At 45.9% G+C, this 72,089-nt stretch overlaps 1 pseudogene; it reads right to left on the reverse strand.

Annotated features, from left to right (window-relative positions):
- Window positions 1–11,097: 11,097 nt before the first annotated feature.
- Window positions 11,098–44,622, reverse strand: LOC138265091 (uncharacterized; annotated as a pseudogene).
- Between the last annotated feature and the right edge of the window lie 27,467 nt (window positions 44,623–72,089).

Raw genomic sequence — 72,089 nt, forward strand, 5'->3', positions numbered from 1 at the left:
ATGGTGATAACTAGAGACAGAGTATTGGGTTGAGGTACAGAGAGAAGGGCAGAAATTAAAATATGTGTGTTCTAATTTGTGATACCTTAAACAAATGTTCATTTACGAACAAAGTAAGTCTTAATTACTCAGAGTTTCCCTCTAGGCCCTTGGATAAACTTGTATCGGACACTTTAGGAACTTATGGGAGTTTTTACTAGGGGCAAGTTCTTTACCATGATTCTCAATGATTATTTTTCTAGATAGAAAGAAATTAAGTGGGTTTCACAACCCACCACTGACACCACTATTCAATTTTCACAAGAATGTTTCTACAAAGAAGGCTTGCCGAGCAGTATTGTCTAAATGACATTTTACACTTGACAGCTTCTCTATATTCTCCCACCATGAATGGCCTTGTAGAAAGATTTCATAGGGTTTTGGCGGAAGCAGTGCCCTCTTTCCAAATTTGAAATGGATATGCCGATTTTGACAGAAACTGACCTCAATGACTCATCAAACAATGTTTTGGACTTTCTTCTTCCCAACATTACTCCATTCTCACATGTGACTAGGAAGACAGAAACTCGGTGGAGTAATTTTTATCCATACAAATATTATAGGATGTAGTAAACTTCCCATCATTCACTACCAATTCTTGCAATACCTTTCACTTGTAAATCTTCCTCCCAAAGCCTCTACCCATTATAGCCAGAGAAAATAACTCATTTATTGAATACCATGTAGAATTTATCACTTTTAAATTGATAGTCTTGGAAGCCTATATCTCCTCAGTGAGTTCAACTTGCACTGAGTCGATGCCTGAAACAAACCTGTTAATGTTCTCTCATCATTTCTCAGCGACATTGTCAAAATACTACAAACTGTAAAGATTCCATTCTTGATCTGATCATCTCAAAAGATACACTACTATCTGTGATGATTGCATCACAGCTGATTGGTCGGACCACCTTCAGATCCCTTTCTAGTCGGTGTTTGTCCACCAGAAAACATTAGCTCAACAGAAAAAAGGAAAAAATGTGGTTTTGTGCCACTTAAAGCATTAATACTTGGGCCTTGCACCAAGGCTCAGCGGAACCTTCCTATTCCTGATTATCAGCAAGATATTAAGAGCTCAACTACTGAAAACAATAGGGGCAGATTCAAGGATATTGGTGCTGCACCCAGTGCAGAAGCACTCTTCTTGCGCCCCTAACGCCCCATCCGCCACCATGTGTGTGGTGTATTTAAAATACGGCGCCCCATGGCACAGGGTAGGGGGCAATTGCATCATTTTTTTAATGCTATTGATGTACTCTGCAGGAGTAGTGCTAAAATGTTGTCGCTAATCCTGCATAGTAAAGGGGCCCCTAATAAATAATGGTATGCCCCCTTTTAACGCCTGCTCTCAGCAGCCGTTAAAAGAGCTGAGAAAAATGGCGCAAGGAAATCATTTAGGTTTCCTTGCACCATTTTTATGGCACCCCTAATGGGGGAATGCCCCCCTTACATACATTATGCCTGGCGCAGGCACAACGTGACACAAGGGTTTACAAAGTGGCGCAATGCATGCATTGCGCCGTTTTGTAAATATGGCGGGGGGGAAATGCCACTTTAGCGCTGCCTAAGTGTCAAATAAATGATGCTATGGCAGTGCTAAGGTGGCGCTAGGGGCTCCTAAATATGCCCCTAAGTGTACAATTGATAAATATGCTCAGCTGAAAAGCACGTAGAAAAATCCAAAGGGCTCACTCCACTGAGTGTCAAAAGATATGTCCATTGAAAGAAAATACCTGAGAACACTTTAAACAAAGGGAAGACATTCCTTCTCTCCATTTAATCGGTCTAGAATTAGGTTTTGTCAGATGCTATAAATCCCAAATTTTCAGAGCTAAATCTTTACATGCTGAATGCTTCTAAGAAATAACGAGATCGTCTGTTCTAAGTGATTAAACAGTCGAACAACCCATTCACCAGCAGCACGGCCCATGCTCCTGAACCCAAGTGTAAGGACTTTGTGAATTTATTTTCTGAGCAAGCAGAGTCATTATAGTGATCACTCACCTGTCAATTGACAACCCAAATGACTGCAGGTTGAACTATAAAGCCAAAGGTCTGGTCACATTTTTACAAAAATCTCAGAGTCCGAGCTACTTTGAACTATAACGAATACTACAGGATACAACCACTTTACTGATTCGGTGCCTGAAACCATTACCAAGGAGCTCGCCAAATATCTGTTGGCCTTTGGTACAACTTTGGTTAATTCCTCACTTATGCAAAGAATGTTGCCCAATTGTTTGAAGATCAGTCAAGATTTTTACCCTTTCAAAAAACCCTCAGCTGATGCCAATAAGCTGATACCTTTCATCCTATCTCAACCCCACCCTTCCTCAGGTGGGTGAGAGAAAGCTGTCTCCCCTCCCAACTTTATATTGACATCCATGCTAACAACCTCCTCGTCTTTTTCCAAACTGATTTAGACAATGCTATAACAAAGGCACTCGCAAGCAACTAGTTGTTGATGACAGGATTCTTTGTCTTGGGTAATTCCTTTCCACTATTGTTCCTGTCTACTGATGATTTTAGACCTCTCGGCTGCCTTACATACAACTTCCATACAGTTGACTGACTCAGATTAACGTCTTGAAAGAACCGATGGGCATTGAGTGAATAATTGTAAACTGGCTCACCTCCTGTTTGCTGAGCCGTTCCCAAGCAGTTAGAGAGCCTCGTACCAAGCAAAATCTGCCTTGAACACAGGGTTTTTGCAGGGCTCAATGTTATCCCCAAAGCTATTTAATCTGTTTCTGGCACCACTTGGGAAGATACTCCGAAACTCAGGGTCTCTTTGTCATTAATATTCGAATTATATTGTCTAGATCTGCCTGATGATCTCCTTCCCCAACAACATTTACTTGTTCTTCAACAGCCTGGACAGATTTAAAAAATGAATGCCAAACTACCAGCCGAAAAGTAAACCAACAGAAACAGAATTTCTGTTATTGCCTCACAAACAATGCAGCCTTCCTGTCCAAGTTTGAATGGAATCATGTTTTCCACTGCATTGTAAACCAGCCATTGGTCATAATCCCATAACCATGATATTTACCCTCAACAAAAAGTTCAACCTACGAGAAAAATCACTGCTATGGACAAGAGTGCTTGCTACAAATTCAGGTTGAGACTTGAAGTCTTACTGCCTTAAAGTATCAATCAGACCTTAAAGGAGTTGCTACTTTCAAAAGTGAAAAGCTGTGCTCCACAAAACAACATGATTTATTTCACAGCACAAGACATTTAACCACATCCCTCCTTATCTTTCTCTCTTTACTGGTTCTCCATTAAAACACAAGCACAATTTAAGTCCCCCTACATCACCCTAAAAGCCTTTCAACACACAATACCCCATTATCTGGCTGAGTAGATAAAAAATGTCTCTTGGTCAAAGGGAATCGAAAAATGAAGATGTCTCCTCAAGCTTCTCACATTCAAAGAAAGAACAATAGATTAAACCCTCCTTCTTTAATGGTGCTTCAAGGATAGAGAATTTCCTTCCATCAGCTCTATGCATGACCACATGCCTATCTACCTTGGAAAAGAAACTCAAAATCCCCCTCCTTTCATACCACTTTGGTTGAGTAAGAGATTGATGCGTTTCCCAGTTCTGGTGCCAGTTCCCTGATTTGACTGGTTTGTTCCTATTCGGTGTTTAACTGTATGTACCTGCTGATGTTTACTGGTATTTCAATTTCTAATCGCCTGTGCAGTGCTATAATGACCGTTGGACCGCGTTCCCACTGGAGAAAAATGTCAAAATGATTATCAGAAACTCCAGGTAATGTTTTACACTCGAGAACAGGTCTGGTGCATTTTTTTACTGAGAACTTAAATTTGTGTACACGCATAAAGTACATTTCAAATTCAGTTTAAAAAAGCCCATTTGATGCAGGTTACAGTACCGCGCTAGAATTATGCTCTTGGGGCATGTCGGCAAGTGGGGTGCAGGAGGCTGATCCAGGCAGAGCTATCACTCTCACAGGGTCTACTGATATTTGGAAGTTACAGGAGGTAAAGGATTGGTACTAGGTGTGGCGAGAGGGACAGGAATGAAGAACTTTGCCAGGTGACACCCAGAGGACCGAAAGGGTTAAGCCGCGTCCTTTCCACACTTCGAAAGGTGTATAAGTTTCGAGGCGTGAAGGCCTGTAGGATGCAGGTAGTGGCTTCAGGCATGTTTCTTTAAGCGTGACCCTAATGGTCCAATGCAGGACAGAGTTACTGTAGGTCTTCTAAGACATGCTTTGCTGCTTAAGGAGTAGGGCTCCGAAATAATGATTATTTTGCTAGGAATAGAAAAGCTCACCCTAGGGTTTCCTGCAAGTTCTACTGTCCTTTCTAATGAAATTGTGTGTATCTGATGCTAAAGGAAGCCAGCGTGGGGATCAGGATTTACCTGACTAAAGATGTATTTCTAACACAATGAATATCTGAATCTCCTTGAAAGTCGCCATTTATTCTTCGCAGGAAGCAGATGTTAAACAAGGCGACAGGATGGATTAAACCATTAAGGATGATTGAACGATGGCATTCTGTTGAAAGCTAAATATAGAGGGAGGTTTGCATGGCACATAAAATCACTCTTGTTCGGCCCAGCATTTTTATGCAGTGTACTGTGCAAATCTAGAAAGTGGCATATCTATCACAATATTTACTTCAAACAACAGACTCAAATGATGCATCACAAATTAGCAAGAAGCCAGCAGGATGGCAAACCAACTGGAACTAGAAAGGCTGTTCAGCGTGGCAATGCACTCTGGCCCATATTTATACTTTTTGACGCAAAACTGCGCTAACGCAGTTTTGCGCCAAAAAAATTAGCGCCGGCTAACGCCATTCTGAAGCGCCATGCGGGCGCCGTATTTATTGAATGGCGTTAGCCGACCGGCGCTGCCAGGTGTGCGTGAAAAAAAAAGACGTACACCAGGCAGCGCCGGCGTAGGGAAAAATGGCGTTTGGGCGTCCCAAAATGGGGCAAGTCAGGCTGAGGCAAAAAAATCGCCTTAACCCGATTTGCGCCTTTTTTTGGGGGCGCCCAGACGCCATTAACATGACTCCTGTCTTAGCAAAGACAGGAGTCATGCCCCCTTGCCCAATGGCCATGCCCAGGTGACTTCTGTCCCCTGGGCATGGTAATTGGGCATAGTGGCATGTAGGGGGGCACAAATCAGGCCCCCTATGCCACAAAAAAAATAATAAAAAAATACTTACCACAACTTACCTTTTCTTCCCTGGGATGGGTCCCTCCATCCTTGGGTGTCCTCCTGGGGTGGGTAAGGGTGGCAGGGGGTGTCCCTGGGGGCAGGGGAGGGCACCTCTGGGCTCATTCTGAGCCCACAGGTCCCTTAACGCCTGCCCAGGCGTTAGCGTTAAAAAGAGGCGCAAATGCGGGGTTTTTTGTCCCGCCCACTCCCGGGCGTGATTTTTGCCCGGGAGTATAAATACCACGCACATGCCTGGGAGTCATTTTTTAAGATGGGAACGCCTACCTTGCATCTCATTAACGCAAGGAAGGTGTTCACGCAAAAAAATGACGCTAACTCCATGAACTTTGGCGCTAGACGCGTCTAACACCAAAGTATAAATATGGAGTTAGTTTTGCGTCGAATTTGCGTCGAAAAAAAACGACGCAAATTCGGCGCAAACGGAGTATAAATATGCCCCTCTGTCTTTTAAAAATTATTTTTTTCTTATTGCAGCATTCATATTGCGCTTACTACTGGTAGGTGAAGTGTCAAAGAGATTGCCAGAATGGATGGCATGTTTCACCATGTAGAGTGGGTGGCTTGAAGGGTCTTATGATAGTGTTGAGAATCTGAGGAAGCATTTCCATGTCATGAATATGACCACCGAGGTGCTGTTTTCATGTTATTTCATGATTAGCAATGTGTTGAATGAAATTAGTTTATGGGATCCACATGCAATTTACATTTTGAGAAATGCTGGCAGTATTAGTTAGCTGTGCTCGTCCATTTGCGGTATTTGTGGGATGTATAAGAGACATTGCATCTTGTGTCTATATCAATTGATTGATTACATTAAGGATGTCAGGTTATTTTGTGAAGTGCACTATCAGCAACAAGGGTATCTTGGTGCTGAGCAGCTGTGTTTGTCTAGCCATGATTATGGTAGATTGTTTAATTTGAAAGTCTGGTCTTCAGCATCTTGTGGAATTCAAAAAGAGAGAAGGAGGCTTTGATGTGGAGTGGGAGGCTGTTCCACGCTTGAGGTGAGATGTAAGAGAACACCCGTACTCCTGATCTTGTTCTGTGTATGTGTGGGATGTGTGCTAGAAGGGGTCCTGCAGAGCGGAGGTGTCTGGGTGATTAGTGGAAGGAGATGGGACTGTTCAGGTACCTGGGGCCTAAATTATGTAGTGAATTGGATGAATGAGTGAGGGTTCTGAAATTTGCTCATTTGTCTATCGGGAGGCAGTGGACCTCCCTGAGGTGTAGTTTGGTGTGATGTGTGTTCTGTGTGGGAGGTTGAGGAGGAATCTGACTGCCAAGTTCTGGATGGTTTGAGGTCATTTAGGGCCATATGTATGAACACATTTCCCCATAGACACAGAATGGGCAAAACTGCTTGATACATCTGTCCCTTAGTGATTTGCTTGGTGATCCCGGTGTAGAGGGTGTTTCTAAAGTCCAACTTGCTAATGACGAGGGCATGAGTGAGAGTTTTTCTGGTGTTGCTTGGGAGCCTTTTGAAGATCTTCCTCAGCTTCTTCAGGGTGTGGAAGCAGGATGCAATGACAGCTTTGACTTGTGCGGACCTGTTCAGTTTGCTGTTGATAATTATTCAGAGGTTCCTGGCGTGAGTGCTGTATGCAGATCCAAAGTTGGCTGACAACCAATTGGAGTCCTATAGTGAGTTGTTCTTGCCAAAGATCACTACTTCTGTATTATCGATGTTGAGCTTGAGACAGGTGGCATTCATCTAGTTGATGACTTTATTCATACAAGCGTGAACTTGCTTTTTGTGTTGGGTGTCTTGTCTGAGAAGGAGAGTATGAGTTGCAAGGTGTAGGTGAGGACATTGATGTGTGTAAGGATGCCGTTGGCCAGAGGGATCATTAAGCTTTGCAAAGGGTGGGCTCTGCAATGGACCTTAATGCACTCCACAGATGGGTCTGTGGGCTACCAAGGAGTAACATGTCAGGCTGGCAGCTTGTGTTCTATCCATTAAGAAGGAGCAGAGACAAAAGAGCGCATGTACGTGGATATCTATCTTGTGCAGGCGCCTGATCAGGATTATGAGATAGATGATCAAATGTGACAGAGAGATGGTGTAAATAAATCTTTACCGGCGTCAGGAAAATGTTTAAACTTCATATGCAACCAGTGTGTCTTTTATATGTGTACCTTTTCATGCCGTAGATTCTTTACTTATTACATTCTAAACATGTTTGGATCTGCTTTCCATGTCACCCTCATTAAAATGTTAATATGTGACCAATTTCCCTCCTGTCCTTTATTCCCAGAATGGCATTCAGAATATTTACATAGAGCTATGTTTCTCACCCACCCCCACAAAAAACTTGAATTCTTCATATAGGTGATGACTAACGTCATGACTGGGGAGACAGCTACCTTCTCTTATCAACATGGTTGTGTCAAAAACTGAATGGCATAGGCTTGCTATACTGCTAGTATGAGAGCGGGCAGTGTGGGGGCCTCATTCTGAGTTATATTTTATTTTTAATAGGGCTGGTAACAAGAGTTACCTGTCACATCAGAATTACAAGTTTTGTGGTAACTCCTCAGACCTGTTGTTTTGACCTAGAGGCTGCAGCTTCTGAAGGACCCCTGCTGTCTCTGGGTAAGGGACTGGGGGAAATGAGTAATAACCAGCATAGTCAGGTCTAGTATTTCCCATTCTGCCAAATATTTTTTATTTCTAGAGGGAACTTCAGTTTTCATCTCAAAATCCCTTGGTGCCTGCACTCTTGTCATCATAGAGTTACTGATATACTTCATGGGTGGTGGAGTTACCGGGTGAATTAACACCCAACTTGTAATGGATCACCAAATTTGGCCAAATTTAGGGCCTGATTTAGATCTCGAGGGATGTAATACTCCATCACAAACATGATGGCTATCCTGTTCACCATATTACAATCTCTATAGGATATGATGAGATTGTAATATGGTGGACGGGAAATCCATCATATTTGTGCCGGAGTATTCCTCTCCGCCAAGATCTAAATCAGGCCTGTAATCCAGTTAAATTTGATTCATCTGAATTTGAGGAGATTCAGAGTTTGAAGATTCTTCAAACCTTTTGCCTGTCTGCCAATTTGTGCTGAATCAAAATTGGACAAGTTCTCCATTTGTGTCCCCCTGCTATTTGATATCTCTCCTGATTGAAGTTGCAAAAGTACCAAGGGATACAGAATTGCTCTTACTCGCTTTAAAATATGAAGTGCAAAATTCCTGCAGCATTAATCAATACAATGAAGTTAGAGAATTGTGTAAATATAGGATTCTTATAGCGCACAGACCCAATTTACAAACTGCATTTTGTGGTAATTTAGTAGTATAGTAGCGCTACTTACAATTTTAAAAAATGAAATTCACAAATCTGTGTATAGGGACCTCTTCTTTCACCACTCCTGTCTTTTCCGTTCGAAGATCTCCACCACATATGTCATGTTAAACTTGGCATTACTGGCATGGTCTTCCCTAACTTTTTGCCTCTACTTCCCAGGTTGCTTCTGTGTGCTGGACTCTGTTTTTTCTGTTTTTGTTTGCTCTGGACACTTTACCACTGCTTACCATTGCGAAAGTGTAAGTGTTCCCTGTATAAATTATATGTGTACATTGGCTTGTCCATGATTGGCATATTTGATTTACTAGTAAGTCCCTACTAAAGTGCACTAGAAGTGCCCAGGGCCTGTAAATCAAATGCTACTAGTGGGCCTAAAGCACTGGTTGTGCCACCCACGATAGTAGCCCTGTAAACATGGCTCAGACCTGCCACTGCAGTGTCTGTGAGAGCAGTTTTAAACTGCCAACTCGACTTGGCAAGTGTACCCACTTGCTAGGGCTAAACATTCCCTTATTATGGATGTAAGGCACCCCTAAGGTAAGCCCTAGGTGGCACCATGGGCAGGGTGCAGTGTATGTTAAAGGTGGTAAATGTACTCATGTGTTTTACACATCCTGACAGTGAAATACTGCCAAATTCGGTTTTCACTGTTGCAAGGCCTATCTCTCTTATGGGCTAACATGGGGGCTGCCTTAAACTCTCCTTAAAGTACAGATTCCCATTGGGAGCAGATAGACATCTGGAGTTTGGGGTTTCTGAATTCACAATTTAAAAATACATCTTTTAGCGAAGTTGGTTTTTAGATTTTGTGTTTGAAAATGCCACTTTTAGAAAGTAGGCATTTTCTTGCTTTAACCATTATGGAACTCTGCTTGTTTGTGGATTCCCTGTCTGGGTCAGTTTGACAGTTGGGCTGTTTGCACCTCTCCTCTAGACAGTGACACAAAGGGAGCTGGGTTGTAGCCTGCATATCATGATGGGCCATCTGGGCTGAGGGGAGGGAAGGGGAGGAAGGGTCACTTACAACTGAAAGAACTGTACCATCCCTCACACAATGCTGTCTCCAACCCCCTGGTGTGTGTCTAGGGCCTGACGTGGGCAAGGCAGGATCCTGAAAACACCAGAGACTTCTCTTTGAAGTAGGCCTACTTCAAAGGCAGAAAGGGGTATAAGAAGAGCACCCAAAACCCCTGAAAATCAGATGATTTCTGGAACCAAGAGGAATATCTGCCAAGGAGAAGAGCTGGAGAAGCTGTAGGAGGAGTTCTGCCCCTTTGCCTGCGACTGTGCTTTGCTGGGTTGGCCTGCAATAGCTGCTTCTGCCTGAGAGAGGACAAAGACTGTTGTGTGACTCCCTACTGGTGAAGAATCTCCAAGGGCTTGAACTGAGCTTGCCTCCTGTTGTTGAAGTCTCAGGGACAACAAAGACTTCTCTCTGCCAGCACTTGGGCTTTCTGCTGAGAGTCCTGCCTGCCAAGTGATGCCCTAAACTGTCTCTGGCCCTTGAAAGATGCAGCAGGTGGAAAAGGACAGAAATCCACGCAAAGACCGCCGTGCAGGGAAACTTTTGAAGCACCACCAGCCTCGTGGCTGCTAAACGACATGCTGCCGGCCTCGCAGCTAAAATTGACACTCCACCTGCATCACGGTTGGGAGATCGATGCAACATGGCTGTAGAGACAACGCACAACACCCGCAGTGGTGGCTGCTAATGACGGAAGCCCCCACACAGAGCAGTTTCTTGACACCATCGACCGGATTTCGACGCAACATCGCTGGGCATGGAAAACCAATGCAAAGGCTGCCCCGACCCGAGGTGCCCGTCCAGATCGACGCATCACTCTCTTGCAGGAGAGAAGAAACTACGCATGCCAACCTGACCGGAGAATGAACGATGCACGTTCTCAATTGCGAGTGAGAAATCCACGCATCACTGGCCTGTTCCGACGCACACTCGCCCATGCTGCTTTATTTTGATGCTACCCAGGTACTTTTGTGCGCTAACAGCGTTCTCACTGTTTCTAAGGATTTAAGACTCTTATTCTTTTTAAAATTCATATCTTGACTTGTGTATTTGGGATTTTTGATGTGTTGGTCTTGTTTTGTTTAGATGAATAGTATATTTTTTTCTAAACCACCGTTGTGTCATTTTGTAGTGTTTTCGTTGAGTTACTGTGTGTGTTGGTACAAATACTTTACACATTGCTTCTGAAGTTAAGCCTGCCTGCTCGTGCCAAGCTACCAAGGGTGCGATCAGGGGGTTAACTGAGGGTGTCTCCTTTACCCTGACTAGAGTGAGGGTCCTTGCTTGGACACGGGGTAACCTGACTGCTAACCAAAGACCTCATTTCTAAATTGCCACATTCATAAGGTTGAAGAGTTAGAGGGCAAGGAAGAGCTTAGGGAAAGACGGACTTGCTTACTTATATCTAGTATCCCTCCTAGGGTATAGGCCATCAGCCAGGACTCTCCAGCCATCTCTGTGCTGTTTTTTCATTTGAATCTGATTTAATGCCTTCCTCTTTTCCTCTTCGCTTGATAGTTCCAGGTGAGGGCTGCCTGGTGGTGTTTGATGTGGACTTGCGGAGTGTGTGACCAATCCAGCTCCAGTGTCTTTTCTTGATTACTTCATGAGCAGGGAGTTGGAAAGTCGGCTGCCATAGGTCATTGATGCTGATGGTGTTTGGCTAGCATATTTGGAGGATTTTCCTAAGACAAGTTTTGATGAAGGTCTGGACTTTGTTTCTGGTGGTCGCTGTTGTCCTCCAGGTTTCTGCTCCATACAGAAGGAGTGTGTTAAAGAGTCTGATCTTGATTTGCTGGATTAGGCTCTTGAAGCTACAGATCTCCTTTAGCTAAATGAAGGTAGCCTTGTCTTGGCTGGTTCTTGCCTTGATGTCGGCATCTGTGCTGCCCTGCTTGCCTATGACACTGCCCAGGTCAGTGAAGGTCTCAACCTCTTTCTTTGTATCGCCTGCAAGAGTGACTGTAGTTGTGCTGTCCGTGTTAGCCTCTAGGATCTCATTTGTTTCCCTGTGGATGTTGAGGCCAAGTTGTGCTGATGTGTCTGCCAAGTTATTGATCTTCTCTTGCATCTGCAATTGGGTATGGGATAGTAGGGCCAGGTTGTCTGCAAAGTCCAGGTCATCAAGTTGCATTCACAGTGTCCATTGGATCCCATTTCTTCTCCTTGCTGTGGATGTCTACATGATCCAGTCTATGGCCAGCAAAAAGAGAATAGGCAAGAGCAAACAACCCATGCAGACTCTGGTCCTCACTTCAAAGGCTTTTGTGAGCTGTCCTCCATGAACTCTTTTGCAGGTCATTCCCTTGTAAGAGTTCCTGATGATTCCTATGAGTTTATCTGGCACACCTAAGTGGTGGAGGAATTTCCAAAGGGTCTGTCTGCCCTGGCTGTTGACTGCCTTCTGATAGTGGATGAAGTTTACATAGATGCAGGAGTTCCATTTCACTTACTCCTCAATGACGATGCACAGTGTTGCTATCTTGACTGTGCAGGATCTATCTTTACAGAAGCCAGCTTGTTGGTCTCGAAACTGAGCGCCGACTTGTTCTTTCATTCTGTTCAGGATGACTCTGTTGAACTGGGGTTAATAAAAGAGTTATCCCCTTGTAGTTTGCACAGTTACTCAGGTCAACTATCTTGGGGATCTTGATGCGATATCCTTCCTTCTACTCTGATGGCAACTTTTCCTGTTCTCAAATCCTTCTAACCATGGGGTAGAGCGTGTCTACTGATGATTCAACGTCTGCCTTCAGTCCCTCTGCTGGAATGTTGATAGGTACTGCTACTTTCCCATTTCTCAGATGTTTGATGGTTTTCCATATTTCCTCAGTGGTTGGTCTGCTCCAGTCGATTTGCAAGTCCTTGTCAGCAGGGTCTATCTGGTGAAGACTGCATTATGGGCTGGTTTAGCAGCTCTTCAAAGAGTAATCCGTCTTCTTGTTGGCATTCGTTACCACTGATTGTCTTTCCAGCTTTGTCTTTAACAGCTCTTTCTGGCTTGTTGTATCTGTCAGAGAGTTTTCTTGTTATGTCGTAGAGTTCTTTCACATTTCCATGGCTTGCTGTTTCCGGGGTGTGTGTGTCAAGACCATCAATGACTCTTCATTTTTCTGCTCTTAAACTTCTCCTTGCATCCTTGTTGTATTGGTGCACTAGCCTTGAATGTTTGCTTTTTCTGCTCTTGTTTGGCTGGTGTAGACTGCAGCTTTCTTTTCCTTTCTTGCTTGGATTTTGCATAGAGTCTTGGTGGAGATCCTTTCTTTAAGCTGGTGTTTCTTGGGACATAGGGCCTCCTGGCAGGTTGATGTCACTGTTTCTTTGATCCCCCTCTGACTTTCTACTGGGTATCTGTCATTTTCTAGTTCTTTCAGGACTTGAAACTTGTTACTGAGGGTGACTGAGTATTCTCTCTGTTTCTGTGCATCTTTGAGGAGGGTGGTGTTATATCTCTGGCATTGATTCATTGGTTCAATCCATGCTTTCTTCAGCTTTAGCTTTTGCCTGGCCGCAACTAGGTGATGGTCTGACTCCATGTCCGTTACTCTCATCACTCGTAGATCTTTCATGGACCTCTGGAATTTTTTGGCAATAAAGACATGGCCAATCTGATCCTATGCTGAATGGTCTGGTGACACCCACGTTGTTATGTGTATTCTTCTGTGTGGGAACACACTATCACCTACCATCAGACTGTTCAGGGCACAGAGATCTGTGAACCTTTCACCATTCTCGTTCATGTTGACAAGGCCATGGTTGCCCATGACTTCTTCGTACCCTGTGTTGTTGATTCCAGCTTTGGCATTGAGGTCCCCCATCAGTATGGTGATGTCTCTATCAAGGCATTTCTTCTGGATGGACTGGAGCCTATTGTAAAACTGTTCTTTTTTGTTTTCTTTGCTATCATTTGTAAGTGCACATCACTGGATATCACGTTAATCCACTTTTCCTTTGTGCGGAAGGTCGCTGTGAAGATTCTGTGGCTGTGGCCTTCCAATCCTATCAGTACACTTCTGGCTACTGGTGTTAGCTTTAGTGCTTCTCCCTGAGCATGGTGGGCTTTCTCTTCCTCATGTCCAGAATATATCAGTATTCGTCCTAGAGCCAGACGTTTTGTCCAGGCTGTGGCCATCTGGTCTCACTGATGCCTAGCAGAGCAAATTTTTATTTTTTGATCTCCACTACCACTTGTGCTGCCTTGCCTGTCCCACACATGGTCCTCATCTTCCATGTCCTGATGATGATGGTCTTGGTTTAAGGCAGGTGGATCAGATTTGTGGCCTCCAGGCATCTCTGGCTTTCAAGATAAATCATTATAGCTCTCCGTGAAGGAGCTTCCTCTGTCCCCAAGGCTGGGATGTTCTTTTGGTTGACATTTCTGTAGCTAGGATTTGTTTTTATATTGTGAGGTAGCTAGCCTCACGCATAACCCTCCTCCTTTCACAGCTGGGCTTGGGACCAGTCGTAAAAAGAATAAGTGATGGACGGAATGCTGAATAATGTAAAACATTCCCCCCAGTACAGAGATCTGGGCCTAAATCCATCTTTTTTTTGCTGCCCATGCCATTCCAGTTTGGACCCAGCCATATGCAAATCAGTCTTGACCCTGTTCCCCATGGGAACAGTCCAGCCCGAACTGCCAGGCCAGGTCTTCCCTGGACTGGAAACAAGCATCCTGGGACCGGTTTCGGGGTTACACCCCTCATCAGCCAGGCTAGCTTGAATCCAGTGGCATGGGAAGCACGGGACCCACGTCTGGGCATACCCTTCCCACTTGGGGTGACAATATCAAAAAGAATAAGTGATGGACGGAATGCTGAACAATGTCAAACATTCAGCCCCAGTACAGAGATCTGGGCCTAAATCCAATGTTTTTTGCTGCCCATGCCATTCCAGTTTGGACCCAGCCATGTGCAAATCAGTCTTGACCCTGTTCCCCATGGGAACAGTCCAGCCCGAACTGCCAGGCCAGGTCTTCCCTGGACTGGAAACAAGCATCCTGGGACCGGTTTTGGGGTTTCACCCCTCATCAGCCAGGCTAGCTTGAATCCAGTGGCATGGGAAGCACGGGACCCACGTCTGGGCATACCCTTCCCACTTCGGGCGACAATTGCAAAAAGAATAAGTGATAGACGGAATGCTGAACAATGTCAAACATTCACCCCCAGTACAGAGATCTGGGCCTAAATCCATCGTTTTTTTGCTGCCCATGCCATTCCAGTTTGGACCCAGCCATATGCAAATCAGTCTTGACCCTGTTCCCCATGGGAACAGTCCAGCCCGAACTGCCAGGCCAGGTCTTCCCTGGACTGAAAACAAGCATCCTGGGACCGGTTTCGTGGTTTCACCCCTCATCAGCCAGGCTAGCTTAAATCCAGTGGCATGGGAAGCACGGGACCCACGTCTGGGCATACCCTTCCCACTTGGGGCAACAATTGCAAAAAGAATAAGTGATGGACAGAATGCTGAACAATGTCAAACATTCACCCCCAGTACAGAGATCTGGGCCTAAATCCATCGTTTTCTTGCTGCCGGTCATACCAGAGTTTTAGGAAATGTCAATCAAACACAAATGCCAATCTACAAAGGAGTAAGCCCACTACTATTCACCAACTATACATCTAAAGGTCACTACAGCCAGACAGTTCTAAAAACATCAGTAAATGTACTCAAGCTCACCCTTAGAATAGGCCAAGCACCACATGGCCATTCACTGCTACTGCAACCTACTGGTCAAGGTGCAAAGATAGATGATCCAAAGCTAAATGGTTCAAATACAATTATCTTGATGTCCTTCTGGTAAATTACAATCTGGAGCTATCCTGTTTTTTTAAGGCCATGGTCACTAAGTCAATAATCAACAGCCCTGCATGTGGTGAAAAGTTTAGTTGTTCATGTAGATTGACACCCTAAAACAGAAAGTCAAGTTTTTTTCAAACGCGAGTCTTGAAAAGAAAAATATACCTGTTCACTACACATTAGGCTATTGTAATGCATTGTACCTCACACTTTCTGCCAAAACTGTACACAAACTTCGACTAGCACAGAATGCTGCAGCCACAATGGTACTCACGTTAATACATTTTGACTTACTGGAATCTGGACTCATTTCCAGTAGCTCAAACAATTAAATTCAAATCCTTATGTCTTGTGCATAAAGCCCTTCATGACTTCTAGTCCAATCCTCTAAAAGGAAGATTTGCCTTCTATAAGCCCAAACAGTCTGTGAGATCAGAACGGCTGTTCCTTTAAATACCCAAAGTTTAAACACGTCAGCTTAGGTGGCAGAGCATTCACAGCCACAAAATAATGGAATAATCTGCCTTCTTTTTTACAAAAAGAAAATAACCCTTTTAAAGTCAGAAAGCTAGTGAAAGTATGGCTTGCAGTGTTATGCATAGATGCATTTAATGGCAGCAATATTTCCTTTTAAAAATGAATTCAGCACAAAGGTACCTTCAGGTGAACAATGTGCTTTCAACAGTCCAAAAATTATAATAAAGTGTAGTAACACACCACCATAGAAAATCATGAAGGCGGGATCTAACAACTCACAGGAACAAATGTTAAATAAATACAATTATTTCAACTTTGAAAATATATTATTATTTTGTTTAATCGTAAAATATACTATAAAGGATTAAATAATTGTTTTAAAATTTAGCAGCAAACTTAATTTAATTTAAATCAAGCTTTTAAACTTTTGATAAAAAATACAAATTATTCAACATTGCTTTTTGGAAAAAAACTGAATACAGATAGAAAATTATAATTGCACTGCATGTGGGATTTTTAAAATTATTGTTTAGAACATAGTGGTAAAAATAAATACATTTTATTAAAACATTTATTTTATAGATATTTGGCATGATGAGTTAATGTGCTGCAACATTTTGTTTTATTATTTCTAGGATACTAATAGCAATTTCATTATTTTGCATTTGGGTGTAAATCTACACTCAGAAATGGTGAACAACAGGGTCACAGCGTAGGTTTGGATCTAGGTAGTAGTAGATGTACCTGTGTATTTACCTTTGTGAATCAGGATCTACATATTTCTGCGCTCCCCAGTTGTTCTCTCTTTTAGCATTATTTTACAGTTAAAATAGGAGACTTTCTTAGGTGCTCTCCTTTATTAATTTTGTGATTGTTAGACAAGATTTGTAATATCCGTGCATGGATGGATGAATGGATAATATTCTTACATCATTCTAGAACGCCTAATTATTTTCAAAATCCTTTTCTTCTGATTCTGCATTATGGCAAGGATGATGCAAGAATTCTTTGCTGATCACCATCAATGTCAGCAATCCACTGGGCTGTTGATACTAAGGGCTAGATTTAAAGAAAATTGGTGCAGAGCGGTGATGCGCCAAAATTGGCAGCGCCATACTGCATCACTTTAGAAACGCAGGGATGCACCGTATTTAAGGGAATACAGCGCACTGCTGCATTTTCCCCTGCGCTGGTGCTAAATTTAGCAGCCAACGCAGGCATCCTTGCACCATCGTGCAGGAATGTCTGTGTTGAGGGGTGTGATTGTTTATTTGCGGGAAGGTGTCCCTTCCTGCACATAAACAATCACTAATGGCGCTTTGGCACTTCTGTGTGTGCTGCACATTGCAGCACACACAGAAGTGCCAAAGCGTCATTTTCAAATGATTGTTTATGTTCAGGAAGGGACACCTCCCCACACCTAAACAATAAATTCTGGCATTTTGCTTTTTCTATGCGTGTGGCAGAATGTAGCATGCATAGAAAAAGCAAAAAACGAGGAGGAATAAAAGTATTCTTCCACATTGCGCCCTGCCAATGCCACACCTGGGGGAGCAAATGCAAAAACAACAGATGCTGAATGGAATGCAAAGCAAATCAAACATTCACTCCCAGTCATAGATCTGTGTTTAATCCATCAATCCTTTTGCTTGTCATGCCATTCCAGTTTGGACCCAGCCATATACAAATCAGTGTTGACCCTGTTCCCCATGGAAACAGTCCAGCCCGAACTGCCAGGCCAGGTCCTCCCGGGACCAGAAACAAGCATCCTGGGACCTGTTTCAGGATATCACCCTTCATCAGCCAGGCTAGCTTGAATCTGGTGGCATAGCAAGCATGGGACCTACGTCTGAGCATACCCTTCCCACTTGGGGCAACAAATGCAAAAACAACAGATGATGGACGGAATGCAGAGCAAATCAAACATTCACCCCCAGGCATAGGTCTGAGTTTAGTACATCATTTTTTTTTGCTTGCCATGCCATTCTAGTTTGGACCCAGCCATATGCAAATCAGTCTTGACCCTGTTCCCCATGGGAATCATCCAGCCCGAACTGCCAGACAGGGTCTTCCCTGAACCAAAAACAAGCATCCTGGGACCTGTTTCAGGGTATCACCCTTCATCAGCCAAGCTTATATCTGGTGGCATAGCAAGCACGGGATGCACGTCTAGGCATACCCTTCCCACTTGGGGCAACAAATGCAAAAGCAACAGATGATGGACGGAATGCAGAGCAAATAAAACATTCACCCCCAGTCACAGATCTGGGTTTAATCAAACATTTTTTTTTCTTTTTGCTTGCCATGCCATTTCAGTTTGGACCCAGCCATACGCACATCAGTCTTGATCCTGTTCCCCATGGAAACAGTCCAGCCCGAACTGCCAGGCCAGGTCCTCCCTGGACCAGAAACAAGCATCCTGGGACCGGTTTCAGAGTATCACCCTTCATCAGCCAGGCTAGCTTGAATCTGGTGGCATAGCAAGCAAGGGGCCTACATCTGGGCATGGGCAGCAAAAAAACAATGGATTTAGGCCCAGATCTCTGTGCTGGGGGTGAATGTTTGACATTGTTCAGTATTCCGTCCAACAACTTGTTCTTTTTGCATTTGTTGCCCTAAGTGGGAAGGGTATGCCCAGACGTGGGCCCCTTGCTCCCCATGCCACTGGATTCAAGCTAGTCTGGTTGAGAAGGGGTGATCCCCCAAAAATGGTCTTAGGATGCTTGTTTCCAGTCCAGGGAAGATCTGGCCTGGCAGTTTGGGCTGGACTGTTCCTATGGGGAACGGGGTCAAGACTGATTTGCATATGGCTGGGTCCAAACTGGAATGGCATGGGCATCAAAAACGATGGATTTAGGTCCAGATCTCTGTTCTGGGGGTGAATGTTTGACATTGTTCAGTATTCCGTTGTTCTTTTTGCATTTGTTATCCTAAGTGGGAAGGGTATGACCACACGTGGGTTCGGTGCTCCCCATGCCACTGGATTCAAGCTAGTCTGGCTGAGGTGGAGTGATACCCCGAAACCAGTCCCAGGATGCTTGTTTCCAGCCCAGGGAAGATCTGGCCTGGCAGTTCGGGCTGGACTGTTCCCATGGGGAACAGGGTCAAGACTGATTTGCATATGGCTGGGTCCAAACTGGAATGGCACAGGCTGCAAAAAAAACGATGGCACGCCCACAGCAACACCCATTGACCGCCCCTTCTACTCACAGTGCTGCGTGGGAAGGGGCTGTATTTACAGAGTGACTTTAAGCCACAAAAAGTGTCTTAACGCCACCTTGTAAATACAGCGCTGTGCTTAGCGCCACAGGAGCATCACAAAAAGTGACGTTCCTGTGGCACTAGGGGCCTATAGATACAGCCTTAAAATCCTATATTTTCTGTCTGAAGCCCCGATTGTGTCTGGCGCTTTCAGGGGTAAGGAATTCCCTGTACTGGTCCTCCAGGTGACATATTTACCAAATGCTGTAAATATCTCCTATCCCAGTTTTTACTTTACAAATGTGGTGAAACATATAGATTCAGAACCATTTACAAGGGCAAGGGCAAACTCCTATCTATTTGGTAATTACTGCACCACTTTGAACTCAGCACTCTGAATCCGTGTCTCACTTGTCTGCCTCTTTCATTTTAATCTGACAATGTTTCTATTGCATTATTCGGTTTTTCAGATATGATGTATAACCGAACGTACTTGATACAATACACTCCATTTGAACTTCATTGTGCTGGTGTGATAGTTCAGTTGGGGACTTTGATGTTTTGAAAGCCATGCCACTGAGTTTGCCAATCAGAATTTTTTTGTGATTGTTTCCTTTTCACTGTATAATTTAGGTGGGTCATCTTTGCCCTTATACCCACAAAAATATATCAGATTTACTTATTATCATTGGTTAACTGGATGGAAGAAGTACATCGGATGGAAGAACATATTTTTGCCAGAAGAACAAGTTGCTTACTTTCAGTAATCCTCTTTCTGGTGGATACTTTAACTGCAGATTCCTCAACTTTTAAATATTCCTCAGGCATCAGACTGGATCCGAAAATGTTCAGCATTACTCCTCCGCTCAGATAGGTGGAGTTGTGCAGCTCTGAGTCATAGCTGCCAATTTTCCCAGGTCCATGCATGATATGCTGCTCCAGTTCAGATTTTTTTCCTTTGAATTTGGAATTTGTAGTCCTGTTTTATAATGAATGTAAGGGCATCACTGATATATATCTCATTAATACATGATGGGTTAATGCAGACTAATACGAAGCTTAGAAAAACAGTCCTGAGGTGATGAAAAAATCATAGTGAAATTATTAACGTGCTAGGGGATCCAATGACATTCCAAAGGTTTGGATTCCCCTAAATATCAACAGCCAACACATGTTTTGCCCCCTTCCTGGTATGGAAACGTGGGGTTTCTCAAGACTGAAAATTCAATCCAACAACATAAATTCCAAAATAAAAAAAAAACGAGTTAAGGAAACTGGGAACCAAAAGTCCCGATTGGGCAAGTACAAGGATAGAGAGAGAAATCGAGTATATTCGTCAACAGAGAAATGAATGAGGACAAGGAAGAGATAAACAAAGAGGCAGATATGCCTGTAGACAAAAAGTGGAAGCAGGAATGGAAGAGAACAATGAAATAGATATAAAGGAGGGATCAAACACAGTGGACAGCACAATGGAATTGAATGTTATATCCAAAGGGTACATAGTAATGCATTTTTAAAACACATGCAGTTCATATTGACGAAGGCAGCATAAGTCAAATGCCAAGTTGGGCACAGGAAATACCCATTTGGAAACAAAAATATATAGCGTATTAAATATGATGTTGCATCAATTCGATATATAAATCCCACATTTGTGAGCACAGCAAATGAGTCAAAGAGAAGAGTTTAAAATTTATTTAAAAATATATAGGTCAAAAGACACAACAAACACAAAATAGGTATGAAGAGAAACCAATAATCAATAAATAATACAATTATTATAGGAAATTGACCCATTGGTCCCATAGTGAGTATCCAAGTAATGAACAAAGTTGCAAGGTAAAGAGCGTTTAATAGACAGTAGTTAGCCATGGTCAAGTGGGAGACAAGCCCGTAGCTTTCCACATAGTAAAACTATGTTGCATGGAGACGATATTCATGATAGCATAAAGAGACCAGCAAGCATACAGATCCCACAAAGGAATAAGATGGGGCGTCATGGAGGGCACCAAGTCCAGCCAGTGCAGAAGGGGGAAAAGATACATGAACATAATAAGTCACCCTGCTTGGCCTGAAATACATACGAACTGTTTAGTGAAAGGTTAAGAGTAAAGAGGAAACATTTTTTGAAAAGCTGCCTTCATGGGAATAACCCCCAGTGTCAGACATACTACAGAAGGGTACATACAGAGTAGAACAGAGGTGAAGCAAGAAAAGATGAAAGAACTAGGTCCCAAAAGATGTGTTGGTGCAAAAACCAAAGTGGTCACTGGGTTTACTGTATGGCCGCCATGATCTCTGTGATTTAAAGTCCACAGACATAGGTAGGAGAGAAACTACCAAAAGTGAAATAAGCCAACCAACTCAAACCTGAAGCAAACAGACTCCCTGAAGAATAAAGCAGTGCTGAACCCTTTGATGAAATCTGTGGTCAAGGAGGGTAATTGGTAAAGGCTGCTTACCAAGTGGTGATGTCACTGGGGAAATTTATTCTGGCGCATGGATGTGCAATAAGGAAAGGATGTGAACCTGTAAGAAAGCCATGCCGCAATTTGTCAGACGGAACAATTGGACCATATGCATAGTGAAAAGGGTGAACATAAGGAGGGGATGACTTGTAATAGGTAGAACACTGTGGTCCTAAAAGAATATAAAGTGCAACACACAGGGTTCCCAAATCTAAAAAAAAATCAAAACCAGGACAATTGACTCATCAAATATGTGGATTCTAGGTGGGCTAGGAAACCTGAAAAAACTAAGTCTATAGGTTGCCTCTACATGTAGGGCATCAGTTGTGGTCTGCTTCTCTCTTCTTTGTCCTCATTCATTTCTCTCTTACCTGTGGATTTTACATCCAGATAGCAAGGCGGCCATCAAGTAAACCCAGTGACTGCTTTGGTATTTGGACCAACACATCTTTTGGCTCCTAGTTGCTTTCATCTTTTCTTGTCTTACATCTTGGGGATTACCTGTTCCCCTATAGGGAATTTTCAAGACGACATCTTAGTTATTATTTCACCTGTTCCCTATTGCATTTTGTCATTGTTAGATATGTTAGGATTCCTCCATTGGTGGTTTCTAACACCTTAGCCTGGAGGTTAGCTTCTCCTTTATAGCTCCATGGTAGGTTACTATCCATTTTTTTATTTATTTTTCATTTTGTATTTTTGTTTTTGTCTTACACACAAAGCTAAACTTATTATTCTCTTCTGTCTCTGAGACAGTTATCTTTCTTTGGGCTTGTTTTATATATTTTTTTACTATATTTTTAGTAATCTTACTTTTTTAAGATCGTTTGGTGCCTAATCTGTGATTCGTAGGGTTTCTTCTTGTTTCATCATGGAGTTTTCGCTTCTTACATTTGTTTTGTCCTTTTTCTAGTTTTACCTTTTTGCTTCTGAGCGGTTGCCTGATTGACTCCTTATAGTTAGACTCTTACGATATTTAGCTCTCATCTCTTCTCAGAACTCCACTTCTGGGATTGCCGCAGTCCAAGCCGCTTTCCTCTGCCTTTTCGTCTGTATCTCCCTGGCAAGCTAGGAAAAGAATGCCGACTTTTACTCTTTTTCCATTTTTGAGCTCTCTCAAGCCATTGCTATATCTTTTTGTTTTGATTCACCTGGTGAGCATATATCCACTTTTCTTGTAATTAGTGGCTCCTTTTGAAGTCTCGCTATGCAGTACGAGTACCCTTTTACTGTTGTTGTATATCAGCCATTCCTTGCCTTATAGCTTTGGACCTCCATGTGCAACGTTAGGATTATATTCGGCCTTTCATGTTTGATGTCTTGACTTGGTTTATACCTTTAGTTGGTAGCAATCATCTACCTCATCCTCCCCTGCTATGGCTTTGTAGGCGTTACTTTATTGGTTATTGTGCGAGAGTCTTGACACCCCATTTTTACTGTTGTTGATGAAGAGTTATGTTAGACGCCTGCCTCTAGGCACTAGAGAGCTGCCTTAGGACCTGTACATTTTTTTTTTAATTACAAGTCTCCATTATATTCAATGCTATTTGATGCCTCCTGGAAAAGTTTCTTGTAGTGGCAACACTCCCTGAGATTGTCCATCTGGCACCGGGCATAGTATCTTCTTTCAAATTCCTTAGAGTAGGTTTTATGTCGGATATATCCCACGATTGGGCTCTTTGAGCTCTCATTTTTCTTTTTCCCAGGGCATTAATTTACTTGTTTGCTCTTTTCTTATGATATCTTGGTGTTGCTCTTCATCCATTCAGAGTTATTTTTTATCTGTCCTACTTATGGGATCAACCTGAAGAGGTTTTGGCCATAGGGGAAAAGTATTTCTGACCTCCTCTCTTAGGCATTTTAGAGGAATGGCTATCTAGTCACTATTACATTCTTGTTGTTTTAGTACTACCACAAGAGGTGATGGCTGTGTTTTTTCCTCTATCATTACTTTTAACAAATAAGTCACTCTGCTGCTATGGTGTATAGTTTATCTCCTTCCCCTCAGTACACTGATCTCCCATTCTTTATTTTACTCTGGATGGCTCTTCTTTGAACTTCCTTTGATATTTCTCTCATTGGAGCAGTTGGTTTCCTAAATGTTAGATTTATTTTGCCTCTATCTTAAGACATTGTGGCATAGTATTGAGGTATTACCACTTTTTTGCGTTATTAGATTTATATTGGGTCACGGACCCCACTTACAAGACTTCAGCCTGCATTTCAGTGCCCTGAAGAAGGTGGCATCCGCTGTGCGGTTCCATCGAAGCATGCGTCGGCAAGCAATAGGGGATGGAAGGATCACTATTGCTAAGATGAATAGTGGAGCACCAGATAAATGTATACACAACACAGGGATTTGATGGACTGCTGTTGTTAGCCCTGTTGTCAGAACCTCAATGGATTATCACTGTAATTGCCATTTATTTACAGCGATCTTAGCATTGTTTTTTTTTAATACTTTATATTCAAGCAATGACCTTATGATGCCCCTGTTCTCTATTTTTCACTGTGTTGACAGTGTGTTATGATATTGTATGTAACAGTTGTGGTGTGAGTATGAATGTGCAAGTGTCAGTAGCTTTTTAGAATGTATGGTGCCTGTGATCCAAAGACCGCCGAAGCTGCCAAAGCTGAAATACCGCCAGTGCTGGCGGTCTTAAGACCGCCCTGATATGACTGAGTTCCAAATTCTGCAGGTAAAATTCCGAGACCAGTCGTGCTGGCGGTCGGCGGGGCAGAGGTGGTACAGCCACGGCAAAAGGAGACCGCACACCGTATTACAATCCGTAATACGGTGTGGCAGTTTCCAGATGGTGCAGTTCTGCTAGTGGTGGAAGTGCCTGGACTCGTCCCCTTCCGGACGACCTCCTCGACAGATGAGGTAAGTGGATCCGCCGACAGGGGAGGGTGTGTGTGTCTGCGTGTATGAGTGCGTGTGTGAATGTCATGAATGTGGGGGAGGGGGTGTCTGTGGGCACGTGTCTGTGTGTGTGAGAGTGTTTGTGGGTGTGTGTCTGCGTGTGTGAGAGTGTTTGTGGAGGGAGTGGGGGGTGAATGAGTGTCAGTCAGTCAGTCAGTCAGTCAGTCAAATTCCTTTATTCGGCAGAATGCCATAAAAGTACAAAATTAAAACACAGGTACATTAAATATGAAGCAATAATCGGCTGACATAATTCACAATTCCAAAAGAAAAATAACTATTTGCAGGTGGGAATATCAAAATTCTTTAAAAAATAATAATACCTAAAATGCAAAAGCGACATCATGATCACATAGAATCCAATTCAATTACATTTTTGATTATTAAACATCTGCTTACACCAGTTCATATCGTGTCCTGATTGCGAAGGCTTATCTAAAAAAAATTAAAACAGAATAACAAGTCTGAATTGATGGCACTTTTTGGACGTACATCAGTGCATCTTTGTAAGAGAAAATACGTAGTTTCCGTAAATAAAGTAGTATAAAAGTGCGCCTAGGGGCCGAATAAAGTGAGCAGAGTAAAAGAAAGTGACACATGCTTTGCTTGGACATGGTATCGCCAGGACAATACGGAAGTTCTTTTTGCCAGGTACATTGCTTTGGAAAGGCCACTCTAAAATGTATCAAATTTATTCTAAATAAAACAAGGAGAGAGTAAAATTAGGAGCTCGGTAGCCAAGTTAAATAAGGTTCCATGAGAAACGTAGTTGAGATCTGAACATATGAATCAAAGGTTTTCAAATTCAGAGCCCCCTGCAATCTCAGATTCATAGTATGCTCATAATATTGTGTTTTGACCAAAACCTTGGCGTTTGCAGGCAGGGACTCTGGATGAGTAAACATACTCTCCAAGCATATATTCCGAAATATAGTTTGCAAATAGGTGAACCATTGGATTCTATTAAAATTGTCTAGTTGAATGCAGTCGGTCATACAATCTTGTACCAGGCTAGCCGCGGGATTAGACCAAGATTTCAACCACAGTAAAAGTGGAGCAACATCAATCAAATCTTCAATATGCCGGAGACCCAGTTCTTCATAACAAATAATATTTGCGACATTCTTTGGTACCAGCAATAATCTATGAACAAATGTATTCTCTATTTGTTGAAGGGAATCTACTTTAATCTGGCCCTACAGGCCCACTTCATAAATAGTTGCTGATACATATTTTGCATTATAGAGCCTAACAATTTTATTAACTGGTCTATGACCTAGTTTGCGAGCAAAGCGAAAAATTGCTTCCAGATTTCTCACCATTTGATGGGCCTTATGTCAGGATACTTCAATTCGATTTCCTCAGAAGCAGAAGATAACTCCTCAGTACCGACCCGAGCTACTCACAACGAATTTTAATCCTTCGTGCTGAGTACCCCGGAGGGGGAAAGGGGAATGGGATTGTAGATTGACTGCCACAGAGATGATGAACGTCAGTACTCAGTCTGCCTCTTCACGTGTAAGATTGGATGCAGCACCTGCAAGAGTCACAGTCGCAATTACTAGGGACATACAACATCAGTTTTACACTTTCTACTCTTAACACTTAATTCTCTTTAATTCTATTATTTCTTCACTCACCCTGAGTTTCTGTAGCCTTGCTTCTCTCTATGAATGATAAGCTCTTCTTAAGAATGCTTATTACTGATTCTGGAAGAACTTCTCAACCTTTGTTAGAGATTGGTTTTATGTTGCTATATATATATATATATATATATATATATATATATATATATATATAGTTGGTGATAATGCGTTCTCCAAATCAGCTGATGTTAGTTGGTTTCTACTTTACATTAGAGAGTTCAATTACGTTTATTGCATTGGTAATTCTTGCTTGTGAAAGTTTGTTTCTCTTTTAAACTCTACTTTGGTTTATTACTGTTGCATTTGTAAATGCTTACTTGTTAACATTCATTTCTCCGTTAAACTCGGCCTTCGTTTATAACCTTGGTATTTGTAAATGCTTGCTTGTTAAAGTTCGTTTTTCTTTTGACTTTGGTATCTTAAACAGGAACCTTGTAAACATAAGGTTTATTCATACTTTAAACTCTGTAGCCTTGCCAAACCTCCACTGGAACGGTCTACTATCAAACTCCTCAAATAAACCTTGACAATATTTATCACGTTTTCTGTAAAATAGTCTTCAAGTGTAATTTTACCTCACAGGGGTTTCTGCTCTGAAGCGCGCTCTCTCTCCACACAGCTGATTCCTGTCAGACCTCAGTTGAAGTGCCAAGCTTCCTGCTGGTGAGCTCGTAACCTAGCAACCAACCGATTGCAAGACTAGAACTGTAACTAACCTTCAGGACTCACGACGGCTATCTTGAATCTTCTCTTCTTGATTCTTCCTTTGAAATAAGCACAAGATTACTCTGCAAACCTTCTTCCAGTTTGGGCTTTGCTGTCTCCACTGAGGATATCTCTTTGCTTTTCTCAAGCATTTCTTTGATTTGATTTGGCAAGTTTGTGTGGTCATGACACCTTAATAGTGAGATGGGAGTTCCATAACATGGAGGAACTTACGTGCAAACCTAAATAACAAAAATCTTTGACTTTATTTGTGATGTTTCCATCCATAGTAAATTGTTTAGATCTAGTATTTCGGGGGCAAACGGTCATGGCCAGTGTTTTCGAAAAATGTACTTTTCGATCTAGGTCTTGCATAAAATTTAAAAAAAGGTCCAGTAAACTTTGGAGTCCGTTAGCTGTACGGGCAATTAAAACCGCATCATCCACATACAAAAGGACAGGGAGATGTCTTAGTCCCATTCTAGGGAAATCCTTTCCATTTTTACTAAAAAATCATAAAGTCTATTAATATATAACAAAAATAAGGACGGAGCTAAAATGCAACCCTGTCTAACACCTCTCCTGGAGGAAAAGAAGAAGATCTCTCACCATGCAAACCATACTGCACTGTGACTGTTAAATCAGTATATAATCGCTTAATTAATTCTAGAAGATTCCGGTCAACCTCCAGGGATTCCATAATTGACCAGAGGTTCACTCTATTTACCAGGTCAAAAGCACTTGATAAATCGATAAACGCCAAATGGATGGATTCTTTTCTAGCGATAACATATTTGCTAAGTATAAGGTGCAAATTCAATGCTTGTTCCACTGTACCTAGACCAGGTCTAAAACCATATTGGATTGGGGAGAGGATCTTTGCCTCTGCAGCCCATTCTTCCAGTCGGGTCAAAATCACGCTCCCCAATATCTTAGCAGTGGAATCGATAAGAGAGATTGGCCTATAGCAAATTGGATCTTGCCTGTCAACCTTTTTAAAAATTGGAATAATAATGGCCAATTTCCAGAAGGGGGAATATTACTCTGTGCAACACTTCTCAATACATTTGTAATTAAAGGGCCCCAGAAATCCGGCATAGACATAAAAAGGTCAACAGGGACCCCATCCAGGCCTGGTGCTTTCCCAGGTCTCGAACGATTAATTGCTGTAATGACCTCATGTAACTCAAAAGACAAGTCTATTTTATTCAATTTAAATTCCACAAATCTCTTGTCCCTGCTTTCATCCCCCTCCAAAAAAAGTCACTATCAGATTGAAAAACTCTTGTGAAATGATTCACCTACACCACTTCGGGTATCAGACATTCAACCTCTTTATTATCCTGATCTGCAAAATAAGGATGGTTTATCACCTTCCACAATTTTGCAGTATCCTTCAATTCGGTGGCTACCAAAAGCTCGTCCTATGCTGTATTCCTGATTTTATTTATCTCTCTAACAAGACTGCCTTATAATGGCCCCTTGCCCTTCTAACTGAATCCCGGGAAAAAGGGGTCGATCTGAGAGCCGTTTTTAGATCTCTATGGGCAGTAGTACAAGCAGAGTTAAACCATCGGCTGACTACTGGGGACCCAGTGGTTCTGACAGTCATCAGAGCCTCTGAAATAGCATGGCTTAAGTGCTCAAATTCTAATACTAATCGGTCATGATTTTGTTAAGGTTTTAGGATCAACCTTTTCCCATTTCATACGTAGGCAAGAATTTTTGTTAAAAGCAAAATTCCTACTCAGTTCTCTGTTAATAGGTACTGATTTTGAATTACAAGCAAGATTAATACATAGAGGATTATGGTCGCTGGCACAATGTGGTAATATCTTAAAATCAGTGATTAAATCAGAATCGGGAGAGCTAATGAGGATATGGTCAATAATACTTCCTTTGGATTTCCCCTTAAATGTAGGGTGAGTGAGTGTTTGTTGATGGGTGGGGGTGAGTGATTATTTGTGGATGGGGAGGGGATGAGTGTATGTGTGCGGGTAGGAGCTATTGAGTGTGTGGGTGAGATTGAGCGGATGGCAGGGGTGAGTGCGTGTATGTGTGTGCATGTGTATGTAAGTGAACAGTAAGGGGGTGAGTGTTCATGTAAGTGGACAGGGTTGAGTGTTTATGTCAGTGAGCGGGTGAATGCATGTATGCAGTGCAAAAGGGAGGGGGAGTAAATGTATGTATAGGGTGCAGAGGGAGGAAGGTGTGAATGTAAGTATGCGCTGGGGGGTGAATGGTGTGTGAGTGCGGTGTTTGTGTATGTATGTTTGTATGAATGGGGTGTATGACGCGAGTGTGTGGTGAATGGGGGTGTGTTTCTGTGTGGGAGTATATGAGTGCATGTGTGCGAGTATGTGGATATGTGTGCAAGTGTATCCTGGTAACAGCAATGCTAATACCTGTCGCCAGGGTGCATGACCCCCAGATTTTTCTGGCAGTGCGATCAGAAGAAAAATGCTAGCTGTCTCCCACCTTGTGATACCACTAGCGGCATCACACCTTCTAGCGTGCTGGAGGTGCTCACCTCTAGCCCGGAGGAATGATGTAATGGCTTCGGCCAAACTGCCACACTCCTGATTTGGAGGTATTCGCTGCCAGCCCATCAGCGATGACACCGCTACAGCTCCCCTGGCCATTTTCGGACCACCAGAGTCGTGATGAGGGCCATTGTCTCTTAGACCTCTTGGGGATTTTCAATCAATCAATCAACATTTGTTAAGCCCAACTACTCACCCGTGAGGGTCTCAAGGGTCTTGGGGGGGTGTGGATCATCCATCAGTGAGGTGGTTCTTCAACTATCCATGTCTTCAAATAGCCAAGTCTTCAGTTTTTTTGTGAAGTTGAGGAGGGGTGTGGTCTCTACGAGGTGGGGGGCTAGGGCGTTTCAGGCTGTAGAGGCAAGGTAGGAGAATGAGCTTCCCCATGTTCTTGTTTTTCTGATATGGGGTACTTCAGCGAGAGAGAGCTGGGCTGAACGTAGGGTCCTGTGGGGTGCATTGAAATTGAGTCACCTGTTCAGGTAGGTTGGTCTGGTGTCGTGGAGGACCTTGTGTGCGTGGATGAGGATCTTGAGGGTGATTCTTTTCTCTATGGGGAGCCAGTGTAGTGTGCGCAGGTGCTTGGAGATGTGACACTGTCGGGGTAGGTTGAGGACCAGTCTGGCGGCGGCGGTCTGGATGTTCTGTAGTTTGCGTGTGAGTTTCTTGTTGATTCCAGCGTAGAGCACATTGCCATAGTCTAGTCTGCTGTTAATGAGGGCATGTGTGACAGTCTTTCGGTGTTCGAAGGGGATCCATTTGAATGTCTTGCAAAGGAGGCGGAGGGTGCGGAAGCAGGTGGATGCAATTGTGTTGATTTGTTGGTTCTAGTTGAGTTTGGAGTCCAGGAGGATTCTGAGGTTGTGAGCTTGGTTCGTGTGGGTGTGGGGGGCTTCTGAGGGTAGAGGGCCACCAGGAGTCGTTCCATGCATTGGGTTGAGGGCCCATGATGAGTACTTCAGTTTTGTCTGCATTCAGTTGTAGGCAGCTGCTTTTCATCCAGTTGGCGACTGCTCCTATGCCTTCACGGAATTTGCGACTGGCTGTGTTGGGTTCATTGGATAGGGAGAGGATGAGTTGGGTGAGTCGGCGTAGGAGACAATGTTGAGTCCGTAGTTTCTGACAATGGCAGCTAATGGGGCCATGTAGATGTTAAACAGCGTGGGGCTGAGGGAGGATTCCTGGGGAACTCCGCAGGTGGTAGAAGTGGGGTCCGAGAGGAAAGGGGAAGTCTTACTCATTGACTTCTGCCGGAGAGGAAAGATCAGATCCAGTTGAGGGCCTTGTCTCTGATGCCAGCCTTGTGAAGTCTGCATATCAGGGTATGGTGGAAGACTTTGTTGAAGGCCGCCAATAGGTCGAGCAGGATGAGGGCCATGGTGTCACCATTGTCCTGCAGGAAGTGGATGTCGTCCGTTGCGGCCAGGAGGGCTGTTTTGCTGCTGTGGTTTTTTCTGAAGCCAGATTGGGAGGCGTTGAGGATGTTGTGGTCTTCAATGAAGGTGGCGAGTTGGCTGTTGATAGCTTTCTCAATGACTTTCACTGGAAAAGGGAGCAGGGAGATGGGCCTGTAGTTCTTGAGGTCGGTGGGGTCAGTTGATCTCGACGTGTTTCCAGTCGTCAGGGAAGTAGGCGTCTGCTAGGGAGCGGTTGATGGTGAGTCAGAGCTTGGGGGCGATGGTTTCAGAGGCTCTGTGGAAGATGTGCTGGGGGCATGTGTCCGTGGGGGCCTGGAGTGTATGGTCGTCATTGTCTTCAGTGTATCTACGGTGGTGAGGGGGGTCCAGTTGGTGATCGTTGTTTTTTTGGTGTCGGGTTCCAGTGGAGGGGAGTCAGCACATAGGTTGTCCTCATTGAAGTTGTCATAGATGGTCTTGGTTTTGTGTTGGAAGGATGTGTTGAGTTTGTTGTAGTTATCTTGTGAGGGTGGGATGTCCGTTCCTTTTCTGTTGGGTTGGGTGAACTACTTGATGATGCTGAAGAGTTCTGCATGTGAGGAGATTCTTTCTTGTATTACTTTCTTTCTGTGCTTTTGATGAGATGGTGGTGTGCGGCTGTGGCCACCCTGAAGTTGATTTGGGCTTCTGTAGATTTGGTGTTTCTCCAGATTTTCTCGAGGCATTGAGATGTGCGTCTGGATTCTCTGAGTTCTGCGGTGAACCAGCTGGCTTTCTTGGCATGGGTGCTGTTGTTCTTCTTGAGGGGAGCTACGGTATTGGCGCAGTCGGCAATCCATTTGTTCAAGGTGCGGGAAGCGATGTTCGGATCATCATTGTGTGCGATTGGGGGGCGGAGTTGGCGAGGGTGGCGGTGAGCTGGTTGTCGGTGATTCTTGCCCAGCTTCTACGGGATGGTTGGTGTTGGGGTCTGATGATGGTGGGTGTGTTGAAGGTGATATGGATGCAGCAATGGTCTGTCCATGGAAGTTCGGAGGTGTGGCTGAAGGTGGCAGAGGTTCCGGTTGTGAAGATGGGGTTGGCGGTGTGTCCTGCTGAATGCGTTGGTTCCCTCACGATCTGTCGGAACCCTATGTTGTGAAGGTTGTCTAGGAGGGATGTGGTGTTGGGGTCATGTCGGTTGTCAAGGTGGAAGTTGAGGTCTACCAGCAGGGTGTAGTTGGAGGCTGCGATGGCTTGTGCAGTGATTCTGTCTGTGATGGCATCGGAGAAAGGTGCACGGGGCCCGGGTGGGCTCTGGATGCCTGTAATTCCCCCATAAATGCCTGAAGCTGGGCTGCTGCTTGTTTGCGTCGCCTTACACTATACCCAAGAGTTTCCCCCGTACAACTGCCTTTAATGTATCTCAAACTATTTCTATTGGGGCTGTTCCAACATTGAAGTCCAAAACTTCCTTCAACCGCATACTCATGTGCTGTATATACAGAGGATCATTCAGCAGAACCCGTTCAAATGTCCAGTTCTTCTGAGATCTCTGACAGTCTCTATCCCTAATCTCTAATATTAATGGGTTATGGTCTGCAATAAAGCGGGGGTATAGCTTAATCACTGAGGTGGTCATTCTGACCTCGGCGGTAAAAGGCGCCTACCGCCGGTCAGAAATCCTCCATAATCCCGCCGCGGTCGCGGAAACCCGCCACGGTCATTCTGACCCGCAGAAGGCAAACCTCCGAAAATCCGACCGCCACAACAGACCGCCAGACCAGCGGTCGGCGGAAAGGTGGAGGTGACCAAACCTCCACCGTCACGCCAACAGAAATACGCCCATGCCATTACGACCAACGAATCCACGCGGCGGTCATTCAAACGCGGTATTCCATTGGCGGGACACACCGGCGCGGTCAGAATACACACAAACGAACAAAACTCAGCCACATTGGACGATTTGAATCCCACACACCTGATACACATACACACACCACTCCCACACACACAATACAATATAAAACACACACCCACATCACCCACAAACCCCTACGCTTAAAAATTCGTAAAGAAGACAAGAGCGAGACACCAGCATCCAAAACATAACAGCCACAGCCACTCAACACCATCACCCACACACTATCCACACACAAAACAACACACACCACCACACTCAACTCACTTAAAAACACATACTCCACCCCACACATCATACACACCACCCCATGGCACCCCAAAGACAACCCCGCTTCACAGACGAAGAACTCAGGGTCATGGTGGAGGAAATCGTTCGGGTAGAGCCCCAGCTGTTCGGCACACAGATACAATACACCAGCATTGCCCGGAGGACGGAGCTATGGCAGAGGATTGTCAACAGGGTGAACGCAGTGGGACAGCACCCCAGAAATCGGGAAGACATCAGGAAGCGATGGAACGACCTACGGGGGAAGGTGCGTTCCATGGTATCCAGGCACAACATCGCCGTGCAGAAGACTGGCGGAGGACCCCCACCTCAACCCCCACAATTCACATCATGGGAGGAGGAAGTCTTGAACATCCTGCATCCTGACGGCCTCGCAGGAGTCGGCGGAGGAATGGATACTGGTAATTTGAAGCTTCAATACTGCTTCCCCCCCCACCTGCATGCCAAATCAGACCCCAACCCTCACCCCCATCCTCGAACCCCACCCTCACCCCCACCCCCATCCTCACCCCCACCCTCACCCCCACCACCATCCTCACCCCCACCACCATCCTCACCCCCACCCCCAGCACACCTATTCCCCGCCAATGTCTCACCATCACAACCCACACATCCCAAAACCTAGGCCTGCATGCGTCCACTAAGCATGGACACCCATCACCAAAGCATGCCCAATGCATATACACATCCCCCCCACAAGCCACCCTCACCAAAGCCCCCACACACGAATGCCAGCACTTGGGGACACGAGAACCCACAGATACACCCATATGCCACACATTGAAACTATAACCATACCTCTATACCCCTGCAGGACCCGACCGTCAACACACCGCGGCGGAGGGGCCAGAATTATCCACACCCCCCACCCAAGAGGCCGTCAGCGATGACAGCAGCTCTGTCGATCTGGACACCGATGACCAGCCCGGACCATCGGGGACCTCTGGACAGTCGGTTCCCCTCACACAGGCACAGGCCACTACAGACCCTAACCCCTCTGGGAACACCAGCACAGCTCCCACCCAGCGGGCCCATCCCTCTGTCTCCAGGGCGCGTCAATCTGCGGTGTGTCTACCACTACAGGGCACCCAGGATAACCCACCACCCCAACAACAACAGGGACCTGGGGGCAGTGGTAGTGGGCACACCGGCCAGGGGGCAGAGGCCTAGGGAAACAGGGCAACTCGGCGGGCAGCTGTGCGACAGGGGGGGGAGGAGAGGCCCAGGGAACCCACTCTCCACGAGGTCCTCACCACCATCATGGGAGCATACAACCGCTCCCAGGAGACGATGGCGACGGTACTGGCCCGGTTCCAGGAGGTCCAGGTGCTGCAGGAGGAACACTATCGGGGGTACAGGGAGGACATCAGAGCCATCAACACCACCCTGGTTACCATGGTAGGGCTGCTGCAGGACCTCGTAAACAGCAGGGCGGACACTGAACAACACCCAAGGGCCCCTGCCACTAGCCTGGACCAAGAACAGCCATCCACCTCCGCCGGCGCTAGTGGACAGGAGGCCCCCGCACAGCAGCAGCCCACCAGACCCCCACCTCCTGCAGGAGAAGAACCACCCCGCAAGAGGGCCCTGAGATCTCGCAAGAAGACAGAGTAGGATGTCAAGACCCCCGCCAGCAAAGGATACCACCTGATGTCATCCCACTGTCCCACATTGTCACCCTGTCCATCCTTGAACTGCCCATGCTCCATCTCTCCACAGGCCTCTGGACAATGCACCTGTGTGACTGTTACTCTGGACTCTGCCATGGACATTCCTTCACCATAGCCCCCACCCACTTGATACCACCCATCCCATTTTGAGCACTTCAATAAACACCTATTTTGCACCAAAATATCAGGAGTCTGGCTGTGATTTCAATAGATTGTAATTGACATGACAGTGCAAATATGTCCTTGTACATGGTGAAGTCAACAAACAGCTGCCACAAAGCTGTAGTCCATGGGGAAACGAAGCACAGGACTCGTAGTGGGGACCCCAGATCTGAAATAGGGAGGGAAAAGCCAAAACTCAGTCATCATACACTGGGGCAAATAGACAGGCAGCAGAGATGCTGCAGAGTAGTTAACATTTACTAAATTATCTTTGAAATGTTACCTGTGTCCTATTGGAAGTACTGTTCAATGATTCTGTCCCTGTTGTCTGTTTCAGCCCCGTCGTCTTCCTCCTCGTCACTCTCCTCAGGTTCCACCGCTGCCACAACACCACCGTCTCGACCATCCTCCTGCAGGAAAGGCACCTGGCGGCGCAAAGCCAGGTTGTGAAGCATGCAGCAGGCCACGATGATGTGACACACCTTCTTAGGTGAGTACATTAGGGATCCACCGGTCATATGCAGGCACCTAAACCTGGCCTTTAGGAGGCCAAAGGTGCGTTCGATCACCCTCCTAGTACGCCCATGGGCCTCATTGTACCGTTCCTCTGCCCTGGTCCGGGGATTCCTTACTGGGGTCAGTAGCCACGACAGGTTGGGGTACCCAGAGTCCCCCACTAGCCTTACACGGTGTCTCTGTAGCTGTTCCATCACGTAAGGGATGCTGCTATTCCTGAGGATGTAGGCGTCATGCACTGACCCTGGGAATTTGGCATTTACATGCGAGATGTACTGGTCAGCCAAACACACCACCTGGATGTTCATTGAATGGTAACTTTTTCTGTTCCTGTACACCTGCTCCCTGTCTCTTGGGGGAACCAAAGCCACATGGGTCCCATCAATGGCACCAATTACGTTGGGAATATGTCCAAGGGCGTAGAAATCACCCTTCACTGTAGCCAATTCGCCCACCTCAGGGAAAATGATGTAGTTCCTCACGGATTTCATCAGGGCAGACAACACTCTGGATAACACCTTCGAAAACATGGGCTGAGACATCCCGGAAGCAATTCCCACGGTTGTCTGAAATGACCCACTTGCCAAGAAATGTAGTACTGACATGACCTGCACCAGAGGGGGAATCCCTGTGGGTTGGCGGATGGGGGACATCAGGTCGGGCTCCAGCTGGGCACACAGTTCATGGATAGTGGCACGGTTAAGACGGTAGGTCAGGATAATGTGGCGTTCTTCCATTGTCGACAGGTCCACCAGCGGTCGGTACACGGGAGGATTCATCCGTCTCCTCGCCCAACCCAGCGGACGGTGCCTAGGAAGGACAACATGGAGCACACAGTCAGGCAACCCACAGGTACGTACTCACAGCTAGCACAGTATACGATTCTCTATGCAGTGAATGGCGTGTCTGAGTGGCTATGCAAGGCCTAGGCCTGTGTGACGCAGTTGAAATGGAGCCATGTGGGCCCTGGAAATGGCGGCTGCCTGACCTGTGAAGTGTGACAATGGGATGTGAGGTCAATGCGCTGGCGTGGCACACCGCGGCGGGCGAAGACCGCGGCGCGAAGCCGCATTGGTTAACATTGAAGCCTATGGGTTTCAGGAGCCAATGGCGAAGGGCGCCGGCGGTGGCGGGACGCACCGCCGCGGTACGCACCGCCGCGGACGTGACCGCCATTTTCTATCTACTTATCCACTTGCGACTTGAACTTTCACAGGAGAGGACCTATACTGCAAGTGTTGCTGTGACCTCGGTCTGGAAGGGACAATGGCTGCTGCGACTGGGGAAAGGGCCCCTGCCTTCACTGGAGAGGAGTTGGAGAAACTTGTGGATGAGGTCCTCCCCCAGTATGCGCTACTCTACGGTCCTCCAGACCAACAAGTGAGTTTAATTCAATATGGATTTGGGGCCACTGGCTGGCTTGGGGGCCTGGCGGGGATGGGGGGCATGTTGGGGCTGGCGGGGGGCCTGGCGGGGGGCCTGGCGGGGATGGGGGGCATGTTGGGCATGGCGGGGGGCATGGCGGGGATGGGGGGCATGTTGGGCATGGCGGGGGGCATGGCGGGGATGGGGGGCATGTTGGGCATGGCGGGGGGCCTGGCGGGGATGGGGGGCATGTTGGGCATGGCGGGGGGCCTGGCGGGGGGCCTGGCGGGGATGGGGGGCATGTTGGGCATGGCGGGGGGCCTGGCGGGGATGGGGGGCATGTTGGGCATGGCGGGGGGCATGGCGGGGATGGGGGGCATGTTGGGCATGGCGGGGGGCATGGCGGGGATGGGGGCATGTTGGGCATGGCGGGGGGCCTGGCGGGGATGGGGGGCGTTGGGCCACTGGAAAGGAAAATGCTGAGAAACTTGAACGTGGTATTTCTCCCTCCCTGTACGTGTCACATAGGTCCGCGCCCATGAGAAGATCGGGATTTGGCGTGCCATCGCCAAGGAAGTCCGGGCCCTGGGGGTCCACCATCGACGGGGCACCCACTGCCGCAAGAGGTGGGAGGACATCCGCCGCGGGACCAAGAAGACCGCCGAGTCTCTGCTGGGGATGGCCTCCCAACGTAGGCGGGGTGCCTGCCGTCAACTGAGCCCCCTGATGTTCCGGATCCTGGCGGTGGCCTACCCTGAATTGGATGGGCGCGTGAGGGCAGCACAGCAGACAGAAGGGGGTGAGTACAAGCATTATCTACTCTGTTGTCGCGCAGTGGAGGTGTCTGGGTGGGGGAGGAGGGCTGGGGGTCCCCCTAGGCCAGGGCGATATCTGTAGGCTGGGCACCCCCGTAAGCCCCTGTGTCCCCAGCCACCACCCTCAGTAGTTTGTCAGTACAGCCATCCCTGGGCCGTGTCATCCATGGGTGCAGTTGTCAACTCTAGGCGTGTAGGGCATGTTCCACGGAATGCGTAGCGGACCCCAAGTGCGCAACTTAGTGCAGGGGGCATCTGTGTCTGTCATGTCCGCTAACTGTACTGGAGATCCATGTAATCAATATCCCTTTATTTCTCTCTCCCCCCCCCTTTTTGTTTGTCTTTCTGTGCTTGTGTGCATCAGCATCATCAGGCGGAGGAGAAGTGGCATCGGGGCAGGAGGGAGCTGCATCTCACATGGCCCAGGAGGGCCATGCCACAGAGTCAGACTGGACCAGTGAGACGGAGGGCGAGGGGAGCTCCACGACGGGGACGACTGGACCCTGCAGCGACACGGACACGTCCTCGGAAGGGGGCTCCCTTGCGGGGGTGGCACCATCCGTGCCCCCCGCCATTACAGGTACAGCCGCCACCCAGCGCACCATCTCCGCCCTCCCAGCAGCCCCTCAGCGTTCGCCCCGTGCCCGCTCTGCCAGGAAGCCGGGCATCTCCTTCGCCCCAGGCACCTCAGGCCCTGCCCCTGTTACCCCCGCTGCCCTCAGTGAGGAGGTCATTGACCTCCTCCGAACGCTCATTGTTGGGCAGACTACCCTTTTGAATGCCATCCAGGGGGTGGAGAGGGAGGTTCATCGCAGCAATGCGTACCTGGAGGGCATTCATTCGGGTCAGGCTGCCCATCAGCGATCGTTCCAGGCTCTGGCCTCAGCACTGACGGCAGCCATTGTCCCTGTCTCCTGCCTGCCTCTACTAACTCCCTCCTCCCAGTCTCCTGTTCCTCTGCCTGTCCCACCCACACCATCAGACCAGCCTGCACACACCTCAACACCCAAGAGAAGCTCATCCAAACATAAGCACCACAGATCACGCAGACATTCACACACGCAACATTCCGATGCAGACATGCCAACAGTCACTACCACCTCTGTGACCCCCACCTCCTCGTCTCCCTCCTCCCTCCCTGTGACGTCTACACTCACACCTCCATTCACCTCACCATCAGCCAGTGTTTCCATCACCAGCACACCCTCCACTCCAGTCCGCACACGTGCAGTCACCACCCCCACTGCCATTTACACGTCCCCTGTGTCCTCTCCCACTGTGTCTGTCACCCCCTCTTCCACACCACACAAACGCAGCCACCCACCCACCCAACAGCCATCCACCTCACGACAGCCTATCCCTCCTGCACCTGCACCCAAAGACAGCAAACGTGACTCACCTACAACCACATCCTCTCCCTCCACTCCCATTCCCACTGTACCTACCACTCTCCATTGTCCCAAGAAGCTCTTCCTCGCCACTACTAACTTCTTTCCTGACCCTGAGCCCCCCCCTCCTTCTCGTCGGGGTAAGAAGAGCACCTCAGCCACCACCAGCCCTGCAGCCCCCTTGACAAGGGTGCAGGGGTATTGGAGCCCGCCAGCCCGCATGTCTGGATCTTCGCCCAGCAGCAAGGGGACAGCCAGCCCACCCCCTGGGAAGAGGAGCAGAAGGCGGAAGGGGCGCCGCAGGAGCCCGCCTTCTACATCCCCCCCGGACACCACCCAGAGACAGTCACCAGCCACAGCTCCAAAGGGAGGAAAGGGCCACAGGCCGACGACTAAGGAGGGCAAGGGCAGCAAGTTGGAGAGGTCAGGCAGCAGGCCTGCTGCCCAGGAGGAGCCCACAACCCCCATAGCCGCTGCCCCGGGAGGAACCGGCACAGCTGCCCCGGGAGAGCCCACCACCCCCATAGCCGCTGCCCAGGGAGGACCCAGCCCAGCTGGCCAGGAGGGCCCCACCTCCCACAGCCCAGGTGGGCAGTGAAGGAGCACCATCCCCGCTGCCCAGGAGGGCACCACCAGGCAATTAGCAGTTGGCCATAGACCGTCCGCCGTCTCAAGAACCGCTGAACTGGGCCCCGCCGTCTCAAGAACCGCTGAACTGGGCCCCGCCGTCTCAAGAACCGCTGAACTGGGCCCCGCCGTCTCAAGAACCGCTGAACTGGGCCCTTCAAGGCAAGAACCGCTGAACTGGGCCCCGCCGTCTCAAGAACCGCTGAACTGGGCCCCGCCGTCTCAAGAACCGCTGAACTGGGCCCTTCAAGGCAAGAACCGCTGAACTGGGCCCCGCCGTCTCAAGAACCGCTGAACTGGGCCCCGCCGTCTCAAGAACCGCTGAACTGGGCCCCGCCGTCTCAAGAACCGCTGAACTGGGCCCCGCCGTCTCAAGAACCGCTGAACTGGGCCCCGCCGTCTCAAGAACCGCTGAACTGGGCCCTTCAAGGCAAGAACCGCTGAACTGGGCCCCGCCGTCTCAAGAACCGCTGAACTGGGCCCCGCCGTCTCAAGAACCGCTGAACTGGGCCCCGCCGTCTCAAGAACCGCTGAACTGGGCCCTTCAAGGCAAGAACCGCTGAACTGGGCCCCGCCGTCTCAAGAACCGCTGAACTGGGCCCCGCCGTCTCAAGAACCGCTGAACTGGGCCCCGCCGTCTCAAGAACCGCTGAACTGGGCCCCGCCGTCTCAAGAACCGCTGAACTGGGCCCCGCCGTCTCAAGAACCGCTGAACTGGGCCCCGCCGTCTCAAGAACCGCTGAACTGGGCCCCGCCGTCTCAAGAACCGCTGAACTGGGCCCTTCAGGGCAAGAACCGCTGGCCCTTTGGCAGACGTGGCAGGGCAGGATCTATCTCGGGCAGGGCTGCAGGATGTCCTCTGGCCAACTTGCCTCCTCCAGTGGCAGTGGGGTCTGTTATGGACTGTATGGACTGTGGCTTTGCTCTCCCCAGGATGGCCCAGTGGGCAGGCCACCCACTGTATGGACTGTATGGACTGTGGCTTTGCTCTCCCCAGGATGGCCCAGTGGGCAGGCCACCCACTGTATGGACTGTTTGGACTGTGGCTTTGCTCTCCCCAGGATGGCCCAGTGGGCAGGCCACCCACTGTATGGACTGTTTGGACTGTGGCTTTGCTCTCCCCAGGATGGCCCAGTGGGCAGGCCACCCACTGTATGGACTGTATGGACTGTGGCTTTGCTCTCCCCAGGATGGCCCAGTGGGCAGGCCACCCACTGTATGGACTGTATGGACTGTGGCTTTGCTCTCCCCAGGATGGCCCAGTGGGCAGGCCACCCACTGTATGGACTGTATGGACTGTGGCTTTGCTCTCCCCAGGATGGCCCAGTGGGCAGGCCACCCACTGTATGGACTGTATGGACTGTGGCTTTGCTCTCCCCAGGATGGCCCAGTGGGCAGGCCACCCACTGTATGGACTGTATGGACTGTGGCTTTGCTCTCCCCAGGATGGCCCAGTGGGCAGGCCACCCACTGTATGGACTGTATGGACTGTGGCTTTGCTCTCCCCAGGATGGCCCAGTGGGCAGGCCACCCACTGTATGGACTGTATGGACTGTGGCTTTGCTCTCCCCAGGATGGCCCAGTGGGCAGGCCACCCACTGTATGGACTGTTTGGACTGTGGCTTTGCTCTCCCCAGGATGGCCCAGTGGTCATGGAGTCCCCTCGTGGATCTGGCGTCGTGTACTCAAGTGGCTGAGGTGCCCCCCCTTCCCTTCCCCCTGAGGTGCCTGTCCTATTTTCTTTCTGATGCCCCTGCAGTGTTCTCTCCGTGGAGTTCTTGTCGTGGGACTGGGCCTTGCCCCTTTGCACAGGACCCCTGTGATCCACGGACAGTGGTTGGACTACATTTAGTAGCTGTATATATTTTGTACATAGTTTATTTATTTATTGGGATTACTGGTGTACATATTTCAATATATCTGCCCGTTTATGATCTCTTCTTTTGGTCTTTGCATTATTTCGGAGGGGGGTGGTTTGTGGGTTGTGACAGTGATCTGTGGGAATGCATTGATGTGTGTGTTGTAGTGGGTGTGGGTGGGTGGGTGTGTGCCGGTAATCTTTTCCCTCCCCTGTGTCGTAGGTGCCGTACTCACCGATGTCTTCCGCGCCGCCGGGCGTGCTCCTGGTATATGAGGAGGAATAGGAGTGCGGGGATGACCTGCAACTCTGGCTCCATACTGCCGGAATCTCGCGTGGAGTGCGTAGAGGTGAGCGTTTTCCCGTTCGTAGTCTGTTTCCGCTGTGTTCTTATCGGCGGTGCTCCCGCCCCGGAAAAGGTGGCAGATTGGTGGGTCGTAATAGGGTGGGCGGTACTTTGTCTGCCGCCGGGCTGTTTGCGGGAACCGCCGCGCTGTTTGTTTGTACCGCTGTGGCGGGCGGAGTGTTAAGTTGGCGGGCTGTGTTGGCGGTTCCCGCCAGGGTCAGAATTGCATATTTTAGACCGCCGGCCTGTTGGCGGCTTGGCCGCCGCTTTATCACCGACCGCCAGGGTCAGAATGAGGGCCTGAGTCACCTAAAAATATTGTAGAGACAAAAAAATAATCCAATCTAGCAAATTTCTTATGTGGTGCAAAGAAATAGGTATATCCTGGTTTGGGACCTTCTAGGGCTGACCATACATCTATGAGCCCAACCTGCATACTCTTAAGGGCTTGAAAAACTCTAGGCTTCCGCCCCGGATATTTATTCCTACTAATACCTCTTAAGCTCTGTGCACCATCCCAAGATCCATTAAAGTTCAAATCACCACATACAATATATGGTCCGGGCCAAAGCGTCAGTTCTATAGATATAAAGTCAAATAAGGACGGGTCATCCTCCCCTGAGCCATATAATGAGCACAGCGTAAATCTAACATGACCGAATGAACACTCCATTATTACCCACCTACCAATTGTATCAGCTTTCTTCTGTATAACCATACAGCTATAATTGGCTGCCAGAATCGCAACCCCCTTTGTTTTAGACATCTGTTCAGTACACCCCATCAGACACAAACCCAAACATAAAATATATTTCCTATCCGCCTTTTCTATATGCATTTCTTGCAAACAATAAATGTCTGCTTTTAATATTCTCAAGTCATCTACAATTTTTTTCCTCTTCCGGGGGGTGTTTAACCCACATATATTAATAGTTGCTATCCTAATAACTGACATGTACACAGACTTAATTGATTACGTTTGAGTAATTCGACTGACTCAACCTTACTCCCTGCCAATGACCACCTTGCATTTATACTACCATACAATGTTGTACACACCCTATCCTGCATTGAACCTAAAATAGTTCGCGCTATAAAGCCATGACTAAATTTCTTTGGGTGTGAATTCTCTGGGTATGAATTTTCTTGGTACAAATTTTCTCTTCCTCCCCCGGGATGGAAAGTCCCTGCTCCCACCCCCTCCCCCATCCCCCGTCACCCCACAATCCCCAACCGCCCCCCCTCCCCCTCCACCCCCAGGACAACGATTCTCCCACCCCCCCCGGAAGCAGTCAGACCACCGTTGGCCTGAATGTTGGTATCGCCTAGGTACCTGGTACCGCCCACTGCCCCACCCCAGGCTAACCGGCCTCTTGAACTTCCATCGATACCACTGAGGCTCTCTTTATGAATTCCTTACATCATACTATTGCAGTCCAAGTAAATATTCTTTAGCCTGAACCTCTGAGTTAAATACTCTAACTTTCCCCTTGAACACAGTCTTGAGACGAGCGGGAGCAAGTAAGTACGCTTCTCCTCCTTTATCTTGAAAAGGTTTGATCAGTTGCCGCAACCTCCACCTTTGCCAAACAATGACGTGACAGTAATCGGGTCGAGTGAAAAAAGTTGCCCCCCCTCTGCAACGTGGAGCGTCGGGCAGGCTTTTTCATATATAGTCTGTCTTAAGAGATAGTTCCCAAAATAGACCAAAATAGTCCTCAGTGTTTATTCTCCTCTCTGCGACCCTCCAAACGTATTACTGGGTACCGATGTACCCTTTGAACTTCAGCCTCCCAGTCCCAGTTAGTGAGCTCTGGAAACGCCTCCTGCAGCGTTTTAATCATATAGGCCCTGATGTTACTGCCTTCTGCTTCTTCTCTAATACCAAGGAAGCCTAGATTGTTCCTCCTCTGCCTGTTTTCTTGATCTTCCAGCTTCCACATAATGTCAGCTAACTGTCCTTCATGCGTTGTGGTTTGCACTCTTATAGCCTCAATCTCCCCTTCGACCACAGTCGTCCTCTCTCCTATTGAAATTAGTTTCCCTTCAATCTCTGCACAGGATTTAACCACCTTATGGACTGTTCCTTGTAGATGTTTTGTAGCCATCCTTGCTCTGCGACTTTCTGCTCTTGTCTCAGTTTGTAGTTCCTTTATCGAATCATAAATAGACTGTAACATTTCTGAGTCTGTATGTCGAACACTGATGCTAGGGGCAGAGCCACATACCATTTCATCTACCCTCTTTACTGCGTTATCTTGGGCCTCAGATTTATGGGCCTCTACTGTACTCATAAGATTAGTACCTGAATAGTCCCACTTGCGAGCTTTCCGGGTCTGGGCTGCGGGCTCCACACCATCTCCACTGAGGGCCGGCCCCTTGCTTTTCCGCCGCCGCTGTCGTACAGTAGACTCTGTGAGGGACAGGAAACTTACGGATTCAGAAGAAATACTATCTCTACTTCCACTTGACCCTTGATCACTGCTAGTGGAGTCTGAATCCTCAGTTAAAGAGTAAGGTTTATCCCCTCCATCTTTAGGCCCCTCTGTCCCTTTTTCCCGTGCAGTGATTATTCCCCCAAGTCCTTGACTAAATGCCTGGGCCATTTGGGCTGAATTCCCTGTAGAGTCCTCTGATATGCAGATAGGTTCTTGAGAGGCTTGAGATAGGGCACTACTTACTTGCTCCTTGAGTCCTAGCTGTGAATTCCCCTCAGGTAGTGTGTATGTTTCTGTATCCATTGAAGACCTTGAGAGCTCCTTTTCCCCCTTAAGCACTACGGTCTCGGGAACTACTAAAGCGCCAGAATCTTGCTGCCTATCCAAAAGAAAGTCTCTTCCCTGACTTACAGCATCAGTAAGTGTTTTTCCTTCACAGTCGGCCCCCTGTTTCCTGCTCGGTGTCATTTGCATGCCGTCTTGAGGAGGGGTGATATGCCCGAGATTGTCCTCTTGTATGCCCCCCTTCCAAAAACCCGTAATCATGGGCTGCATTTTCTTTCCGCTGGGGGAAGACAGTAGGGGGGCATTGTTTCTAGCTTTCCCTGCTTGTGCTGCCAACCTGTTTCCCACTTATTTTCCCAAGCATTAGAGTTTGCCGTTTAATACCGGGGGCCATATCACCGCTAGATTTTTTAGCCCGTGCAGCTCGTGCACCTTCTCCTTTCTCCCCAGGATTTCGGCTATATTTAGGTGCCATTATATTCAAAGACTGTTAATGAGTCACAATTTTTCCCAAAATGTACCAACCAGGAGTGCACTCTCCACAATGATACACGTAAAATTCCGAAGGAGCGAAAATTCACTGATCTCCAGAGAGCCAAACTGTGCATACCTGAATTGCCTAACCAAGTTCTCGCCCTTCTTATACACTGTGTACTCTCAAGAATCAGCCATCCACCTTCACCTTTAAGAAGACGCCATATTGTTTCTGTAAAATTCAGATGTTGCTTTCTATCTCACTCCTGCCCATCTACTATGTATAAGCCAGTTCAAGAAGGAGAGAGAAAAAGAAAAGGGCCCCAAGCCTGAGGCCAGCAGTCAATTAAATAGAAACTATGAAACCATGCACGGTACTGCACCTAAATAAAATAGTCATTTGGTGCTGTGGAGCCCCTTGCCACCGAACCGGTACCTGTTTCCAACTTGCAGTGCCTTCTCATAGGTTTCAGGCTGCTTGTGGCCATACCCAGACTGGTATCCCTAGTCCTCCTCCTTCGTACCCCACCTTCAAGGGGGGGGGCGCCGAGCACACCAGTCCAGTAGCCCCTCCTGCCAAGTCCTAACACTGGAGGAGGCTCCCAACACAAATTTCAAGCCAGGGGCATGCCCGTTCTCCCAGCGCCTCCTATGGCCCAAGGCTGTCCATGCTGGAGCAGCGTTTCCTCTCCAGAGGAAAGGATTACAGGGGACTCCAGTCCGGGAGCCCCCCTGCAGGGCTCCAGCGCGGGAAAAAGGGATCCGTCAAGCAGGCCAGGTCGCGCCCGCTCTCCCGGCACATCCCACGGCCCAAGGCTGTAAATGCTGGTGCGGCGTCTCTTCAGGAGGAACCGAGTGCAGGGGACTCTGGTCCGGGAGCCCCCCTGCAGAACTCCGATGCGGGGAAAAAGATCCGTCGGCCAGGCCAGGACGCGATCAGACCTACGCATCCCCGGCCTGCGTGCGAGCCTGCCGATGCCAGAGGTGGGTGTGGCGTGCCGCCGTAGCTACGCGGACGCCATCTGCTTCTCAACCAAAGCTTTCTATGGGAATCGACGGACAGGAGATTATGGGCCTCATTATGACCCTGGCGGGCGGCGGAGGCCTCCCGCCAGGATCCCGCCCTCCAAATTACCGCGCCGCGGTCAAAAGACCGCGGCGGGTATTACTAGTTTTCCCCTGGGCTGGCGGGCGGTTCCAGTTAAACCGCCCGCCAGCCCAGGGGAAAACGACCTTCCCACGAGGATGCCGGCTCGTAATCGAGCCGGCGGAGTGGGAAGGTGCGACGGGTGCTACTGCACCCGTCGCGTATTTCACTGTCTGCAAGGCAGACAGTGAAATACATTTTGGGGCCCTCTTACGGGGGCCCCTGCCGTGCCCATGCCATTGGCATGGGCACGGCAGGGGCCCCCAGGGGCCCCGCGACCCCCCCTACCGCCATCCTGTTCATGGCGGCTTGGAGCACCGCCAGCCTGTCGGCGGTGCTCCCGTGGTCGGTGGCCCTGGCGGCCACCGGCCGCCAGGGTCAGAATGACCCTCTATGTTTCTAGAATGTATCATATTGTATGTAATATGTGTTAGCTGTTTTTTCCAAGGCACGAACAATGAAGACACTGACTGAAGAAGAAGATGCAGCAAAGTAGATACCTGACGCGCTGGATGATAAGGACATCGTAAGGCAAACCAATAGACGACATGAGAAAGGAGAAATATTAGAATTCATAGATTTGGTACAGTTAATTCATTGGACAGAGTAATAACGTACGATTAATTGACCAATTGAAAATTGGGGGATAGTTTGGGTGACTTTGATATAACAACATGACAGAGAAAAAAGAATAGAGAAGAAGACCAGAGGAGAGAGAGAGAGAGACCTTACTATGCGATATTGAGAAGAAGAAGAGTTTTGATATTCTGTCATTGGGCTCCTACTCTCTGACTGAGAGCCTGATGTGATGCTGATCGACTGATGATCTGGGGACGAAGACTGATTCGGTTTGCTGTCCCAACTGTGGATAGGTAGATATGACAATATGACTGAAATGTATTTTTGTGCCTTTTCTTTCTAGGTACCAACTGCGCTGTTTTAGTTAGTTGTCTCTTAGTTAGATGTTTTCTAAATTCATGTTCTAAATTGTTTTGCATGAAGCCCCACATGCTGATGTTAATCTGGGTTAGATGAGGTTTTCAACTTGACGATTGATAAATTGCAGAGACAAATGTTTGACGGACTATTTTGCTGACCTTTATGAATGGTGCTGAAATATTGAAGAAGATTTCAATAATGATTTTGGCTAATTAATACTGCCCTCAAATGCATTTTGAATTCATTTTGACTTGGTATTGTAAATATAAGGGAAATAAAATTACTGAACTTTTACTAAAGGTGTGGTTATTCATGGCTGAAAAGTCATGGTGTGTGAAAATTACTGATTATTGACTATTGGATATTGATTTGACTAATGATTATTGATTATTGTGCCCTATGCTAGAACTATGGCAAGATCATTTTAAACGAGTCAAAAGGTTCATCAACCTATGCGCGTCCCCTTGTAAGTTTACATATCAAGGATTGGCACGTTAACAATTTTGGTAGCAGACTAATGGTTTGTCTCTTTGAAAAGCTTGTCATAAGTGTCTGGTATAGTGTGATTAACAGTTATGGTGGTAGATTGAGGGTTAGTCTGTTCAAAAGCTTGTCATAGGTTGTTCTTAGTTATGGTGATAGTTTAAGATTGATCTGTAGAGAATTCATTATTATTGAGATTTGGATTTTTTTTTTTTTTAAATAAAATTTGTAGAGAAAATTATGTTCCCTTAGGCCCAGAAAAGATTTTCTCTAATCATGGATCCTGCTAGTTGTGTTGGGTATGTTCTCGGCATTCTAGTGATAGAGTGAGAGAGATAGGTTGCGCTTGCACAGCTTATGCAAATTGCAGGTGAATTGTGACGTATGGGAGAATTTAGGGAGTCTGCGTACCCTAGATGAAGTTTTAGTAGGAGTGTGCGTACCCCCCAGTATGAGAGTACGGAAGTCGTCGAATTTCATATATGAGTGGCGCTTTATGCTCAAAAATTGTCCATGTGGTTGTTGATGTACGGACCCTACGTGGTCTAAGACTCCGGAGTATATTGGAAAGTGTATGAGACACTTGGTTATTTGTTGTAATCTGTCTGGTCAACAAGTCAGTGCGTGAGTTAAAGTGGGCGAGAGAAAATTTCGACTGAGATTTGGCGAGTCCTATGTGCACCAGGACAGACCTATTGATCAGTTGAGAGTAAAATTTGTGGGTCAATCTTGCTTGCGAATCTGGGAGACCGAGAAAGAGGTATAGCTGCATGAGCGAAAGGACCATCAGTGAAAATCCGTAAGGTTTCTGAAGTGATTGTGTTACCTTTCCTGTAGTAAACCAACAACCAAGTTTTGGTTTATGATTAGTGCTCGCAATATTTTGCATTCGTTTTGTGAGATTCTGAGTTTAGAAGGACGAGCCGCAAGACTTTGTCAGCCACAGTACGTGTGAGTGTGACGTCATTGGAGCTGCGCTGGGATAAGTTGGTTAGTGAGAAAGGTCGTGCACGGATTGGCAGCCGTCCGTGAGAGGCAATTGGTTGAGAACGTGGGTGAAAGGAATCTTGGGAATAAAAGTAATTTCCTGATTTAATTTCGAATAAAACAAAAGTAGAAAAAAATGAAGCTTTTCAAGGCATTGAAGAGTGCCCTAAAGGGAGATGCGTACATTAAAGCGAGTGTAGGGGAGCCTTCACCGCCAGAGAATAAACCGGCTTATATTGTGCTGGAGGAATGAGGTGTCGTGCCATGTCTTTGGTTAAAGCAATGGTGCAAGTCGACAGAGAAAAATGGGAGCTTAGCATTTCCTGAGAATGGGACATTTAATTTGAAAAGTTTGGAGCATTGTGGATGGCGTAATATGAATCAAAGCCCCTTCCGAGACCAGCACAGTTTGAGGCATTTGCTGTTTGGGAGCTGGTAGCTAGGCAGCAACAACAAATGAAATTTGAAAGGAGAGTAAGAAAAGTAGAAAAGTCTTTAGCGGAAGCCAGATGGGATTGGGAACAGAAAAAATGGACAGCAGTGACACTGCAGGATGTGAAATTGTTTCCTGCTATTACCCAGGAGGATGAGACAGAAGGAAAGAAAGTGACTAGAAAAACTAATAAGAGTCCGTCTGGGAGAAAGGAAGTGAAGAGGTCTTCCATAGTGGAGGAGGAATCAGATGCTGAGGATCTTGTGACACAGATATTGAGAGACCGACCCCCACCGTATGTGATGCATGAGGGTGGTCCGAGTGCTAGTACCGATCCGACAGCTCTGGCACAGACAGTGGGAACAGTGAGTTTAGCTCAGGTTAATGATGGCCAGATACAGGGTGCAGTGCAGGGTAGTCCTAATGTGTTGACTACTTCAGTAGTCCAGACACAGATGCATCCGCTGCCAATACAGAGAATTTATCCTGATGTGCCTATCCTAGAGATAACTTCGAATTTAGTGGTGCCAACGGAGCAAGTAGTTCCAAGACCATTGTTAGTTCAGACTGCGCAGACTCCTATTTTGTTGCCCCAGGCACAGCCGCAAGGGATGCCGAGGTTTACGCCAATGACAGGGACGCAGTCAGACTTGACTCCAGTAATGAATCAGAGTATTGGAGTTACTCTTCCACAGAGTGCAGGTGCCAGAGCAGCCCCAGATGCAATTTCGCTGCCAATTACTGTTGGTCCAGAGGTACCATTATTTGCGCAGAAGAAACCAATTATGGGAGAACAGGGAGAGGTGTCTCAGAGTCTAATGAGGAGGGGAATGAGTGAGCAGGTCCAAGTAGTCTCTTCCGTGGGTCAGACTTTTCATGGATCAAGGTCATTGTTAGATCTCAGTCCACTTGTTGCACTTCTAGATGCTGTGAATGGACCAAGTGCAGGACAGAGCTTGAAGCTGTTGACTCCGCAGACATCAAATACAGTGGTACAACAGGTGCTACCTGTGAATGCGAGTAACATTTTGTTGCAGGGATTGACAGCTCAGCAATTGACTGAATGGTTAGACAAGTTAAATACCCCACTAAATGGTTCAAAGGGTGAAGAGCAGGTCAATTGTGTCAGATTGAGCATAGAAGCAGGTGAACAGGTTGAGGGAACAATGGGGGTGAATAGATTAGAGTCTTATACAGAAGCAGAGTTGAGATAATTATGTCCAAGGATTACAAGAGAGGTGGGCAAGGCACATCAGAGATTAGCAGAGTTGGCAGAGAAGCATGGCACAGAAATTGAGAAAACGAAGCATCTGAAGAGAAGCTACAGATTAGATTTTGAGGCGAAAGATTTTGAACACATGAGGTCAACCAGAATGAAGGCGCACCTTAAAGAACTATTGCAGAGTGCTCAGGTTTGGGGAGCCTTGGAGAAATGGGAAGGCAGATGGGTAAAGAAAAGAGATAAAAAGAAACGAGATTCGTTGGAAGTAACTGAGGTTGTACAGCAGGACAAGGATCCAGTAAAGATTTTACCAATGAGGGAAATCCCAGGGGGAAATTTTGTTCATGTGCCTTGGAGTAGGAGTGATATTCTGTCTCTAACAAATGATTATACAAAATTGAGGGAGAAGCCAGTCGAGTGGTACCAGCAGACCAATAGGTTCGTGAAGCTTTCGATATGTTTGTGGGAAGACTTGAATACCTTACTGGAAATAGTCGTTCCAGCTGATTTATGCGTTGAGTGTAAGAGAGCTGTAGATTGGCTGACAAGTAAACCAGAGATAGATAAGAATACAGGTGCGCCATCTCCCGAGGTAATGAAACATTACTATAAGGTGATTGAGTTCTTGAAGATGAGGATTTTGCCCAAGAATATTGATTGGCAGAGGATTGACTAGACAGTGCAGGAAGTAAAGGAGTTGATACATGCATTCTATGAGAGATTGTTGGAGGTGTTCAAGGAATACAGTGGCAAGGAAGCCATTAAGCCGAAGGACATGCTGCATTTTGTGTTCAGGTTTGTGGAAGGGCTGAGACCTGAAATAGGTCAGATGATTAAGAGTCATTTAATTTGCTGGCAAGCAAAGCCGATTGATGAGGTGTTGCAGTGTGCGAAATACTGTAGTGATGAGATTGAATTAAAGCAGAAAAAGTTGAAAGAGAAGGAGATGGTGATGCAGATTAAGGCAGCTCAAACAGGATTGCAAGGGACTTTTGTGCAATAGATACCGCAGCAACAGGGAAATGTCATGTTCCAGCCTTGAATGAAAGGTAGGGGTCCTGGAGGCAATGTGAATCGCAGTCCGGATTTGAATACTGTTGTGGGTCAGAATGATGTTCAAGGGATGAAAAATAAGTTGCCTTGTCACATTTGCGGAGTCGTGGGCCACTGGAAGCGGGAGTGTCCGATGATGGTGCAGGAGGGTGTTGTTCAGCAAAATAACAATGTCAATACATTTCAAAATGTGAGAGGACCGATACTGAGAGGTCGTAACCAAGATTTTCAGAATAATGTGAATCAGATGCAAAATTTTCAACCTATGCAGCAGGTGCAAATGCCCCATGCACAAATGTCGCAGTTTCAGCCAATACAGCAGCAGGTTCCCATGGTACCTAGACAGAAAATTCAGATACCTTAAGCCCCGATGGAGCAGCAACAGATGATGCTTACTCAACAGGTCACAGGTCAGCGACAAAACAGAAGCAGTTATACAGTGCGCCTCTTCCCATTACACAGTGAGAATGAAATAAATGGTGAATGGATAAACGATAGTTCAGATGTGGAGCCATGTGTGCTTGCGACTTCCTTAGAAGTAGATCAGAGGGGACCCTATGTCAGAGGAAAGGTGATGGGTCACAGAGTCTCATTCTTAGTGGACAAAGGAGCTACACGCTCTACCGTGAGAAGTGCAGAAGTTCTGAATTTGCCTCTTTCAGGAAGAACGGTTCAAGTTGTAGGGGTAGCGAATCAGTATTTGACATACCCAATTACAGATTCAGTGCAAGTGGAGATTGGCAATTTTCATAGACTGCACAAGTTCGTAGTCTATGATTTGAGTCCGGTTTCCCTACTGGGAAGGGACTTGCTATGTAAGACAAGGTGTTTGATTACTTGCTTGAATGATGGAATTGAGATCCAGACAAATAGTGATGATGAAGAAGATCCAGCCCCAGAGACCAACTGTGAAACTACAAATGAGGAAAACCCTTTGCATGAGTTTTTCCCGATGTTCACAGTAAGAGAGCTTCACTCTGATTTGCAGGGAACAGCGCAAGAGAAGGTTTGGGACTTGACAGGGAAAGAAGTGGGTTTGATTAAAGGAGTGGAGCCGATTAAGGTTACCCAGAAGCCGAATGCAGTGTTTCAGCAGCTTCCACAGTATAATATGGTGCAAGATGTCCTGAGGAAAGTGGCTCAGAAAACTGTAGATTTTGTGAAGCAGGGAGTGTTGAAGGAGGTATTGAGCAGCCCATGTAATTCACCGATGATGGGGTTGGAAAAGTCATTTGGAAAAGTCAGAAATGTTCAGGATTTGAGAAAAATAAATGACATTGTGGTTAAGTGTTGTCCTGTAGTGCCCAATCCAGCTATGATAATGTTCCAGATTCCATGTGATGCAGAATGGTTCACAGTGGTTGATTTGTCACAAGCATTCTTTTCTGTGCCTCTTCATGAGGATATTCAATTTCTCTTTAGTCTCAAATTTTTAAATCAAGTCTACTGCTGGTGTAGACTTCCTCAAGAGTACACCGAGTCGCCTTCCTTGTTCAACTAGATTTTGAAAAAGAATTTGGAGTCATTAGAGTTACCTTTTCAATCGACTCTGGTGCAGTGCATTAATGATTTATTGATGGCCTCTAAGAAAAGGGACGAGTGTAAGTATGACTCAATTGCCCTGTTGAATCATTTGGGAAAGTTTGGTCATAAAGTGTCACCACTGAAGTTACAGTCCTGCCAGAAGGTAGTGAAGTATTTGGGTCACCAAATTGAGAAAGGGTCGAGAAAAATATCCAGAGAGAGGATTACAATGATATTGCAGATAAGTCCCCTGACTTCACAGAGAGATGTTAGGATGTTTCTGGGTATGGTGGGCTATTGTCGTCAGTGGATCCTGAATTTTGCAGAGATTTCGAAGCCTTTGCAGAAGCTGACACATAAGGATGTCACTGATCCCATAGCATTAGACCAGGAACAGATGAAAGCGTTCACTGAGTTGAGAGAGAGTTTGTGTAGGGCTCCAGCGTTGGGTATGCGTCACTACACGAAACCATTCACATTGTTTTGTCATGAGCGTGATGCATGTTCATTGTCTGTCGTGACGCAGGTCCACGGAGGCGCTCATCACCCAGTAGCATATTTTTCAGCTACCTTGGACCCAGTTGCAGCGGCCTTACCAGGTTGTTTGCGTACAGTTGCTGCATTTGGTCAGAGACTTTCACAGTGTGAAGGCGTAGTGATGGGATATCTCCTGACTGTAATGGTCCCTCACTAAATTGACATTTTACTGATAAGGAAAAAAAAAACAATACTTGACTGGTGCTAAGTTGACAAGGTATGAGATGAGCATTCTGGGAGCACCAAATGTGACACTGAAAAGATGTACAGTGCTGAACCCGGAAACTTTACTTCCAAGTGATACTACTGAAATTAAAAAAGAGGAAGATGTTGAACATAACTGTCTTGAAGTAACTGAGTTGTGTGCAAAAACGAGACCTGACATTAGAGATACCCATTTGGAAGAAAATGATCAAATTGTTTTTGTTAATGGCTCTTGCCTGAGAGACAACACAGGGACACTGAGAGCAGGATATGATGTGTGCACGATTACAGGTACCTTAGAAGCTTCCTGGCTTCGAGGAGTATATTCTGCTCAGGTAGCGGAATTGGTAGCTCTTACTAGGGCGTGCCATGTTTATGATCGATTGAGAGTCACTATCTATACAGATAGCCAATACGGATTTGGAATAGTTCATGATTTTGGTCAATTGTGGTCACACAGAGGTTTCCTGACCTCTACAGGTTCACTAGTGAGAAATGGTGAGAGAATAAAGGAGTTGCTATATGCGGTACAATTGCCTGATAAAATTGCAGTGGTGAAATGCAGTGCACATCTAAAGTCGCAGGACTACATGTCACTGGGAAATGGATATGCGGATCAAGTCGAAGGGTTTTGCGCATTGAACTGTATATCGTTCAAAGACAAGTGGGAATTGTTATCTGAAGAAGATGCTACATGTACGAGTTTTGTATAAAAGATGATCAACACACTAGAGGAGTTAAACACTCTGCAGAGTAATGTCAACAAGGAGGAGAAACTTTCATGAAGCAGAATAAAATGTGTTCAAAGACAGGATGAGTTGTGGGTATCTGAGGAGGGTCAGATGGTTTTGCCGAATAGTCTGTTGTCATAGGTGGCGAGGTATTATCATGGTGAGGCACACATTGGGAGGAATGCCATGGTTCGGTTGTTCAAAATTGATTGGTTTAACCCCAAGTTAAGACAAGCAGCTGAAGCAGTTTGCCACTCTGTGTCATTTGTCAGCAATTAAATGCAGGGAAAGGGACCATGGTTAATTTGAGCCACAATGGAAGAGCAGGAGGTCCATTCAGCAGAATGCAATTGGATTTAATTGAGATACCTTCATGTGGAGGTCTGAGATATGTGTTGGTGATTGTGTGCATCTTTAGTCACTGGATTGAAGCGTGCCCTACAAGGAGAAATGATAGCCTCACAGTAACAAAATTGTGGCTTAGGGAATTGATACCACGCTTCAGATTTCCGATCTCTTTAGAATCAGATAGGGGAATGTACTTCAATAATGAGGTGATTAAACTATTGTGTGCAGCATTGAACATTGAGCTGTTGCATTGTAGTTATTGACCTGAAGCATCAGGACTAGTGGAGCAGATGAATGGTACTCTAAAGTCGCGGATTGAAAAGATGTGTGCAGCAACAAATCTGAAATGGCCTGATGCATTGCCTTTGGTGTTGATGTCAATGAGAAATACACGTGACAGGAAGACAGGATTGTCACCCCATGAGATCCTCATGGGCAGAGCAATGAGGTTGCCAGCAGTCCCAGCAGCCAATGCACTTTTCAACATAACAGATGATATGGTGTTGGATTACTGCAAGGGTCAGGCTGATGTGGTTCGCTCTTTCCCTCAGCAGGTGGAGGCCACCACACTGCCACCAATCCACGATCCCTGGCACAACCTGAGAGCCGGTGACTGGGTTGTAGTCGGGAAGCACGTACGCAAGGCGTGTTTGAAGCCTCGTTGGAGGGGACCATATCAAGTAATCTTAATGACTACAACAGTTATGAAGTGTGCTGGGATCCCGAATTGGATTCATGCAAGTCACACTAAGAAAGTGGCATGTCCACTGGATCATGAAGAAGCGTTGTTGAGGGTACCAACAACTGTGAGGCAAATGACAGCACCGGAACCAGAAAAGGAGCAAGGAGGAAATGAAGCTGAGCCTGAGCTTGTTGAGGATGGTTCTATTACTCCTGTGAGAGATGAGAGTGGAGACCTCCAGGATGGTGCTGGGGAACCAATCTCAACTGAGGCAGCAGGAGAGCCTAGTACAGAGGGGTCTCTCCCAGAAACAGACGATTCTGAGAGGCGAACAGAGCAAGTGCCAGACCCAGAGGGGGAAGGAGTTGAGCTGGATCAAAGTCAAGGGGATCCGAATCCTCCTGAGCCTGTTGCAGGTACGTCAAGAGAAAGCACCACAGAGAAAGAAAAGGATTTGAGTTCAGTCCTGTAGAGAATATTGACAGAAGGTTAAAAAAAATGAGACAAGTGGCCTGAATCGCAAGTAGAGAAAAGTAAAGAGGTGATTGTCGATCAAACAATAGAGGAAGAAGTAGATACTACGAGAAAAGAAGACCTAAGTGAAGGAGAGCTGAATGGTGATCGAAGATTGAAAAGAAAGAAAATAGCAAGTCGAAGATACGCAGGTCCTGAATGGGTGTATGCAATTACAAAAAAATGGGAGCAAGAGTTTATGTCTTTTTGTTTTGATAGGGAAGTTCTGAGTCAATATTTTGAGGTGAGCTGAAGAAGATCAAGGAGCTGAACTGTTGAAACAATCTGAGAAATATTTTTGAGAGAAGAGACTGTTGAAAGTAACCGGAAAAGACCTTGATAACCTGATTTGACTTTTGAAACCTGATGTGACAAGCTGCTAACTGATTTTGAGAAGCAGAAGGGTTCCTGGAAGTGAAACTGAACTGCTGAAAGAAAAGTTGTCTATTTTTGATTTTTGCTGCAAGTTTTCCTAAGTTACTTCTGCTTTCTGATTCTTTACAGATCATGTCTGATTTTGATAAGCAGGTTAGAGATGCTAGGCGCTGTAAATATATGAGCACTGGTTTGGCGATCATGTGTGCGATTTTGTTTATAGTGTTGGTTGTAGGAATGTCTGTTCTTGATGCGAGAGGAGCCAACCATACTTCTGCTTTTGAGACTACCACACTAACGGCTTTAGAGAGGTTTAAGTTAGGTGAGAAGTATTTGCATGATTATACTAATGCTCAAGGAGAACTTTCTCCTAACGTTTTCTATCGCTTTTTGAGTGAGTATGTTGGGACAATGGATGCAAGGGATTGTCGTGTGTACACAAATTCCTTCATCATTTGAGGAAGGAGTCACTTATCATAGTCTTCCACAAACAAACGGAATAAGTTGGAGTCTGTTACTGACAGGAGTCTAGAACCAGGAGTATGTTCAATATTTTTACTCTAATCATGATGTTGTGTTTTCGTTTGTTCCTATTATTCGATATCTGAGTAGATAGCTAAAGGTAACGATATAGTACTAGTTAGAGGATTCTTTGAGCCTACACCAACGTTTGGGACAGCTTATGCTCACAAAAATAATCTTACATGCTTGCTTACATCCTTAGAGGAGAGTTTTTTAGATCATACTGATGACAGGAGAAAGGCGCTGAAAGAGAAATTTGAAAAAGGCTTAGAGAAAAGGACTTACAAGAATGATTATGCTTATAGTGCAATTAAAACGCAAGGGAAATTAGCTTTAGATGCATTACACGTAGGGAAGCTTTGCATGTATAGGCCAAAGTCATGCACTGACACTTTCTTCGTAGGTACGAGTGAATGTAGGCATGTGTTTTTGTTTCAGAGTAAATGGACTTTTATGTTGAATGGGCAGGACCCTGCAGTTCCGGGGATTTATTACATTTGTGGACTTAAGCTTATTGTTGTCTTCCAAGAGGATGGTCGGGACATGTTATTTGGGGATAGTATTCCCAAAATTTTATCGGATAAAGGATTTGAAAAAGTTTCCGGACGTGACTGAATTACATCATAAGAGACAGAGGAGGGAGTCCTCTTCTGCGGTAGTGGGAGATATATTTGGTGCAGTGATTCCTTCATTGGGAGTCATCCTGAACTCGATCAAGATTCGAAAGTTGTCTACTATTGTGGATAACATGCTGACAAATTTAACTGGGGCAATACTCCTGATAGATACTGAATTGGCTGCGGATACAGTTATGACTCTTCAAAATCGTCTTGCTTTAGACATTCTTTTAGAGAAGGATGGCGGAGTTTGTAAAATTATTAACTCTAGGCATTGTTGTTCTTACATACCTAACAATAGTAAGGAGATAAGAGACTTAGGGCCAGATGTAGCAAAGGTTTTTACCGATTCTGTGTCTATGGGAAAAAGTGTTCGTACATATGGCCCTTACTTACTAACCTGACTAATGCAAGTACGTATTAAAAGGAGTTTAGAGAACCAGGTGTTTGGGAAAAGGTTAGTAAAGGGTTTGTGTCAGTGGGAAATTGGCTCAGTAGTATTTGGAATGGGGTACTATTGACAATTAGACAGGGAATATTCATTGTGATAGGTTGCCTATTAGGAATATGGGGGTGACGTAAATTGTGCAAAAGAATAAAATTGAAAAGGTCCAAAAATAATCAGACGAGGGAAGAAAGAAATAGAGAAAGAATCTTTAGGGAAAATTTGAGAAAAAGACAAAATGTCAAAGAAATTGAGCTGTAAAATTGTGGGTGGTAAATTTGGTGTGATGACACATTTATTCATCAGAGGAGAGATTGTTAAAGCAAATGTCTTAATCAGAAATTTTTACTGAGTGTTTATGTGTTTTGAACAATGCCTTATGTAGAAAAAGAATAACATAGAGAAAACTAATGTGCACATTTGAAATTGTGACCTCAGAGAATGGCCACCAGTATTCACAAAATGTACCAAATAAATGAGTAAACCATATAAAATATTGAAAAGGTATTACATTAATGTAGTAATATGTCATATTGAGAGTTATGAAGTATGTTCTTGCTTATTAATTGTACGCCTTAACTTAGCGAGGGTCTTGGCCTAGTCTTGTCAGGCCTCATGCAGAGGCTGTATTTCTTAGCAACTAATGAAAAATGCTTACAGAATGAACTAGCTATGAAATGCTCATTGTTTTAATAAAATGCTTAACCGAAGCTTTCTCTGGGAACCGACGGACAGGAGATGATGTTTCTAGAACATATCATATCATAGGTAATATGTGCTAGCTGTACTTTCCCAGGACACGAACAATGAAGACACTGACTGAAGAAGAAGATGCACCAAAGTAGAGGACATCGTAAGGTGTACCAATCAACGACATGAGAAAAGAGAAATATTAGAATTCATAGATTTGGGACAGTTAATTCATTGGACCGAGCAATAATATTTGATTAATTGACCAATTGGAAATTGGGGGATAGTTTGGGTGACTTTGATATAACAACACGGCAGAGGAAAAAGACCAGAGAAGAAGTCCAGACTAGAGAGAGAGACCTTACTATGCGATATTGAGAAGAAGAAGAGATTTGAGATTCTGTCATTGGGCTCATACTCTCTGACTGAGCGCCTGATGTGATACTGATGACCTGAGGACGAAGACTGATTCTATTTGCTGACCCATACTGTGGATAGGTAGATATGACAATATGACTGAAATTTATTTTTGTACCTTTTCTTTCTCGGTACCAACTGCGCTGTTTTAGTTAGTTATCCCTTAGTTAGATGTTTTCTAAATTCATGTTCTAAATTGTTTTGCATGAAGCCCCACATGCTGATGTTTATCTGGGTCAGATGAGGTTTTCTACTTGATAATTGACAAATTGTAGAGACAGATGTTTGACAGACTATTTTGCTGAACTTTATGGATGGTGCTGAAATATTGATCTGGAGTAATGTTCTAGAATGTATTGTGATACAAACCTTGATAAGATTGTGTTTCTGGCTTCTTTTGGCTAATAAATACTGCCCTCACATGCATTTTGAATTGATTTTGAGTTAAAATCCACATAACTTGGTATTGTTAATATAAGGGAAATAAAATTACTAAACTTTTACTAAAGCTGTGGTTATTTATGGCTGAAAAGTCATGGTGTGTGAAAATTACTGACTATTGAATATTGACTTGACTAATGATTATTGATAATTGTGTATTGATTACTGTGCCCTATGCTAGAACTTCGGCAGGATCATTTTAAATTAGTCAAAAGGTTCATCGACCCATGCGCGTCCCCTTGTAAGTTTACTTATGAAGGATCAGCACGTTAGCAGTTTGTATGATTTATCTTTCTTTATTGCATCCACTTAACAGCATAGCCTACTTCCAGTTTCTCCTCCAGTCAATTGTCATCCCCGTGCCATGACATATCATTGTTGTGAATGATGTCAGCAAACGTCTAGGAATAGATCACAGAGGGGTAGGGGAAGATTGGAACACCCAACCTCCCAAGGTGTACTGTCTGCACATCCATTACTTTTCTGAACACCCGAGGGGCATCTTGAACAGAAAATGCTCCCCCTCACCATACACCAAAGATAGCACCTGTAGACCTGCAGGACAGGGGTGTAGAAATAAGGGTCCTACAAGTCCAATGCTACCATCCAGTGTCTACGGTTCAGGGCAGAGAGAACCTGGGCTAGCTTGAGCATCTTGAACTTGTCCTTTTGCAGGAAGGCATTGCAAGGGCAAAGATCTTGAGAAGAACAAAGGCCTCATTTCTTCTTCAGTACCAGGAAGTATCCCAAGTAATATGCAGTTCCCACCCATGATGCCGGAACCCTCCCTATGGCCCCTTTGCCCAAAAGGTCCTGTACTTCTTGCTGAAAGACGGAAAGGTGGTTCTCCATCACCACCCTGATGTTGGTGGAAGGTGCAGCAGGTTGAAAAGGAATGGAAGGGTGTTGCTAATAGATAAAGGACCCACTTGTTCCAAGTAATTGCTTGACAGCTTTATAGGAAATGTGAGATCCTTCCTCCAAAAGGATGGCTGAGTCTTTGGATGGACACACTAAAGTGCTTTTTCTGATGCAGAAGCTGGGGGAATGAGAGTCTGAGCTGCACGTTTCCCCTGATGTCCTCACCATTTTTTTTGTGAACCACTGCCTAGGCCAAGAAAAGGTTGCTGGTTCTGCGGTATGGTCTAGTTTTAACTATTTGAAAACCCCCTACTGGAGCCACAGAAGGGGCAAAACTGTGAGTGAAACTGTCTGACTGGGATAGACAGGCCCAAGGAACATGCTGTTGTCCTGCTATTCCTAAACCCTTACAGGCCCAGTCCACTTTCTCACCAAAAAGGTAGGAGCTATCATAGGACATCCCTAGAGAAGCTCCTAGTCTTCATCCATGTATGACATTTGAGTGCGACGCTAGTGCCCACTTCCACACCTAGTTAATCAGAGGTGTCCATATTTTACTGCATCATGGCAGTCTTGGATGGCTTGAGCTAGGGACACTAGGAATTGCTGGCATATTTGAGCCACAGTGACCCAATGTACGTGGGGATAGCTACCTAGGAGGCAGCTGGCATTTATAGGCTGGAGCAAAAGAACATGCGCTTGGCAAATGTTTCAATTTACTAAGACTCACAACCAGGTGGTGTGATGGAAAAGATATTTGAGTGTACTCTACTGGTTGATGCCTTTACCACCAAGCTCTCAGATGTAGGGTGTTGACCTAAATATTCTGGAGCATCAGGTGCTAGGTGATGGTGAAGGGCTATTTGCCTATTATCTTTGTTCCCAGAGTGTGGTTTCTGTCAGAGCCTTGTTAACTTTAAAGGGCAACAGAGGTACCATGTGCATCAGACCTGGCTGAAGGACCTCAATGAGGAGCTTGATTTTTACTTCCATTGTGGGCAATTGGAGGTCAATTACTACTGCTGCCCTTTGCTTAACCACAGCAAAGGAGGCACTTTTACTCTTTTGCAGGGCCAGCAGGAGAAACCATTCCGAGTCTAAAACGTTTCCAGGCCACTAGTATCTTGTAATTTCTGATTCCAATTGTCCTCTGTAATTTCACCCCATCGTCAAATTTATCGTTGTCTGAGTCAGTGTAACAAATATTATGAAGTTCTTCTGCTCTGCCTTGTGGTATGGGTAGTGTAACCAAATATGTTGGGTTGCAAGAAGGCTGCATCCCAGTGAGATCAGAGCTTGACATCGGTCGAGTCGAGTTCCTGATAGAGAGAAAGAAAGGAACCAGCATAGGTTGTGAAGTGGGAATGAAGCACTGGAGCAGGTGGGGAACTCATGGCGGGTTTAGAATTTCCAGATAGCACCTGGGTGAACCTGCTGGTCAAAATTCCAATTTGGGGCCCAAAGGCATGCCTGAGGAAGCTAGGTGGGGTTTGAAAAAGGAACAGAATGGCTTCACGGAATGCCTCAGTCTGCTGCGAGGACACTAATGGACCCAGGAATTTGGGCTGTATCTGGACTAAACTCGCAATCAGCTCCAGTGGCTATCGGAAGTAAAACCAAGAAGCTCATTGATACCTTCAACCCATCTCTGGTGTTTGAGACTAGCTGGGAGGGGCCAATCCTTGCTTGGACTTCTTACCTTTCTTTTTGGAATTACCACAAAAAAGACCTGCCATGAGAAGGACTTCAGGAATGAGCCATCCTTTTGAATTCAACTGGTCATGACATGAAACCTCTTGATCTTAATGACTAAACTCATTCTTCATAGGTGTCAATCACAGACATCTGCTTGCAACAGTCTCTGTAAGGCTTGAGCCCTGTCATCTCCCTTGCACACTTGATTTTGAGACTACATTGAGACCTTTGAGATTAAAGTTGGAGAAAAAAGAAAGTCATGTCAAAAACCAAGGAGTAGCTTTGGATCCTCATCTGGAGGTGGAGAAAGAAAGGAACGGATGTCAGCTCACATGGGTGGCACATTTATGTGGTACCACTTGTTACTTCTGGAGCAGAATGATGTGGAGCAGTGTCACATGATGCCACCTAGCGGCATGCAGCAGTACTGCTTAAAAAGTTTACAGATCCAGTCTGATGCCTGGGGAATATTTACATGGCGAGGAACCTGTGGTTAGAAGTATCCATCAGAATGTTCTTTTATGATTTTGATGACTTGGATGTCCCAGATATTTGAGCCATGAGCTAAATCAATGTTGGACTTTGACTGGAAACCAATACAAATGTGGAGCAGGCCTACTTCCTGATGTTCCTGAAGAGAGCCTGTTGGAGCTGTCGTACTTCTCTGTCAACTTCCACTCTGCCTCACACTATAAACATAGTATAAGGAATGATGGCTGTTTTGTAAAAAGTATATTGAAGCAGATGGTAGATGTTGACATAGGAAAAGGCAGGCATATGTTATCTGTATACTATACACTTGTACCCTCAGCAGGGCACTGGATATAAAAGAAAATATTATCAGCACTCCCCTGAACCAAAAATCTGCATTACCAGAACCTTTGAATAATGCAACCAAATTAGTGTTTGGAAAATTGTTTTTTACGTTATAACTGGTGCCATTACATACATCTAGCTCACCCTAAAAAGATTAAATATGAACTTCATCCTAATTGCTCCTACCAGTGCCAGTTTTCAAAAGAGTTTGGGACAGATTTAAGAGCCCCTTGCACCACTTTAGCCCTGCCTTAGCGTCATTTTTTTTACACTTAGGTGGCCTTTTCCCCACACCAGATTTACAAAGTAGTGCAATGCATGCATTGTGCCACTTTGTAGGCCCTTGTGCCACATTATGCTTGCACCAGGCATAATGTAAGCGAGAGAGGCATTCCCTTGTTAAGAGGCCCGAAAAAATGATGCAGTGAAATTTAAACTGCACCATTTTTTTCTGTCATTTTTACTGCCTACCCAGAGCAGGCAATTAAATGACGTACCCATTTAAATGAATGGTCCAACTTGCACTTTGCTACACTAGCTTCAAACTTTCTGACGCTGTTGTAGCAAAGCTCCACAATGCCATCAAAAATGTTGATGCTATTGTTCTAACTACCGCCTTGATGGACCGTATCGTAAATATAGTGTACACATGGTGGTGCTGGGGGCAAGGGAACACAAGAAAAGTGGCGCTGCATTGGATGCAGCGTCACTTTTCTTACAGTCCGCCCTCAGTGCTGAAATACAAAGTGTTTCTCAAAAGCCCACAGTTGGCACTACAGAAGGCTGGAGTGCTGAACACCAAGGCTGCATAGCCTCGATTCCATTTCATGCCTGTTTAATACACCGCCAGACTGCCCATGCCTCTTTACCTCACTTTTGAAGGTTCTTTTTCATTCCTGCTTTCTTCTTTGTCACTGTTTTTCTCTCTTTCTCTCTTTTGCTCTGGATCAAAGTGTGTTGAGAAAAAATAAGTGCTGGTCCCAAAAATTGAGTACCGATTGGCCTCACGAGCAAGCACCGGCTTAAATTAAGCACTGACTGAAACTCACATTCTGTGATCAGTGCTTCTACACTGGAGCACTAGTGGCACACCATTAACCGGAAAAAAATAGTTTTTTATCTTTCTCCCTCAGTCTATTCCACTGTCTTTTGCTCTCAATTTCTGTCTGACCAAGACAATGAAAAGCAAATCAATTAAACTACACACCTGGAATCCACCCACAGTGCTTGGCAAAATAAAAGTCTGAATGATAAGAAACAAATCTTCACTAGAACCACAGATAAGCAAAAGTCCTTCATCTATTTGTTTCCTTTATTTACCACCTCTAGCAACCTGACACCCTTCTTGGGGCTGGATCACAAAGGGATGTATTTACAAGCCCCTAGCGCCACCAGAGTGTCACTTTTTGTGTCACTTTGGTGAAGCTGTCCACAGCGCCATATTTACAAGGGATTGCTAAGCCACTTTTTGTGACTTAATGCTGCCTTGGAAATATGGACTCCCCAATGCAGTTTTCTTCAGCAGAGGGGTGTGCAATGGGTGTTGCTGTAGGTGCTTCACCGCAACACCCATTGCTTTTGACACTGTCCCACATTTACAAGAAATCGTGCACCTGAGGTAGAGGCAAAAGCTAACACCACCACAGGCGTGGCATTAGCATGGCGCAACAAGGACAAATATGGGGTCATTCTGACCCTGGCGGTCTTTGACCGCCAGAGTCGCGAATGACGGAAGCACCGCCAACAGGCTGGTGGTGCTTCCATGCCCATTGGTCAGAAAACCGGGACCGGCGGTTTCCCGCCGGTTTTCCCCGGGCTGGGCGAATCCGGCAGGGCAGCGCTGCGAGCAGCGCTGCCATGGGGATTCTGACCCCCTTCCCGCCAGCCTGTTTCTGGCGGTTGTCACCGCCAGGAAGAGGCTGGCGGGAACGGGTGTCTTGGGGCCCCTGGGGGCCCCTGCACTGCCCATGCCACTGGTATGGGCAGTGCAGGGGCCCCCTAACAGGGCCCCATGAAGCTTTTCACTGTCTGCCTAGCAGACAGTGAAAAGCGCGACGGGTGCAACTGCACCCGTCGCACGCCCGCAACACCACCGGCTCCATTCGGAGCCGGCTTCTGTGTTGCAGGCCACCTTCCCGCTGGGCCCAGCGGGAAGGTTGGAATGCCGGCAGCGGTCTTTTGACCGCGTAGCGGGCAAATGGCGGTTCCCGCCTGGCGGGCTGCAAACGCCGCCCGCCAGGGTCAGAATGACCGCCATAGTGTGCTGTATTCTGCAGCATAGATAAAACGAGCAAAAGACCATGTATGATTGTTTATGTGCAGGAAGGTTTCCCTTCCTGCACATAATCAATCATTAAATAATGACGATTTGTTACTTCTATGTGTGCTGCATTCTGCTGCACACATAGAAGTGCCAAATCACCATTGTAGATTGTTCATGTGCAGGAAAGGACTTGCACATAAACAATCATTCCCTTCAACGCAGACTATGGTGCAAGAGTGCCTGCGTTGGCGCCAGGCAGCTAAATTTAGCACCAACGCTAGGAGAAACATAAGGGTGAGAAGTATTTTTTTTAAATACAGTGCATCCCTGCATTCAGAACTGATGCAGTGCGGCCCTGCCAATTTTGGTGCAGCCCTGCACTGCTCCAGTTCCTTCTCGCCTAAAGCATTTTTGACTGATGATATTTCATGACTTCAGTTGCAACTTAAGGAAGTGACATTTTCCATTGTCTTTAATATGATAGCAAGGTTCTGTACATAGTAAATGTGTGGCAGGAACATAAGTATTTGTTCTGTGCCAGTTTGATGTAGTGAGGATGAGTTCTATTTTGTGCTGCTGTGTTTTTGCACACCATTACGACAATGTAATATTGTTGTGGTGTTGTACTTCAACGTGACATTGCTGTGGTGATCGTGTTGCATTTGTTTTTTTTTGTGCTGTCCACTCTTAACTTTTAATTGTGTTGTTATGGTGCCCTTTACATGTCATTGTGCTATGTTCTCTTATTTACTTTAGGATGTACAACAAATGCTGCTAACTTTCAGGACAAGAATAGTAGGTGCATCTAAAGTTGCCATGACCAGAAATCATTGCCACTGACTAAGGTTGACAAGTACAATTGTTCCAGCTCTTATACTATTAAACACAGTCAGCCGAAAACAGTGACCCAGACCATGTCTGACATGAGCAATTCCAGTGCTCTCCTTTATGCGATTCAGGCCTTAAGCTTTGGCTTATGGGTCATAAGCTTTTTGAAAATGTGATTTGGTCTGCATCCCTCATTTCCATACTTTTCAATTCTAGTATCCTGTACAGGGCAGCTCCTCCGCAAAGGCATAGGAGCATTGACTCCCTGGCTAAGAGCCAGCAGCAGAAAAATAAAACAGTATTTTAACATTGATTTGTTTTCTGCTGCTGGCTCAGCCAGTAAGGAAGGGCAGGGCTAGGCCACAGGAGGTGGGAGGAGGATTGACGTGCACTAAGTGCGCATGTGTGTTTGGCCAGCCATCTTTGGCCGGCCAAACACACCTGTGCACTTAGGTTTCTCTAGCTGGACTGAAGAAACTGCACAGACCCCAGGGCAGTGTCAGACCAATCCTGACACTGCTCTCATGCTATGCTTAGCATGATATCAGCACCAGGATCGCACGGGGAGCCTGTGCTGGTGTCCAGTGAATGCAGAGTCACCATTAGAAGAGGAGTGAAGCGGCAAGTGGGTCTGCTCTTTCTCATCAGATCGATCCCTGTCGGTTTGGATGTCGCTGTTTGCATCTGATCCCAAGTTCCTGGAGTTCGGAGTTCCTGAAGGCCTAGTGCTGGTCCGATATTGTTTAATATCTGCCTCGCTCCACTGGCATGCCTGGTGGAGCCTTTTGGGGTGCAGATTATTTCCTATGCAGAAGACAAGCAGTTAGTGCTAACATGAGATGGAGATATTTCAAATGTAGAGGTAAATTTAAGTTGTGCCTTTCTGCAGTGTTTAAATGGATGTTCCACAATAATCTTCAATGCAATACTAGCAAGATGGAGATTTTGGTTTTTGGCTTCCACCCTCCACTGGGGAGAGGAGATATTTGGCCCTACTCATCCTCCTCTTAACCGACTCCTTCCACTGTAGTGAGGAACATAGAAGTAAACTTTTATAATAATCTCTCCTTTAAGTCATAAGTTGAGAGCATGGTTTGGACATGTTTTGGCCTCCTCAGGGTGATGAGGAAGTTTTTGTTCATGCTTCCTGTTAGAACTGGGATCTCTGGTTGGCAGTCAGTGTGCACTCTGTCCAAGCAGGGACCCTCACTCTAGTCAGGGCAATGGAGAGACACACTTGAATAACCCCTTCTCACCCCCTCGGTAGCTTGGCACAAGCGTTCAGGCTTATCTCAAAGGCAATGTGTATGTTATTTGTACCAACACACACAGTAATACAGTGAAAACACAAAAAATGGACTCCACACCAGTTCAGAAAAATAGCCAATATTTAGCCAATATTTCTCTAAATCAAACAGGGCCAAAATGACACAAATCCAACATACACAAGTCAAGATATGAATTTTTAAAAGAATAAGAGTCGTACTCCATAGAAAACACTGGCAATACCCATTTTTGTGTAAAAAATAAAGCCGCGTAGTCGAGCATGCGTCGAAAAAGTCAGGGATTGGTTGATTTCTTACTCACAAGTGAGGCCGTGCGTTGTTTCTTCTTCGGTCGGGTCGGCGATGCATTGTTTTTCTCTCACGCGAGAGCGATGCGTCGATTTCCAGACAGACACCTTGGGTCCACGCAGGCAAGTGTTGATTTTTGATGCCCAGCGATGATGTGTGACAAATCCGGCCGCATGGTGTTGGAAAACCGTAGGAGCAGCAACTCCAGGCCAACCCAGCAAAGCACAGTCACAGACAAAGGGTAAGTACTCCTCCTCCAGCTCTTCAGCTCTTCTCCTTGGCAGAGGTTCCTCTTGAATCCAGAAGTAATCTAAAAATGTGGGGTTTGGGGCCCACTACTTATTTTCCTTTCTGCCTTTGAAGTAGACAAACTTCAAAGAAAGGTCTCTGTTGTTCACAAGATCCTGCTTTGCCCTGGCCCCAGGCACACACCAGGAGATAGGAAACTGCATTGTGTGAGGGCAGGCACAGCCCATTCAGGTGTAAGTGACCACTCCTCCCTCCACTCTAGCTCGGATGGCTCATCATGATATGCAGGCTACATTCTAGCTCCCTTTGTGTCACTGCCTAGAGGGTATTCACAAACAGTCCAACTGTCATTCTGACCCAGACAGAGAATACACAAGCAGGCAGAGTCACAGAATGGTTTAAGCAAGAAAATGCCAACGTTCTAACAGCGGCACTTTCAAGCAGACAATTTTACCAACATATGTATTTTTAAATTGTAAGTTCAGAGACCCCAAACTCAAGAACTCTATCTGCTCTCAAAGGGAAATTGCACTTTAAGGATATTTAAAGGCAGCCCCCATGTTAATCTATGAGAGAGTTAGGCCTTGCAACAGTGAACACCGAATGTGGCAGTATTTAATTGTTCGGACATGTAAAACACATCAGTACATGTCCCACCTTTAACATACACAGCATCCTGCCCATGGGGCTACCTAGGGTCTACCTTAGGGGTGCCTGACATGTATAAAAAGAGAAGGTATGGGCCTGGCAAGTGGGTACACTTGTCAGGTCGAATTGGCAATTTAAAACTGCACACACAGGTGTGAGGCATGTTTACAGGGCTGCTCATGTGGGTGGCACAACCAGTGCTGCAGGCCCACTAGTAGCATTTGATTTACAGGCCCTAGGCACCTCTAGTGCACTTTATCAGGGACTTCCTAGTAAATCAAATATGCCAATCATCGAAAAGCCAATTACACATACAATTTACACATAGGGAACACTTGCACTTTAGCACTGGTCAGCAGTGCTAAAGTGCCCAGAGAAACAAAAACAGCAAAAACAGAGTCCAGCACACAGCAATCTTCATGGGAATTAGAGGCAAAACGCTATGGGAAACCACGCCAAGGCTGCAGGGTCTAACACTCCCCTCCTCTTGTCAGAGGATGGTGGTCAATTCTTTGATAACATCCCAGCTGGACTATGCAAATTCACTTTACTAGGTCTCCCAGAGTACTTGTTACAAATACTACAGGTGGTGCAGAACGCGGCTGCTCTGCTTAAGATTCATAGGAATCTACTCACACCCATCTTAAAGAATGGGACTGGCTACCTGTTAAGGCAAGAGTGAAATTCAAGGGACTGGACTGGGGCCTAATTATTTGTCTAAAAGACTCCTGCATTACCAGCCCACCAGAACTTTGCGCTCTAAGGAGGCACTGCTGACAGTTGTGTCCAAGACTAAGAAGAAAAGATGGGGTGATTCCTCTTTCTCTGCTATGGCTACTAGAGGCTGGAACCCTGTTCCTCGAACAAATAGGGACTCAGGGTCTTTTAAACATCCATTGAAAACTTGGCTTTTTAATGGAGTGTTTTAATTTCACCCGCTGAAGGTTCTCGTTTCACTGACCTGTTAGTCCTGGGACACTCAAATGAGTAGACATGTGCTTTACAAATGTCTTCATTTGATTTCATTTAGGATGAAAGAAAAGCTGCACTTTATAGTACTTTGGAAGACACTGGGCAGTAAGAGCACCAAGGAAGAGGCATCTATGATAACCATCCATAATCCAGCATCCCCTCCTCTTATTCATTGTCTTTATGCTTTTAGTGGCACACATACAGGTCTTTGTTGCCTTATTGCGATAACTGCGGTACAGAAATACTATATCCGTATGTTTGTACAGTCATTTTGTGGCTGCGTATTGCTAGAGAAGCTAAGTGGAAATGTCATCTAGGCAGTATGGAATCAATTGGAGTAATTTTGCCAGGTGGTAAGAACATATTGGTGGGCAATGTGTCTTATCTGGGCTCTGTGAATGATGTTGGTGAATACAATTTGACTTTACTCATTTTTTCACTTTTATTTTCCTTTTAATCTGATTTTAAAAAAAAACATGCAAAATAATCACTGAATATAAAAAATCTACTGCAATGTTTTATACAAAATCCAATGTAAACTCACATATTCATCATATTAAAATTAAATCTGTTAAAAAAATTAAATCTGTAAACAATATATAATTAAAATCCCTCTCAATTATAATTTATCTTAACTGTCACAACTGGTTGTACACATGCATCTAACATCATGATGTCATAATGACTCAGGTGGTCATTTCGACCCTGGCGATTCGAAGACCGCCAGGGCGACAGCGGTGGACTCACCGCCGACAGGCCGGGAGTGAAGACCACCACATTACGAGTGTGGCGGTTTGGCCTCTGCCAAACCACCACATCCCTGCTGGTACCGCCTTGGTGGTAGGGCAGCCGGGCCGGAGAACAGCACCTCCGAGCCGGCTGTCCACTGAAGACCACCAGCGGTATTAGGAGTCACCTCTCTGCCAGGGTTTCAGCAGCGGTAGCACCTCCATGAAAACCCTGCCGGAAAGGCTGCTGGTGACAGGAAATTCCTTTCCTGTCGACGGCAGACGACTCCTCCCACCCCCCCTTCCAACACAGCACCCTCCTTCAAACACAGCACCACCCTCCCTCCTCCCCACTCCACCCTTCCTGCATACATGCACACAAACACCCACAGGCACCCCGCATACACGCATTCACCAACACGCATACATACATGCATTCACCAACATGCATTAATACACGCATTCACCAAAATGCATTCACCAACACGCATACATACACGTATTCACCAACAAACATACATCCACACACATTCACTAGCACCAACAGACATGCATTTACACAAACATACCAACATGCACTCACTTCAATAATCACACACGCATACACACATACATGCATACACACATCCACACACGCATACACACTTACGTACACACACGCATACACAACACCCCCCCAACGCTGTCACCCGCCTCCCCTGTCGGACGATCGACTGACCTTGTCCGGTGACGAGGTCGTCCGCCAGGGAACGGGAACAGGCACTTCCACCACCGGCAGCGGCACACCATCAAGACTCCGCCACGCCGAATAACTGCTCGTAATACCGTGGGTGTGGTCCTTGTGGCATTCCAGTGACGGCGATGGAACCGCCTCTGCGCTGCTGACCGCCTCTGCGCTGCTGACCGCCAGCCCCACTGCTGAAGGATTTCCCCCCAAATTGTGGCAGAAATCCTTCAGTACTAACGCCCTAAGGTGTCTATAACTCGTGCCTTCACCATGCGCAGCTAATTATTGTAAAAAGTAAGGTACACTGTTCCAAATAAAGCAACAAAAATAAAGACAGAAAAACGTCAGGTGCCTCAGGTACATGTAAATTCAGAAGCAAGGGCCCTCATGTTTCATCACTGGGCTTGCTCCACGTCAGAGTGGCACTGCAGCTAATTATTGCACATATTATGTCATTGTTGACATCTTCTATGGCATCTTTGCTATCATTGCAACAATTGCGATAACATTATTGATAAGAAAACTATGTATGGAAAGAGCGCAAGTTTTAGTTACCTTAGGGCTTGAGGTATATTTACTTGAAAGAACTCTAGCTATATTAGCTGAATTTCTATGATTTTGTACAAGTAAATTCAGAACCTATAACGTCCCTGTAACCTTTGTTTTTTTCAGTGAACGTATGTATATATATTATATCATTATGTAATGTACACACTCTTGCTCAAGGTAAAGTCAAACATACCCCAACTACACACTAACAAGGATATATTCCTACGTAGAATAGCAAATATTTTTGTTGTAGCCCTGATGCTATTCAGAAAGTGATGTAGCTGGGAAGCTTTCTGTATACTTGAAAAGTGGGGAGAAGCTTTTTCATGATTCAGCATGCTTGTTTATTGATAACAATAAAGACTTTTGTACTCCTATACCAAAAGTTTTTCGGTTCCCTATTTTGAAGAGTGACAGTTGTAAAATTATTTGGACAGACCAAGGACCTGATTTAGACTTTAGCTGATGGGATATTTCATCACAGACGAGTCAGAGTACCCTGCAAACTAAACATTCAGTCTGTCTACCTCACCTATAGTTTTCTGTCCACAGAGCCTCCGTTGGCTCCATTGATGGAATACTTTCTTCAATTGCCCAACACAATATGGGCATTCAGAGAAAGAACGTTGAACTGTCATCCCTCTTTAGGGTGGATAGTGCCATACCTTTTCCTTTCTGAATATTATTTTTTTTCTGGAACGTCTCAGAGTAAAATGCAAGCATTAGAACATGTGTACATTGAAAAGAACAGTAATAAAATATACTATATTTATACAGTATATGCTTCATTTAAAAAAGCTACTCCAAAGGTTAATATCACCTGTACCTTCTGGGAACTGACAAGAAACGCTCATGCAGTGAGTCAGCAATGTCTATATGTATGATTTGCAGTCATACCCCATTTGCAGGCATGACTGAAATTCATAAAATATGGCTAAGAGCAAAAGTACTTTACAGGGATT

Source organism: Pleurodeles waltl, chromosome 11 (genome assembly GCF_031143425.1).
Source record: "Pleurodeles waltl isolate 20211129_DDA chromosome 11, aPleWal1.hap1.20221129, whole genome shotgun sequence".
In the NCBI taxonomy this organism is placed as follows: Eukaryota; Metazoa; Chordata; class Amphibia; order Caudata; family Salamandridae; genus Pleurodeles; species Pleurodeles waltl.